At 32.4% G+C, this 72,089-nt stretch overlaps 5 protein-coding genes and 2 long non-coding RNA genes across 10 annotated transcripts in view; 4 read left to right on the top strand and 3 right to left on the bottom strand.

Annotated features, from left to right (window-relative positions):
* The window catches only part of LOC145327221 (uncharacterized), a 1,878-nt gene extending 146 nt beyond the window's left edge, over positions 1-1,732 (top strand). The window contains exons 1-3 of the mRNA XM_080170799.1: positions 1-223; positions 493-552; positions 726-1,732. The exon at positions 1-223 is cut by the window's left edge and continues 146 nt beyond it. Of these exons, the coding sequence (XP_080026925.1) occupies positions 106-223; positions 493-552; positions 726-850 (303 nt within the window). The 5' untranslated portion in view covers positions 1-105 and the 3' untranslated portion in view covers positions 851-1,732. The remainder of the gene's footprint in view (positions 224-492; positions 553-725) is intronic.
* A 1,879-nt stretch (positions 1,733-3,611) lies between these two features.
* Positions 3,612-8,330, top strand: LOC145326669 (uncharacterized). Its single transcript, XM_080170035.1, has 3 exons — positions 3,612-4,516; positions 5,165-5,356; positions 6,581-8,330. Exons 1-3 carry the CDS (start codon positions 4,509-4,511, stop codon positions 8,328-8,330), a joined length of 1,950 nt encoding a protein of 649 aa, XP_080026161.1. The 5' UTR covers positions 3,612-4,508.
* A 9,994-nt stretch (positions 8,331-18,324) lies between these two features.
* LOC145327233 (uncharacterized) lies at positions 18,325-26,195 on the top strand. Its single transcript, XR_013882129.1, has 2 exons — positions 18,325-18,849; positions 26,070-26,195. It is a non-coding gene; the product is annotated as an uncharacterized LOC145327233 (long non-coding RNA).
* LOC145327234 (uncharacterized) lies at positions 19,095-20,291 on the bottom strand. The gene is made up of 2 exons (XR_013882130.1): positions 19,433-20,291; positions 19,095-19,133 (listed from the first exon to the last, which is right to left on the bottom strand). It is a non-coding gene; the product is annotated as an uncharacterized LOC145327234 (long non-coding RNA).
* LOC145325538 (uncharacterized) lies at positions 21,294-25,247 on the bottom strand. The gene is made up of 3 exons (XM_080168515.1): positions 24,981-25,247; positions 23,710-24,681; positions 21,294-21,310 (listed from the first exon to the last, which is right to left on the bottom strand). The coding sequence occupies exons 2-3, from the start codon at positions 24,320-24,322 to the stop codon at positions 21,294-21,296; spliced, it is 630 nt and encodes a 209-aa protein (XP_080024641.1). The 5' UTR covers positions 24,323-24,681; positions 24,981-25,247.
* A 4,715-nt stretch (positions 26,196-30,910) lies between the features above and the next one.
* On the top strand, positions 30,911-48,600 carry LOC145327232 (uncharacterized). Of its 2 annotated transcripts, none has more exons than XM_080170816.1 (4): positions 30,911-31,182; positions 31,530-31,646; positions 46,400-46,482; positions 46,863-48,600. In XM_080170816.1, exons 1-4 carry the CDS (start codon positions 30,945-30,947, stop codon positions 47,331-47,333), a joined length of 909 nt encoding a protein of 302 aa, XP_080026942.1. In that variant the 5' UTR covers positions 30,911-30,944; the 3' UTR covers positions 47,334-48,600. The 2 variants fall into 2 exon arrangements, with proteins under 2 accessions (XP_080026942.1, XP_080026941.1); XM_080170815.1 differs by having other exon boundaries at positions 30,912-31,182; positions 31,530-31,655.
* Positions 48,601-59,454: 10,854 nt separating this feature from the next.
* LOC145327220 (uncharacterized) lies at positions 59,455-64,214 on the bottom strand. 3 transcript variants are annotated; one of them, XM_080170798.1, is made up of 3 exons: positions 62,351-64,214; positions 62,010-62,087; positions 59,455-59,828 (listed from the first exon to the last, which is right to left on the bottom strand). In XM_080170798.1, exons 1-3 carry the CDS (start codon positions 62,675-62,677, stop codon positions 59,592-59,594), a joined length of 642 nt encoding a protein of 213 aa, XP_080026924.1. In that variant the 5' UTR covers positions 62,678-64,214; the 3' UTR covers positions 59,455-59,591. The 3 variants fall into 3 exon arrangements, with proteins under 3 accessions (XP_080026924.1, XP_080026923.1, XP_080026922.1); XM_080170796.1 differs by lacking the exon at positions 59,455-59,828 and adding an exon at positions 60,908-61,260; XM_080170797.1 differs by lacking the exons at positions 62,010-62,087; positions 62,351-64,214 and adding an exon at positions 60,117-60,628.
* Between the last annotated feature and the right edge of the window lie 7,875 nt (positions 64,215-72,089).

Genomic DNA, 72,089 nt, shown 5'->3' with positions numbered 1-72,089 from the left:
CTCAGAGTTGGTATGCGCAGATATGGGGGAGCTGTCTCTTTTGTTTGAGAAAAAGGGGGAGTGACCATATTTGCAAAGAAATTTGCACTATCTCTCAGAGCTGGTATGCGCAAAATGGGGTGGTGTATAGAGGTAGCTGCAATGATTATCGGGCGTGGAGCGCGCCATGCGCAGAAAGTTGAGCTGCGCAGAGAAGCAAAGCTGCGCAAGAAGGTGCTCTCAGGTATTGAGATATATAGTTAGTTGAATTTCGACTTTTAAACCTTTTATACATCTCAGTTTTAATCTGACAATAATAGTTTTGTTAGGTAATATTTTATTGAATTTCAAAAGAATTGAACTTATGATATTTGGAAAGATTAATTTGTTTGGTGATTGATAATATTTGATCATGTCATATTTCTTATACAACTTCTTTTATTGTGTTACAAGTTTATTTGTTCAGTGAAAACATTTATTTATGGCATCTAAAATAATTGTATTTTATTTTAGATTGGCTGAGAAGAGTGTTTGTGGTGATTGGGAGATACTGTCATCATTATTTATTTGATGGTGAGTTGTTAAGATTTTGTTTCATGTTGTTAACATTTGATTATATATATATATATATTGCTGTTCGAAAAATAGTCTTGTAAAATTTGTTATATATATATTAATATCGATATTAATTCTTATGTACAGTGATTTATCCATCAAGTGGCATCTAAAAGTTTGTAATATTTTAGATTGGTCGGAGAGAAGTTTTACTGATTGTGGATTAACAAATAGTTTGGGGAGTTTCTGTTGGCCGGAGAGAAGTCTTGTTGATTGTGGATTAAGAGATATTTTGGACGTTTCTGTTGGTGGATGAAATATTGTCGGTGAGTGAATTGTTTTATTCAGTTATTTTGTTATTTGTTGTAGACAGATAGATAGTTATTTGATAGACAATTGGATAGTTACAACCTCATAACTGTTGGTGTTAGTTAGATAGCTGTTTTATAAGTTTCATGAAGATTCTGAGATGGCGGCTGGAGCGGCTGAAGTCTATGTTCCAACAAAGATTGGTGGCATGGAAATCCTGACCTTAATTGATAGCGGCAATGCAAGAGGCTGCCTGATATCTCAAGTGTTGGCTAGAAAGCTTGATTGTGTGATTGAAGAAACGGATTCGAAAGCAACAGGCGTGCAGGGTTCCAGCATCAAGATTGATGGTGTTGCTCGGAATGTTGAATTTCAGATTGGAGGTCACAGTTTTCAAGAAGATTGCTTTGTTATTTCCGGCATGACTGTACCTATGAACCTAGGCAGTTATTGGCTGAACAAAAATAACGTGAAGACGATATTTGCCAAAGACGGCAACAGGATTGAGATGCATGGAATCAGTGTGAATTTAGTAGCTAAACGGAAAATTGTAGTGAAGAATTTGGTTCATACAGTTTTGGAGAAAATGGAGAAAGCAAGAACTAAGAAACCTGAGATTAATGTAGCTGAGTTACAAGACCAAAAATGGATTTGCTCATTGAAAAATCGAATAGAAATTCCTGCATTGAGTACAGTGGTGGTAGAAGTTTCAACTAAGGGAAATATGCATGAAGGACAGTTGTGTTATATAGCTCCTAGACAAGGTTACTGTAGCCGAAACAACTTGTTGATAAACGAAGGAATTACTGAGGTGGGAAAGAACGGTAAAATTATGACTAAAATCACGAATTTTGAAACTGTTAAGAAATCTGTTCCTGCTGGTACTTTGGTTGGAAATACTAACGAGGTGAAAGTCCGTTTTGTCCTGGACTACCGCTCGTTAAATGAGATAACTGAGAAGATCTGTTACCCTTTGCCTAATATTGGTGAGCTATTTGACAAACTTGGAGGAAAGAAGATTTTTACGTCTATTGACCTAACTTCAGCGTATAATTCAATGCATTTGAAGGAATCTGTCAGGAAATATACAGCATTTTGTTCTAATGGACGGCAATATTGCTTCAAGAGGCTTCCGTTCGGATTGACCAATGCTCCAAGTGCATTTGTAAAGTTGATGGATAGAGTAATGGATTTGAGTCCTGAATTACGGGCATTTTGCCTAGTTTATTTGGACGATGTTCTTGTATATAGTATGAATGTGGAGGAACATCTGGAGCATTTGAATACTCTACTACGAACATTCTGTGAAGCAGGCCTCAAGATTAATCTTGGAAAATGTACATTGTTTGCAGAGGAAGTGAAATTTCTGGGCCATATTATAAATGCAGAAGGCATATTTATGGACCAAGCATATATTGAAAAGATTAAGAATTGGCCAGTACCTGAAACAGGTAAAGATATTCAAAGATTTACTGGTTTCATAAATTATTATGGTTCATATTTCAAGAATTTTTCTGATATTACGGCACCATTGAACAAATTCAGAAACAGTAGTAAAATAGAATGGGATGAAAAAAGTATGGAAGCCTTTACAAAGACTAGAGAATTGTTCTGTGAAGAAATAAGTAAATCGTTCCCGGATTGGAGGATGGAGGCTGAACCATTTGTGTTGGATACAGATTGGTCATCTACAGCTATGTCTGCGGTGTTAAGTCAAAAACAAAATGGACAAGAGAAGATGATATCGTGTTGGTCACGTGTTTGTTCAACTCATGAAGCCAATTATGCAGCACATAAAGGAGAATTATGTGCATTAGTAAATGCTGTTGAAAGATTTGAATGTTATTTGAGACACAAGAAGTTTATCGTGAGAACTGATTCAGCTGCATTGAAACATCTATCTACTTGGAGGCAGAAAGGATATTTTGTTGGTCTCACCATAAGGTGGATAAACTTTTTATCCACCTTCAGTTATGAGGTTGTACATAGGCAGGGCAAGATGCATACTAATGTTGATATATTGTCACGTACTGCATTAAAGGATAGTAAAGATAGGATATCTAAATTATCGACAGACGAACAAGGAGAGTTAATATTGGATACTGTATATCAATTGGAAGATCCTAAATTATGTCTTATTGCAGGAATTGGAGCAGAGACGGCCAGTCAAATATCATCCAGATTGAAGGCGAGAGAATTTAGTCGTAGCCTGGAGAAGGATCCTGTTTTAGTTGAGGTGAGGAAATTTATTGTAAATAATGTCAAACCTACGTCCAGAGAATTGTCTCAAATGCCTTATCGTGGTAAACAAATATTAAGATTTTTTGAACATTTGAGTTATAAAGATGGTTTAATTATCTTGACTTCACCTATGCGGCTCCAGAAAGAATTTCAATTTATTGAACGGGTAGTGGTACCTATTGGAATGTACAATAAAGTTTTCTTGTTAGCTCATGCAGATGTTACAGCGGGGCATAGGGGTTATTTGGAAACTTTGAGCAGGATTAATCGTCACTTCATTTTTCCCTATGTGTCTAAATATGTAGCGGCGGCAGTTGCAAATTGTGTCATTTGTTTGAATAGACGTAAAAAACCTAAACATAATCATAATATAGAATTTTCTCCTTTGGCTGGGGAAGCTATGGCAGAGTTGGCCATAGATGCTTTAGGTCCTTTGAATGAGTGTGAATATAATGGAGTCATTTGTAAGCACATTTTAATAGTAGTTGACAGTTGTACTAGATATGTGTGGTTGTTTGCTATTGAGGATGTTAAAGCTGAAACAATTATTGAATGTTTGAAGTTTAATTTATTTTCTGTTTGGGGACTATGCGAGAGAATCAGGACTGACAATGCACAAAGTTTCAAATCAAAAGTTTTTAGGGAAGTTTGTTTAAGGTTGGGAATTGAACAAATTTTTATCCCTCCAAGATCAGCAAATTCGAATTACAGTGAAAGATACAACCAATCGGTGTATTCGTTTCTTAAGACTGATTTACGTTTTCAAGATGGAGATTGGGCTTATAAACTTAAAGCTACACAATTTTGTATGAACACTTCTTTCAATCGGAGGTTAGGATGTTCCCCGTATTTTAAGATGTTTCTAAGAAACCCTAAGCTTCCACTTGACTCATTTGATCCGTTAACCCGCTCGAAAATTAAACATATGAATTTTTCAGAGTTATTGGAGTGCCTTGACAAAAATTGGAGAACTGGACAAGAAAGAACTGAGAAGTATTTACAGGTAGAAAATACAGAAAGGATAGGTCGGCCGATAGCTATAAATTCCTATTGTTATATTTTTTATGACGTCACAACGATTGGTGTAGCTCGTAAACTCTGCTCGCTATGGGTGGGTCCGTGTCTAGTGACAAAAGTAATTTCTGATAGTTTATTCGAGGTTCAACCCCTAGAAAAGTGTAGATTGAAAGACAAAGGGGTAAGAATTGTACCAAGAGATAAAATATATGTTATTGAGAGTACTTTAGACTTGACTCCAGATGAAAAGATTGACTTAGTGATTACAGATGAGTTTTTCTCTGTGGATAATACCTTGAAAGTAAACTATGACTTTCCCAATACTTTAAGAAATTTAACTTGTTCAGGCATTTCTGAAGAGGAGAATAGTTGTGGCGCTAGTCCAGAGGTGGTTGGAAGGCGGAAGGATGGACAGGTAACACCAGATTTTTTGGAGAAATCTTTTTTGGGTGTTGGGTTGTCACAGCAAAGGTCAAATGTATCTCAGGATAATGAAAATTTAGATGATTTAGTTGAGGATCTTAGTGATACTTTGGAAAGCACTCATATTTCTGATAGTGTAGATTCGAATGATATGACTGACAAAACTAAGTTAGACTCTACATATTCTACTATTAGTAAGGATAGTGTTTTTCATGGAGATTATGCCTCTGATAATAGTTTAGTAGACAACAGTTTGGGTGTAGAGGATGTTAACATGGAATCTGCTAGAGAGTTAGAGTCTCGGATGAGTATTTTAGAGGACACTTTTCCAAAACTGCAAAGTAAAATTGTAAACTTGGAACAACGAAGGGGAAGTGTTAAACGAGGTAGAGATGTTGAGGAGGATGAATTAGATAGATCGTTAGATAATGCAAAATTGCAAAAAATGTCTGAGACTATTCCTGTTAAAGGTCGTCCTAAAGGTTCTACAAATGAAGTACAATTACAAAAATTGGAAGAGGATAGACAAAACAGAGAAAAAGACAGATTAGAACGTTATTCAGTAGCAGATGTAGTAACTAGGAACCTCGCAAAATTGATTAAAAAATAATATTTGTAATAATTTGTATAATATTTGCAGGAGAAGAGATTACCACGAAAACCGTAGGGAGCGTGATGACAAGAGAGGAAGCGGCGGTGGTGATAGACATGACCGGAATAGACGAGATGGAGATCGTGGTATGCGCAAGAGGTCGCCTGACGCTTGTAGTTCAAAGAGTGGACGTGCTGGACCAGTACCTGTGAAGAAATCCAAGGATGATAGAGGAGTCAGGTACTTGGATATTTTGTTATTTGTTGTTGTGATGCAGGTTTATTGTTTGATTGTTGTTGGTGGTATGTATACGTCACAGGATCCACGGTTAGCAGCTTATGATTGTTCTCAAATAAGTAATGTTGAACTTAGATCAGCTGCCTGTTTGCATGATAGGATGGAACCGGTCAGATCTGTGGAATTATTGGGGTTAGCAGTAATTTTAAGGTAGTTTTTCAAGATACATTCAATTTAACTACGTGGAATGAACAACTTTTTGTTTCTAACTTGGAAAGGAATATTTTAGTTAAAATTATGGGAACAGAGAAACTTACTTTGCAGCATCTGGATTTCAACATTTTTGTAACAGAATTGGAGGGTATCAAGTTTTTAGAGGAACCGAAGGCGGCTGTTAGAAGTTATTTTGGGGATTTGTTAAAACAGGAAGCTAGATTTGATTTGAATGCTATGTTTTTGGCTAGCAGAGAAAGGAATGAGAGGATGATGGAACTTTTTAGTATTTCTAGATGTGCTCAAACAGAAGTTAGATCAAATGTACAGATGCATCATGGGTTCAGAATTATATACCTGGGAGAAATTGCTAAGTATGAAAAGTGTACAGCGGTTGAAATTCCAGTAAAGTTAGGTGTGGATTATGGATGTGAAGTAGGACATTTGATGGTGGATTATAAAGGTGAGACAGTTGGAATACAAGAATATAGTAGAATGATTGTTGCAGTAGAGGATATAAAATTGTTAAATTGTTCGCAAAGTCCGGTATTTTTGAAGTTGACAGCTAATTTGTTCCTTGGGAATCAGGGGCAGGGACTCGAACTTCTGCACATTGCCAATGAAAAATCAGAACATGTGGGACAAAAGATTTTTCTGAACGATGAAAAGGTGTTTATTGCTGATTTTAATAAGACTATTAAATATCAGGGATTAGAGGATTTTGAGGATTTTAATGGACAAGCTTCTAAGTTGGATTTTGTTGATCATAAGTTGTCATTTTTCGAACAGGTTACAGGTCCTTGGTTTGGTTTAGAACATTTGTTCAAAGATATATTACCATTGTTTGCCAAGTTTGTTTTGATTGTGTTAATGTTGTTGTTAGGTATAATTCCTATGTTGGCATTGTTGTATTGTTGTTGTTCATGGTGTCATAAAAAAAGATTTACTGAGGAAGAATTTAATGCTAGATCTTAAATTCTTATGCTGAAATTTAATTATATTGTATTTTTGCAGGTTGGTTACGGCGGCAACAATGAATCAAAAGTTATTGAGCAATGAAGAAGATGGCCGCCACAAACAATCTGTCAATGAAGGAAATCAAGTCAAACCTGGTCTACCGGTATCTGCATTGGTCAGCAACTCTGCATCCCGGCTGGTGTTGGTAATGTCGCGCGTTGAGCTGCCCACGTTGAGTGTGGGCAGGGCGACGAGGAACATATTTTTGAGCAGTGAGGACATGCCACTGGCAGATTTAGCTCGTCTTATTGATAATGAACCAAGGTTTAAGTTGAATTTAGTAAACATGTTATCGGTGCAGTTAGAGATGGGGAGATGCATCAACTCCATAGACTGGCCTGTGGACAGGATCCCTATCTTTACCAGCCAGAATTCAAGACACCTCAACCTGATGGCGGCTGGTGAGCATTCTAAAGCTATAAACAGAAAGTTGTCATGGAACGAGACAACTAGTTTGAATAAGTTGAGTGCAACCATATTTCTCTCTAAGCTTGTTTGCGAAATTTTACCAAGTTTGGTGTTGCTTGCTAAGATTGAATACCTGGATGGAGATGAGAGAAAAAGCTGTCAAACGTTGGGCGAATTGTTACCCATAATCAAACATATGGGGGAACTTGAGGATTGGCATCAACTTTCAAAAATTGACGTCATACCTGCAGATGGTAAAATGAGTCTTCAGACGGTGTTGAGAACGGTGGGTAATAGCGTTGATCTGAGGTTGAAGACGCAGGTTGTGTCAGCTATCCGGCTCCTGGCACATTGGAAAGATGTCGTGAATAAAGTAAGCTTTATTCTGAAGCAAATGCCATCCACAACTTTGTTCGAGTTACAGAAAGATTGGCTTGATGGAAAGTCTGAACAGGATTTGAGTGCTAAGGTGTTTATTGACTCTATTCAGGTGAATGAATACATGAACTTATCAGTCTACATTCCACGCATTGTAAATGTGAATTCGGTGAGTTTAATCACCAGTGGAGAGATGCCAGCTGAGATACGTTATGTTAGATTGGATGGTCAAAGAGAAATAATTGATAACCTGGTGAGTGCCACATATGCAGGTAGTCTGTTGAATGATAAAGTAGACGCAAGAGTTTTGACCTGGGAAATGCAGATGCGCTGCAAGCGTCTCCGTCCGACTCTAGCCAAGCAGATATTGTTATGTGATCCAGATACCACTTTAGAGAATGTAGTAAAGGAAATTAGATTGGAGTTGGATGGAAAAGTTTATACAAGTTTGTTGACAACCAATATTGAGTGGAAGTTTAATCCTGAACACAAAGTAAATGAGTGGTTCGAAGGTGATTTCAAATTGGTTACTCGGTTTGGGGATCCTGTTTGTGTTCAGATGGATCAGCCCTTAAATCCGAACATTCCTGTTTGTCTGGACCTTGAATTGTCAAATCAGCAATGGCGTGTTGATGAACAAGTGAGGGAGGAAATGAGGATGGAACACACGCCTGGAATATTGATGATGCTTGATAAATTTGGAGAGGAGGTTAGTCGTAAGCATCAAAAGATTTTGGATAATCAGGAGGAGGTTGATAACGTTGCAACCTCGATTTCGGTTGCGGTTACTAGTGGATTTGAAAGATGTTTTCATATGCTTGGTGATACTGAGGCAAGGATGTCTCAAGACGGCTTGTGTGATGAGACCGCAAAACTTGGAGTGAATGATGATGAAGTTATCATGCCCATGGATATTGAAGAATCTGGCAAGAAGAGCAGAACATCTGGAAAAAGAAAGTAATAATTATAGTTATGTGTATTAATTCATATTTTATTTTATTTTATGTATTTAATATTTGTTGAGGCAGTAGTAGTCTCAAAAAAAGTTTAAAATTAGTGTTTCATATTAATGCTCTATAATACCATGCTTAAATCTGATGGTTATATGTTAACCAATGTTAATTTTATATCATGTATTTATGATAACTATGTAATTAATGCATTAGGTGTTAATCAATGCATTTTTCAATGATTATATGATTAATCAATGTTTTTTTCTTAAAAAAAAATATTAAAAAGAAAAAAAAACACATAAAGAAAAAAGGAATATAAAAAAAACAAAAAAAAAAAGAGTTTTAAAGAACCAAAATAAATAAAAAAATGTATACGAAGTGTTTAAAGATCTGGAATAAAAATATATATAAAAAACAAAAAAAATATGGCAGGTGTCATACCAGATCAACTATTATCTATTTAATAAGCGTTCAACGCTACTTATAATATATCTATGATAATTAACATGTAAAAACCTATTGTTATATTTAATCTGAAATATTACAGTTTGAAATCCAGGTTCATGTTAAAGCCAGGGAGAAATGTGATGTATAGTCCCTTTCTTCCTGATTTAAGAGCAATGCATGTATTTTATAGTTTAGCTTTTAGTTCTTGTGTCAACCGTTTCGGAGCAAGACATTGCTCTGCAACACGACACGAACATAAAAGTGAACAGTTGTCTTAATATTAATATTATTATTGTATGTTAATCTTGTCTTGAATTAATACACTTTATAAGAATATTTAGTTGTTTGTTCTTGCTATTGCTACACGTCATCAAAATGCCTTTTGTGAATTTGTCAGGGTTTTTTTCTTAAGAAAGATGTTTCTTGAAGCAAAGTAAAAATATTTACATTTAATTTCAAATACAGTGGTGTTTTTTGGTATATTTAAAAAGATTTTTCTAGAATGGCTTGGAAACAGATTAACATCCGCTGTATTAGAATTGATTTTTTTCACGGATATTAAGATAAAATTCATAAAATTAATACCAACTTCGTTAGCACGAGCCTTCAGTCCCTCGGAGCCAACAAAACGATAGATAATTTTAATGGGTTATATCGACTACAAGAAATAAAGGTGTTCATATTTGACATAATGTCGACACGTCATTATCAAAATTATTTAATTGACTAATAATTATAGGCTAAAGGCTTATTTGTCAGAGAATCTTCACAAAAATTAATCAGATGTTTATCATGGAAAACACATATTCTCCAAAACATTTAAGACAGACAGACATTTAGAATTATAGATTTGCCTTACTAATAAAAATGGGTATAGTTATTTATTACATCGTTTATAGACAGGTTTTCTCGGATATTAAAATACCAATTTTATATTAGTGAAAAATTGTTTTTTTAATACGCTACTATACATGATTTTTCGTTATGGCTAAGATCAGGATCTAATCCAGCGGGTATTACTCGGTTTCGAAGGCATACTGGAAAATTTATTCTATTGTGAAATGTTATATCTATAATACAAAGTAGAACGATGTCTGTCTGTTTGTCTGTTTGTTTGTAGCGAAGGAACTCGCTAACCACTGAACCGATCGGGTTCTCCTTTACAGGGTAGCTTCTCATAGGTCCCGGGAAGGTTTATAACTATTTTCTTGGGAAGTGGGAAACCCCAACCCCCCAAAAAATTAAAAATACCCCCCCCAAAAAATTTTTTTTAGATTTATTTTTTAAAATCTAAATTACGAAAAATTGGTTTGATCAAACCTCTTGGGGCAAAGCCCCTAGAGGCTAGGGGCGAAGCCGCTAGTGTAGATTATAAAGATATAAAAGGAAGAAAAGTCATATAATTACAATTTTATTGAGATGGATTTATAACCAATAGAGATAATTAATTAGGTAGAATCAGGGATCTAAAGGGATAAGACAATGGCCGATAAATTGATGTACATTCCCAATGATACACAAAATTACCCAGTCTGTATAAAACAATTAGTAGTTGGAACGTTCGGATACTCAATTGAATGAACCAACTAAACAAAATGCATTAAAAGTCCCCAAAGTTATTGAGCCAACGAATAAGAAAACGGTATTATAAAACTTTGAGGACTTGTGTAATAAACAGCCCATTGTCCCCTCCCTTCCTGCAAAATAGATTGATAGACAGATAATTAAATAAAAGATAGATAGATAGTTATATATGATTAGTATTTTATTGAGATAGATTTACATAGATTAATAGATATCTAATTAAGCATTATAGATAGATAGATTATATAGCTCCTTGAATGGTTTTAGGCTATTTAATTCTTATATCTACGTTTGGTTTTCCTTACTCCTTCGAATACATAGCTCCTAGATGCTAGTACAGCCACTTGTAAGACAAAAAGAACACTGTTTTCTGTCTATCTGTTGGTGGAAGCTTAAGATCTCATATGTTGATATAATAACAACCTCAAAGATTAACAAGGGGTTGTGTGCAGGGACCTAAAGTGATAAGACAATGGCCGATAAATCGATGTACATCCCCAATAATGATACACAAAAGTATCCCTTCTGTAAATAGTAATCAGTGGTTAAAACGTTTAGACACTCAACTCAATGAACCAACAAATCAAAATTTGTTAAAAGTCCCCAATATTGTTAAGCCAACGAATTTAAAACGTTATGATAAATTTTTGGGGACTAGTGTATTCAACAGCCCATTGTCCCCTCCCCTGCCTGGATTGTATGATTAGAATAATCAATCCATAACAACATATTTGTAAGCAATAAAAAGTCAGACAAATGTAAAAAAGTTAAATTGTATTTTCCATCCCCAGTTGTATATTGGTAGGTCAAGATATTTTGTAAAATTATATCCCAAAAATCATATGATCAAGTGCAGATCGATGTATTATTACTCGGATGGATATTGATAACGATATACTCCATCCACCCCCTTTACCCATCCCCTCCTCTTCTACTGGGTGAACGAACTGACCAATAAATAAGGTTCATATTAGCAAGCTAAGTTAACGACAAATTTTCCCTGTCACCGTATATTCTAAATCTTTTCTTGCTATCCTGTTTCAATAATTTTTTAAAAGATTACAACAGTAGATTTACAGTTAATTCTTATAAAGCTCTTGCTTATTTTTTTGTCCTGTTTGGGAAGAGTAAATTTTCAGGAAAGTGACGGAATAAATGTTAAACCATGTGAATCCATAAAATATTTTTATATGCTGGTTTTGCCAAAATATTGTTGGAGTAATAACCAATCATTATCGGGGGAGGGTTCCTGTATTTCAACATTTAAAATCCTTATAATAAAGTAACAGGATATGTGTTTGTCTGTGTGTACCGAAGGATCTCGCTAACCGCAGAACCAATCGGGTTCTCCTTCAAAGGGTAGCTTCTCTTATGCTCCGGGAAGGTTTACAACTATTTTTGGGGAGGATACCACCGCCCTACCAAGGGAAATTCACAAAAATAAATTTTTTTTACTATTCTCGATTTACGTAGAGAGTTCAACATAACATAGATATATTTGATATATAAAAAAATCATTTAAATTGTCACTAGAGGCCTTTGGCACCTCGGGGCTAAAAAAACTAGTTTTAATCTTATAATTGTACATTCTATATCCACGGAAAGCCGTTTATAATACGATGCGAGAAATAACTATTCCAATTTCGAAACTAATTGATATCAGATGTATTAGAACCGGTTTTCAGCTATGCTAAAATATCGTGTATAGCATTGTATTGTACAGACAAGTTTAAACGAAAAACAAAATAAAAATCATAGGATTATCAAAACTGGTTTTAATCTTATACTGTTTTTATTTTATTGTTCACGGAAAGCTGTCTATAATACGATGCGATAAATAACTATTAATATTCAAATCATAAAAATTATTTATCCAATGAAAATCAAGTACCAAAATTTTGATTGACAGGTGTCAACAAACAACAAATAATCCACCAATCACAATCAAGTATTTTACATTTGATTGACAGCTATAGATAGATTTGCGGATTTATCAACCAATCAGAATCATGAATTGAAAACTGGTTTTAATCTTGTAATACATACATACAGACAAACATCCTGTTACTTTAGTTTATATAATTACTAGCGGCTTCGCCCCCAGCTTCTAGGGGCTGTGCCCAAAGAGGTAATTTAAACAAAATTAAGTACAGAGGGTACTGTCACCACTAATTTCAAATAATTTTTTTTAATTAAGGGAGATTTTTTTTTTTTTTGGGGGGGGGGGCTGGTTGGAGGTGTCCCACCCCCCAAGAAAATAGTCCACCACAGGACCAGCAGGTATATTCCCTGAAGAGTAGAATCCAATATCTTAAGGGACGGACAGACAGACAGATGGACGAACAGACATCAAGCTACTTTGTATTATAGATATAATTATTACTTGGTTATTTTGTATAAAACATATTGATTATACTACTTAATAAGCAGAAAAATAACATGTGTAAGGTTTTTCAAATCTCATGTATTTTTAGATATTCAGTTGAGCAAAATAAAATTCTAAGGTATTTTTGGTAAACTAAAAATAAGTAAATTAAATTGTAAATACAAATTTCTTGTGTAATAATAACTTTTTAGCGGCAATAAAACTGAATTCACTTACAATATTTAAGAAATCAGAAATGATGGAATACACCTTTTATGCTTGAACCGCATTGGAAACATTTTTCTCCAAGTATAGACTGTCATACATGTAATAGTTATTTTTCGCATCGTATTTTAGATAGATTTCCGCGGATAATAAAATGAAAAATTCTAGGATTAAAACAAGTTTTATAAACCCCGAAAACCGAAGGCCCTGCCTAACAAAACTGTTATTATATCCGTACCAAAAAGCATCCTGTATAAAAACTTCCTTGGTTACAAAAGACCGTTTCTTGATATTAAATTTTTTAATCACAAATTCTTTCTCTTTTTTTATGACCAGTGAACATCTTCTTTATAACTCACTTTGTCCGTAAGTCCATTTATGAATTTTTGTGCTTCGCTGCTCTTTGATGATGTCCTCCTTGGTTTTTAAATGAATAATTAATTAATTAACCTGCGCATATTTTTCCTAACCTCTGCTACAATTTATAAAGCCCATATGGGTTATGTAATTAAAAAACAAGGATGAAAACATCCATAAAAGCGAAGCTCTAAAATAAGAAGGAAGGACAAACGAATGATAACTCTTGTAGAGTGTCAGTACGTAATAAGCAGAACATTAATTAATTAAACAAAATTAAACTTAAATTTGTTGCAAAATTGTTTAAATACATGATACTGTAAAAGGACATACTTTCATTCTTTTTGTTTTATTATAGAGATGCTTGTATTGTAACAAGTTGTCCTAGGAATCATTATTACAAAAATCAGATGAATATGATAATTATATCATAACAAATTTAGTTTTCAAAAAGTTAAAACAGTATTTTTTAAATGGATTTTTGGTTAAATTTACAGAGTTTCTATGCTTTCTAGATCGTACCTAATTGTTATAGGAATAATCATGCAAAATTTGAAATCGATAGGTCAATTCTAATATAAAGGGAAAAAGCTAACCGTTACGGACAAAAAGATCGACCATTGATTATATAAAAGCTTTACTTTAAAAAGGTAAATATGTCCATAAGTAGCGAAGCAACAAAAAGCTGACTAAAATCTAGACAAAATTTTAATTGTAACGTATATTATTTGAATTCTAACTTATCAAAAAAAATCAGCTGTCATTTCAAAATGTTTGTTTAAAACATCTAACCCTTCCTCTACTTTTCAAGAAGGGTTGGGTTTGCACTGCCGTCTGGTGGATAAAAATATATGCAAAGAGCGCAGAGTTCAATTCTACAAAGTTTAATATTTATGACAGTGTATTGTGTATATAAGAAAAAATCAATTAAAACACCATTAATGAGTTCCTTTATTCTTTTGTATAAAAACTTTTGGCAAGATCCTATTAACTAAAAGTGAACTATACTTACCTCCCCCTTTTTTTAACACTTACATAGCTCAAATTCTGCAAGGAGTTTTAAAAACCTTACTTAGCCTATCATATATGGTAAAATAATAATATGAAATCTAATAAAAGGGAGAGAGGGTTCAATGATGCTACGATAGTAAAATTGAGTTTTGCCGCACATTTTTTTTACCTTAACTAGCCAAATATTTGCATTTGGGGAGGGGGTATTTAAGGGGGGGGGGGGCAGGGTGTATTTAGTAGAACAAGGATAAAGCTATTCAAAACATTATGAATATACATTTAAGATTATATATAACTATCTATTTGATTGAGAAAAAAAGAGTTGCTTCTATAAAGGATATCACAAAATTCATTATTTGTGAGGTTTGTAAAATAATTCTGTATCATACAGCAGTATTCTACAAATTATATTGTAGGTGCGCTACTATTAATGCATGATGATTAAAAGCCCTCGTATTTACATTATTCTATAGGTATAGCCAGGATTTAGGGATTGGCATATTGTTTTTAAAAGTAGAAAAAAGGTTTTTTAAAAAAAGGTTCACTATCCAATTTTCAGAAATTGTTTTACAATATGGCTTTGAAAGTAATTAATATCTGCTGGATTTTGAGCCATACTGAAAAATCATGTTTAGCATTGTATTAAAGACAATTTTCCACGAATATTAAATAAAAATCATAATATAAATGTTAATTTCAAAACTGGTTTTATAATTTACGATTTTTCTTTTTAATATTCGCAAAAAAACTGTTTGGGTTATTTATTATTTGACAAGGATGACAACATCCATAAATGCGAAGCACTGAAACGGTAGGACAAACGGACATTAATACTTGTATAGTGTCAGAACTGAATAATCAGAATATAAAAGTATAAGAGTCGAAGCAAAATTGTAAGTAAATTTGATAAAAAGCTGCTTGATACTGGATAATGTTTATGGACATACTTACATTTTTAGGACTTGGTTATAGAGTTGCTTCGCTAATAATATTGCACTTTGTTGTCCCAGGAATCAATATACCAAATGTTTAAAATGGACGTACGGACATTCTGATTCTGATACGTAATGATTATAAAGTTGCTACGCTTTCTAAATCGTATCTAACTACTACAGGAATCACCATGCAAAGCTTGAAATCGATAGTACAATTCTAACATGCCTAAATTAACGAAAAAAAGCTATCTATCTCGGTCTCGGACGGAAGGACGGACCGACTCTAATTATAGAAAAGCTTGGCTTTTAAAAATCACATAGACAAAAATTCCTTGCTTTTAAGGAAAACTTAATAATGTCAATTAAGCTTTCCTGAAAACTGAAGAGTAGTTTATGAGATTTTATTTGACACACAGACACCCAACTTACTACTTTAATGTAATTTAAATATTCCTGTTATCATGAGTATGGCGGGGTGTCAGAAAAATGTATTTTCATTAATCAAAGTAAAACAAGTTGAAACCATTAATCTAAACCTTTCAGGTATACACACACACACACACACACACATATACACATACACACACACATATACACACACACACACACATTCACATACACACACACATACACACATACAAACATTCACACACACAGATACACACAAACACACACACATTCACATACACACACACACATACACACAGACTCATATACACAGACACACACAAACACATACGCACAAATACACACACTCACACACACACACACATACACAAATATTTTACACATAAAATTTAAGCATATACACAAAATTTACACCAAATATTAAAAACAAAATTAAAAAAATATATTCATACAAAAAAATTATGCCACCCTCACTTTTAAATAACAAGGATGACAACATCTATAAAAGTAAAGCTCTGAAATGGTAGAACAAACGAACATTTTTAGAGTGTCAGAACTAAATAATCAGAATATAAATGTATAAAAAGTCGAAACAAAATTGTAAGCAAATTTGTCGAAAATTGTTTAAATACAGTATAATGTTCAAGGAGATACTTACATTTTTAGGCTTTTAAAATTTACACTATGACCCTAAGTAACGGATGGTCGGACTATAGACCTACCTATTTTATACCTATACAGTAGCTGCGCTAATAAAATAAACCGCATTATTTTAGAGAAATCTTAGGTGAAGTAAGGGGGATTAAATAATATTTTGAAAATAGCTCCAATTAACACTCCGCGGCTTTGGTTAAATTTAAATTTTGCAGCTCTGTCTTAAGGTGGCTGCGGCTGAGGCCATCTTAGGGTTTAGAAAGACTACGAGGCGCTGCGACTGCAGCTTTAAAAGAGACATCGGAAAGTGTCATGTGTGACGTCATAAAAATACGTATATTATTCATCTCTTATTTCATCTTTCCTTTTTAGACGTATTTTTATGACGTTACAAATGACACTTTCCTCAGTCTTGCTTTCAAATTCTGACTTTTAGAGAATTAAGTTGAAAGAAAAGAAAAAAAGACTAGACATAAAAAATGCTACAAAATGCAAATTGGGAGAGTTGAAAAAATTATAATTCTTATGGGCCAGTCAATTTATATTTTTTTCATGTTGTTAGCAAAGGCATGCAGATGGGGGGTGTAGGGGGGTCCACCCACCCCCCTGGAAATAACAAGAGATGTTGAAACACCCATACACACCATTTTATAGGAATCTACACCCCCACCCCCATAATACAGCTAGCGAACCCCCCTGGTAAAACTCTGGGCACGCCTCTGGTTGTTAGCTTCTCAGCTGGAGGGATTACAAGACTTGTAATCCCAAGGATTCTGCCTTTGAAAGTTAAGAAATTAAAGTATAAATCTTTCAATTGCCAAGGAAGAAAAGGTCTGTATATCACACTGGTTCCTAAAGTATTATACCCACGTTAAATTTTAATTGGGTGGTTCCAATCTAAACTTGTCTAAACTTTTCATTGTAATGGTGTAATTTTGTTTATGATAATTGGAGCTGTATATCATTTATCGTGCCTTGTCGTATCCCTTAAGATCCCATACTTTTGCTAACTTCATTTTTGAGAATGGACGTACAGACTTACCACAAGAGTAGCTACGCAATTAAAATGATTCAATGGACGTCTGTTTGGTCTGAATTACATTTTTTCTTCTAACTTTTCCTTCAATCAAGATTAGCCTTTCCATTAATGTCATTTATATGTACTAGTCCAATGCTAGCCTTTAGGAGAGGATGAGGAAGATCAGAATATAACCTAAAACAACCCCAAGGCATTTATATAGCTTCCTTGAAAAGTACAAAATTATAAGACAATATGCAGTTATTTTACTGAAAAAAAGTAAATATAAAATTTTTCCTAGAATTTTTTATGTCTTAAGCTTAAGATCTTTGAAATAATTGGTCTGAATTTGTTGTACTTTTCGGGGAAGCTTTATAAATTACTAGGGATGGTTTTAGTCTATTTTTCTAAACTCCCCTGCCCTTCTCATATAAGAGGAAACTAGTTATTTTATAAAATTTATAATTTAAAGCAGGAATTGTCAAATAATTAATAATTTTCAACTTTTCAGCATAAAGTTTAAAATTTTGATGTAGGATGATTTGAGATAATTGTGCATATGTGCCTAGCTAGCTGCATCACGCACACACACACACACACACACACACACACATATATAACATACAAACACGCACATTCACGCATTTATGTACATGTAGGTTAGGGGTAAAAATGCGTGTATTCGGGGGGGGGGGGGGAGGATTTTAAGGGGACGGGAGTAAAATATGACGTCAACCCTTAAATTTCTCCTATCTTTTCTTCCCCCCCTTAATTCTTATTATAAAATCACCCTTTTTTATTTAAAATAAAGTCTTCCCTTTATTTTTCTCCCCTCTCTTTGTTTTCTCACAAGTGCATTTATCCCCCCCCCCCCTTTTATTCCCTAAAATCAGTCTCTGACAACTTCCCCCATCCCCCCCCCGAAACCCCCAAATGTAGTCTCCCCCCCCCCTGGATCCTCCTCTCTAGATATCCCATCGTGCTACAGTCAAACCTTATACTTAGTAGTGTGCACAGTTGTACCGGACGCCATGTTGCAAATTTGCCGCTGAATTCACCTGCCGCCACAATACTCGCCTCTCATTGGCTGCCCAAGTGTTTTTCTGTCTGTGATTGGTCGGTTGGCGACTCAAGTACGGCCATATTTAATTTTTCTTCTATCCAAAAATGTCCCGGATTTTTACGGAAACCTAAAAGAAGCTTTTTTTTGTGTATAGGACAAAAAGAAAATGGGAGCACTCTATTGAGATTTAAAAGAACAAATGAACAAAAACACGTTAATTTTACAGTGAAAAAAGTTAAAAGTGCAGCAGTTCTTGGTTTTATATAAAAGCCAAATTTTTATACATCTTTGTAGGAAGATTTATAGAAATTTATCTGTATTAGCTCTATAATCACATTATACTATGAGCTCATTCCTGATGAATTCTGGGGCGTACACAGACCCCAAGTTTGGGGGAGCAGATGATTATGCCCAGGGAACATATTTACCTCATTCAGATTATTATAACCAACAAATTCAGGCAATTATAAAATCAATGATAATAAGTTTTCTCGTATTCATTTGAATCCGGTGGATAGGAACCGGTTCTCATGAATACGAAAAAACTATGTCTAGCATCGTATTATATCCAGTTTTCTACGAATATTGTCTCAACCATGACACTTTGGTTGAGCTTGGACTTCCGAATTAGCGGGAAGTTCACGAGATCAGTTGGCGAACATACAAAACCCCCAATACCAGGAACCATCAAGATTCAACAGCAGGTTTGAATATAGATTTATTGATGAAATTATTTCAAAAGACCTGAAATTACAAGATCAATTAATAAACAGAATAAAATATTATTCGTTATCTTAAAACTTTGAGCACTAAAAAAATCTTTTTCTTTTCTTATGGTTAAAGAATCTTTGGAAACTTTGGCTTTAAAGGAAAATTATTTGGTTTAATAAATCATTGTTAAATGCAACAATAAGGCACATAAAAATTACTAAAACATATATTAATCATAATTAAGTTTCATGCTTAGCTGGCTAAAGCCTTTTTTAAAACTACATATAATCGTCCTATACACCATACTTCTTAATCAAATTAACAAATTCTACCTGAAGCTCTTATGGTTTCAAATCCCTGATATACTAGGGTAGTTCACACTCAATGAGACCAATGATAGGCCCAATTTTGTTCTCCGAAATCTTCACACACACATGTCTCATTCAAAAGTGAAAAAACGTGGGCGCATATAAACAATCTATGCTGCGTCACTTTATGAAAGGAAAGCCCTAAAAGACGACATTTGCGCTTTGATTTTGGTTTAATGATAAGGAATTTATTTTGTACTTGATAAACACAAAGCTTCCTCGAAAAGAGGTTAAGACACACCCCCCGTTTGAAAGTCAAATTAACTTCCTTAACGAGATTCAAGGTTTTTTGCGCTGAGCACTAGCAACATTTCTCACTAAACTCAACTCACCATAATCACAAGAGAATGGCCACATCCCGAAAACGTGACAATTTTGCTCCTAACTAAATGAAACCCCGTGAAATGCATACACAATATTATACTCCTCACTAGGACTCATAATACCTCACATTTTAGGATAGAAGGATGGGGATTGGTTTGTACCATACAACATTCCATGCACATGACAATCACAAGATCACATACACAATCCTAAAATAGATAATCCTATTAATCATGATGTTGTAAATATAACAACTTATACTAAATAATAATCATTTCATAATCAATAGGTAATAAATCATTATTAATAAATCAATAAGTACCTACGAAATCAGGTCGAAATGTAAACAATAATGGTAAAATAAAACGAAATAAATCTTAGACAAGAAAATTAAGATTTATAGGTACTTAAAACTAAATTGGTTAAGCATCAAAAAGAGTAGTAAGAAAAAATGTTTCAAAATCCTTGGGCAGAAAGTTTTTCAAACTTAATGAATAAGAACTGTACTATCTTAATCAACAATAAAACTTTTCAATACTTAAATAATAGCAAAATAATAATAATATTTTTGTTAGAATTTTCATTGAAATTATGAAAAAAATACCAATTTTTCTTTGTAAAAAATATGAGACTTTAAATATGAATTTTCAATCATTCCTTGATCTGAATAAAAATGTTTTACTTGATTGAAATTCATATATAATTTTAAAAAAATCTGCTAAAAAAATACTTGATTTTTTTTTTTCTTAGAATAAATATCGAATCACGCAACCTCGACACATTTATTCCTTTTTGTTAAACTTTTCAGGTAAGTTTTAAAATGAATTGTACTTTTGAAAAGAAATTAAACTCAATAAAATTAAATTTGAGCAAATGAAATAGAATAAAATTTAATCGCATTTCATTTGATTCTTATTTTAGGCATAAAATAGGCATCTGAAAAATGTGGCTTTTTTACTAAAAAAAATCTCAATTTCCATAAATAAGAATCAATTATTATCATAATTTTTAATAACCGCTTTTATTTTAATATCTGCGATAAAAATGAAGGAAAGGTTAATTTAAAATATGCATAGTTTTTCTTAAATTAATTCTGTGATATTCATATAAATAGTAATCAATATTTTAATAATATCATACATCGTGTTCATTATTACAAATGCTTATCTCATAGAAAATAGAGTTTACATTTTTAAACATGAAAGAAAATATATATGTACCTAAGAAAATAATTGCTATAAATACTTTCTCAAGGTTTTAAATTGTCCGAAGTCGCTAGGTACATATATTACTATGAATCTCTGCTCTCGGAATGAAGAAAAAATCTTTACGCGTGGATTATAAGGAATCCTTGCCTCCGGAGTGAAAGAAAAAACTATATTTGCTTACAAATTAAAACAAATATCTTGATTTTTTGCGATAATCTTTTTAAAATAATAATAAGAAATATTTTAAACATTATCATAATAATTTTACATGTTGTGTTCTTTACTTTAATGCATTATCTCATACGAGAATCTGAGAATAACATTTTTTTAAGCAAACGTGAACCATGAAAAAAAATACCTCGAAAAATAATTCTTAAAAAATCTATTTTTCTCAATCTAAAAAAATCTGCAAATCATTTGGTAGTTAATACACACAAACTTTTGCTTTTCAAAATCATACTTAAAGAAACAAAATCTTTTAAAATCTGCTTTAAAAGTCTAAACAATTTTGTAGAATTTTTGTGCTTAAATATGAACAATAAAATTAGTTGAATAATGAATACTTATTCTTTGCAGAACCTTTTTAGGTTCCCTTCACAAGCTTAATATATAACTTGTAATATTTTTTCTTTAAAGATCATTTTCACATAAATAGTTTGTGTTGTAGATTAGATATGTGTGGTTTGAAATTTTTCAATGACTTTCTCACCCGCCATTTGCAGGCCTCTTACCCTGTATCAGGCGGCAAGGTTGGCAGCAGCCAAGTCGATTCTTGATTCATGACAGCACCAGGGCAAGTAATAAAAGTGTGACTGTCATAAAACTTAGAATCATCTACCGGCTTTTGTCCGGCCGGAACCGAAACTCCCGTCGGCTCTTGTCCGGCCAGAACCGAATTTCTTATTGGCTCTTGCCCAGCTGGAACCGAAACTCCCGTCGGCTCTTGTCCAGCTGGAACCAAAACTCTGATCGGCTCTTGTCCAGCCGGAACCGAAACTCCCGTCGGCTCTTGTCCGGCTGGAACCGAATCATTCAGCGGCTCAATACCCGCCGTAACAATATTCTCAACGGCTACAGTATCGTTACCAATATCATCAGGAATAACTGCAGCACAACTAACATCATTATCAATAGCAGCTACGGCAGACCCAACCGGCTCATTATCAACAGCTACGGCAGTACCAACCGGTTCATTATCAACAGCTACGGCAGTACCAACCGGCTCATTATCAACAGCTACGGCAGTACCAACCAGCTCATTATCAACAGCTACGGCAGTACCAACCGGCTCATTATCAACAGCTACGGCAGCTTTATATGCAGATTTCTGCTGACCAGCTCCATAGTCAGCACTTGTACAGATAAAACCACTACCAAAAATGGTTCGCCACAACATAGACTGGCCCACTTTCTGGTAGGTTGATGGAAACACGTCAGGATGTGTATTTCCAATGATGATATCTAAGCCTCCACTGATATATGTAAATCTTTCTGGCGGCATCTTAAATATTTTGGCGGCGGTTTCCGGATGGACCGAGCGCATCTCGTTGCCACCTCCGAGGTTAGGCATAACAGCTGCCTCAAATTCTCTCAAGTTACCATCCCTGTCCTTCAGATAGAACACCACATTGCGGCAGGATGATTCACTACCGTCAGCAACAGAAATGTTTGTATATCTGCCGGTAGATTTCAGCTTCAACTTGTGGGACATCTTCTCAGATATAAGTGGTAGACTCGCACCAGTATCAAACATGACGGCGGCATGGCAGGCGCCACCGCCAGGTGCTACAACTGGAACTATTTGCAGCAGGAAGGTACAGGTGCTAGGCGCAGAACTTGATTTGTAGACTGTATTCACACTAGCACTAGCCTCATGCAACATACGACTATGATAACCGTCGCAATTATTGGTGCCACAGACACCAAGCTTATCCGATTTATTACAATTGTCAGCAGCATGACCATCACACAAGCAGAGTTCACACAATTTATTCTGCTGGACAACTTTTTTTCGGTCAACAACATCCATCTTCTTAAATGCGGGACAACGGAAAATAGGATGTTTATCCTCGCAATTTTCAACAGGACATGCACTGTTCCACTTGGAAGCCTTGTCCTTTCCAGCCTTTCCATTCTCATTGTCACTGCGGCCAGACACTTGCGCGGCGGCAGCTCTATCACGATTTCTCTTGCCGGCGCCATTGTCATAGGACATATCACCGGCCAACATGGCACCCCTGGTCCTCTCCAGCAGTTCTACAATCTTCTGGATGTTTGGTTGGTTCATGCTACCTAGCTCCATCATAATTTTGTCTCTCAAATTTTCAGGGCACTTGTCTTTAAAAATATGAATAAGAGTTAGGTGATTGTAATCCTTAGCTGCAGAACCAACGATGGCTTCTACCTCCTGCATCATGCTCTTGAAGGTAGCAATTGCGCTAACCACGTCCACAGGTTTATCCACAGGTTTCATCTTGTTCAACTTAGTTAAAATCCTCATGAACCGGCGAGTGTTTGATAAAAACATCTGATCAAGAAACGCCCATTGTTCATTATGATCTCTAATCGCTGACACTTGCTTGCGTAGTTCCGGGTTGGTTATCACCTTCTCCATACACAACATCAGACTTAACCTCTGGTCAGCAAATCCATAACCAGAGCATAGATCCTTAAAGACCTGTTTAAAGTTTGGGTAATCCGTGTCAGTACCATCGAACGACGGCAACAAACTGTTGTCCCAGCGCCCATACTGCGGGTTGGAACTCCTAATATCCACGGCAGACATACTTCTGGAGAGCATGGCAGGTGTCCCACTCTCATCCAGGTTAGATGAACGACGTTCCATCTCTCTAAGCCTTCGGTACATATCACGTACTTCTTGGCGCAACTCCATGGAAATTTTAAGCACTCCCATGTCCATCTTCACCTTCTCAATGACGTCGAGGTTCCTGGCGACAGTGCTTGACCTCGCGTCATCTGAATCATTGTCAAGCCAGTACAGAATTTTTGTACACTGCTCCAACGACGCATAAACTTTATCTGCAACAGTTTTCTGCTCACTAGCTTCATCCAAATCACGCTTGAACTCGCGCAGCTCACTAGTATCCACGGCAGGTTTTAGACTTTTTATTAGGTCAGATTGGTCCTTGACCTCACTAAAAATGTCACGAATTGATTTTAAATTCACATTTTCACATGAACTAAAACTTTGGCAGGCTTTTAGATTTTCATAAAACACTTTTATCTGTTCGTCAAACACCTCTAGCCTTTCATTGCCAATAGCGATAGCTCGCTCAATTTTCTGCTTTTTAGTGAGCACCATATTGATTCACTAGGTAATTATTTCACAGAAAAATTGTCAATGTTTTTCAACCATCAGGTTATTTGAAATTCGCTTGTGCAGCTCCTTCAAACTCCAATCATTTGAAATTGCTTGTGCAGCTCTTTCTTTTTAGCATCAATAATCTAGATGCTATTGATCTCTTGATGAATGCTAACGCCTATTCATCAGATATTTTGAAATTGTCTCAACCATGACACTTTGGTTGAGCTTGGACTTCCGAATTAGCGGGAAGTTCACGAGATCAGTTGGCGAACATACAAAACCCCCAATACCAGGAACCATCAAGATTCAACAGCAGGTTTGAATATAGATTTATTGATGAAATTATTTCAAAAGACCTGAAATTACAAGATCAATTAATAAACAGAATAAAATATTATTCGTTATCTTAAAACTTTGAGCACTAAAAAAATCTTTTTCTTTTCTTATGGTTAAAGAATCTTTGGAAACTTTGGCTTTAAAGGAAAATTATTTGGTTTAATAAATCATTGTTAAATGCAACAATAAGGCACATAAAAATTACTAAAACATATATTAATCATAATTAAGTTTCATGCTTAGCTGGCTAAAGCCTTTTTTAAAACTACATATAATCGTCCTATACACCATACTTCTTAATCAAATTAACAAATTCTACCTGAAGCTCTTATGGTTTCAAATCCCTGATATACTAGGGTAGTTCACACTCAATGAGACCAATGATAGGCCCAATTTTGTTCTCCGAAATCTTCACACACACATGTCTCATTCAAAAGTGAAAAAACGTGGGCGCATATAAACAATCTATGCTGCGTCACTTTATGAAAGGAAAGCCCTAAAAGACGACATTTGCGCTTTGATTTTGGTTTAATGATAAGGAATTTATTTTGTACTTGATAAACACAAAGCTTCCTCGAAAAGAGGTTAAGACAAATATAGAAATGTACAATCATAAGATTAAAACTAGTTTTTTTTAGCCGGTGCCTTCGGCACCACGGGGCTAAAAGAACTAGTTTTAATCTTATAATTGTACATTCTATATCCGCGGAAAGCCGTTTATAATACGATACGAGAAATGACTATTAAATAATTGATTCAAATACGTTTAAATAGTCTTAAAACTAATTAATATTTATCTTTGTCTTTTCAATATTTAAGTAAAAGTTATTTATCGCATCGTATTATAGACATCTTTCCATTGATGTTATAAATTTTATGATTTTCATTTTAATATTAGTGGAAAATTGTCTGTAATACGATGATTTTTCATTATGGATCAGAACCGTTTCTAATCCAGCGGATAGTAATCGGATTCGAAGCAATACTGTAATTATTGTAATTCTCTTCTCTATCTAAGTTAGGTTTAAACTCCAGAAAAAGTCAAAGAAAGCCTAAACCTTCTGGGGTTCTAGCAACTGGTTCGGATAATCAAACCTAACCAAAATTAACTCAACTTCATCCATTTAATGGCTATATTTTTAGCTAGTTGCTTCACCCCTAGCATCTAGGAAGGATAGGGTAGGTAAGGAAAATAGCTTAAAACCGCCACAAGACATACATAAAGATTCTTTGAAAATAATAAACAATATAGACCAGCAATTCCCGCTTTCTTAAGCTTCAGACAAAAAAAACCTTACTACTTATATGATAGGATATGGTTACAATTCCATTTACATTTAGAATATTAAAAAATTTAAAGTACTTAAAAAATATGAAAGCATTGATTTTATAAACGCTTACACTACAGGCAGCGCACCACTACGGGTACGGGAGCCAGGTGACGGGTCACTATGGGGCTACCCACCGGGACCCCATGGGCTATGGGGGATACTACCAACAGTGTGCTATGTCTCCGCAACAACAGGAGTGTTAAAACAACATAATTTTTAGTTTTTTATTTGTAACTTTTTTTTAAAGACAAAATTTCGATAATTATGAATTTTTTTGCTATATTTTAGATAGATAGATATGCATTTTAACATAAGCATACTAAATAATAAAAATAGAATTTTTACACATATTCACATATTTTTATGCATAGTTTGGTACTTTCATAACCTAGGTTGGCCGTTGCATAAGCTGAAAATACCAGTTTAGGACAAACATATTTAAATAAATTTCATAAGGTTTCTAGCTACATCGAATTTTAATAAGATAATTATATTGGATATATACATATAACATATAGGTTTAAACAGAACAAATAAATAAATAAATAGTATGGTATTGGCAATGCCATTTACCCTATGATACAAAGGGGTTAGAGGATTGTTAAAATTTTACAACAAATTTAGGTAGATTTTAATTAATTTTTTGTATTGAGCAGTTGCAGACTGTAGCTTGAACAAGTAAATTTCAATTAAGATTAGAAATCAGCCAAAGACTACAAAAAAGCTTCCATGAAGTGGAGAATTTAAAGCATACACAAAGACTCACAAGATTTGGCGAATAAAATTAGCCAAAGAGATCAGCCAACGAATGATAGGACATGCCTTTAAAACTTTGGATACAAGCTCAAATTAAGTGCAATGTCTCCTCCCTCCCTGAAAAATGTTGAATGCCCTGCCTTGACAAAATTTTGTGGAGCAAATTTTTGAGTGAATATGCAACAGAGGCTAGCGAGTCAGGGAGGGAGGGGATAATGGGCTGTTTATTATACTAGTCCCCAAAGTTTTGTAATAAAGTTTTCTTATTAGTTGGCCTAACGACTTTGGAGACTTTAATTGAGGACTTGAATTGAACTTAGGGTGAGTGATCAAATGTTTCAACCACTTATTGTAATATACAGAAGGGTTCATTTGTGTATCATCATTGGGGATGTACATCAATTTGGCGGCCATTGTCTTTTCCCTTTATATCCCTGCTAGCGAGTTCATTATCATTTTTCAAATATCTTTCTTTATTTGTTATCTGGGCCTATATAATATGTTTCTTTAGTTCAGCGTTGCCACACAAATTTAACTTAATTTAATTTAAAAGAAATGTTTTTAAAGTACATTGGAATATGAGACAAAAAAAGCATATAATTTCTTATTAAAATAGTTTTAATTTCATAATCTAGGTAAGTTGTTTCAAATCAAATTTGCCCTTTTTACTCTAGTCCCCAAATTTTAAAATAACGTTTTCTTATTCGTTGTCTTAACAACTTTCGTGACTGATTGTAATCAACGGCAGGGTTAATTTTGTGCATAATCATTGAGGATGTATATCAATTTACGAGTCATTGTCTTATCCCTTTAAATCCCTGCCTTTAAAGCTCTAATTTAATAATATAATAAGAGAGAAAATTAATTTTTTTCTAAAAAGTTTTGGTCCACTTGAAGTAAGATTTCCTATTAACAACAAAAGTATTTAGAATATGGCAACTATGTTGAAATATTTCAAGAATTCGGCATCCTTGATTTCAGCCGTTCCAGGTATTGAAAACATGGAATGAAACTCTGGTCATGATTACTGGGGGCAACATGGGGGGGGGGCATAAGAACATTCTACAGATTTTCGTTTTTCCTGGTCAAATTCTATGCTTTAATTGGACACATTTACGTTTAGGTTAGGCAAAATTAAAACGTAATTTAGTAATTGCGTTAAAAAATGAGTATGTAGGGTTTTTCATTCATAATTAAAATTGTTTAAAAGATGTATAGGTGTTTTAACTCCTCCCTTAGAGCATATCACCACTATAGGCTAGGGGCACCGCCAAAGTATAACTACATTGATAATAAAAAAAAGATTAGAGTATGCCAAGTTATGAGAAAAAAATGAGATGCATTTATTTGGCTGTTAGTCAACTTCTGCTTTCTATCAAAATAGATTGGGGGATAGATAGATAGATGGACTTTGCGGATAGATAGCTGAACAATAGATAGATAGATAGATAAACCAGGGGAGAACGGTACATTGGGCTATATATAACACTAGTACCCAAAGTTTGCTTAACAACTTTGGGTACTATAATACATTTAGATTACTTGGTTCATTTAGTTAAGTGTCCAAACGTTTCAACCACTAATTGTAATCTAAAGAAGAGATAATATGGTGTATAATCATTGGGGATTTACATCAATTTATCGGCCTTTGTCTTATCCCTTTAGATTCCTATATCTCTAGTTAAAATCCTTTGGAAGCATCTCCTGCACATAAGTTATTATCAATGCAGCTAATCTTTGAAGTGGTCCCGCTTTCTTTATCATACACACACAAACCTTGTAGCTAATATCTTGGCTTATATTCAATGTAACGAGAAAAATTAGCTAAAGGTCTTTTATCGATAATTTATTTAATTGTAGCTAACATTCCTAAAACGTCATTTAAATAATAAATCCACTGATTACCTAACATATTTCATATTGCTTCGCTTTTTATGAATATATTTATCCTTGTTATATTTCCTAAGTATTTTTGCTGTTTACAAAGGTTTCCCCTAATCCATTACCAATAAGAATTTATCTAAAACATTTTCTCAGATCTTAGATGACTAAAATTTGATATGACAAGGCTATTAGACATTTACTTCAGTTGCATAAGCTATAAAATCTATTAAATATGTATTAAAGTGTCTTAAAATCAGCCATGTGACGTCATTAAAATGAGGGATTATCCATTCTTTTTTTATAGGTATTCTTTCCTACTTCTCCTCTCATCTCCCTCGTTTTTATGACTAGTACACATGGCTGATTTTTGAGACACTTTGTAAAGTTATGTTTAATATTAATATTTAGTTTATTTAAAAAAGTATTTAATTCAAAGAAAAAAATAATTAATTATTGTTTTTGAATGGGTAAATATTTTTGTAAAGTATATTGAAAAACAAATGTTCTATGGGACTTTATTATAAGTCAAGATGTCCCTTAAGAGTGTGCATCAAAAATCCGCCAAATGTTTTTTCAAAAATCTTTGAAACTTTTTATCTTTATTAATTTTTTTATTAAAAAAGTAAATTGTCAAAATTATGACTAATAATTACATATTTTAATTTAGGTTTTTTCTAATACTGAAATACTAAGGCATTTTTTGTTACAATGTATGACAATATAACTATGAATATCTGCCTTTAGCTAGGATGGAGGAAGAAGGGACCACCCAAAAATTAAATTTTATCATGGATTTAATCTTTGATGATCTAAGTAAAGTTACATGGTAATCCTTCACAACCAGGGAGAAGTCATTGGGCTGATTATTCCCCAAACTAGTCCCCAAAGTTTTATAGTATTTTCTTATTCGTTTTTATAATAACTTTGAAGTCTTTTTATTGATTTTTGATTGGTTAGTGCATTAAGTTGAGTGTTCCAACGTTTAAACCAATAATTTTAATCTACAAAAGGGGTAATTCCGTGTATCATCATTAGGGGTATGTACATCAATTTTTCGGCCATTGTCTTATTCCTTTGGATCACTGCTTCATACCCCTAGTTGTACATATCTTAGTTCGGACAAAATTTAAGCATTTTATTATTAGAATAAGGTAATTTTTATTTTGTTTGGCAGTAATATTTACAACAAAAAATGTACTAAATTGTTAATTTGAGGAAAAATGCTTTTTTGGGAGTTTTTTCATCGATTCAATTATGCAAAATAATGAATCGTTGCGCCAGTAAAAAGATATAATTGTCCTTGTTTTTAGAACTTTTTTGTTTCTTAAAAGCTCCGTATCGAAAAAGGTTTATAAGATCATTCGCACCTTTTTGCAGATGATTTTCAATCTTCACAGAAAAAGATTCATTAAAGTTTCTCTTATACAACTACCTCAATTTTTCCCTATCCAAAAAACACTTCTTTTTTATATATTTGTTTAAGTTATTTTACTTCTTCAAACTTATTTCGTTTAAATTTTAATTCTATGTGAAAAATTCTGTATAGGAAATTTTAAAAATATGTTTACATCATACTACAATTTTTTTCTAGTTAATTATATTTTAAAATTTTTTTTTATTAATAAAAGAATAAGAAGCATATTTACAAATCGTCAAAAAATTATGTTTTAACAATCCATAAGATTTTCATTAAATTGCTATTTAAAAAAGGGGAATTTTTCACTGTTTTGAAAAATCACTAACCCAAAAGCACTTTACTATGATTAAGCATCATTAAGAGAAGTGTATAAAAAATACTCCTAGCAAGAGAGCTGGGAGGGAAAAAGAAATTGGATGTGGCTAATGCATTTTTAAACACCCTCCTCCTCTCTTCTTCCACATTCCCATCCCACATCCCACAAAACCATTTAAATTGTGAAAGGAAACCATCTCATACATACTTAGACTCCCATTTCTTCCTTTAATATTTATCAGCGGCTTCGCCGCTTGACTATAGGTCCTTTGAATTTCACCCCTATGAAACCAGCATAGGACCATATTTTTAGGGAGGGAGGGGACACTGAGCTGTTTATTAAACTAGTCCCCAAAGTTTAATAATGACGTTTTCTATACATTGCTTAACAACTTTGGAGAATTTTATTGAATTTCAATTGGTTGGTTTATTAAGTTGAGTGTAATCAACAGAAGAGTTAATTTAGCATATCAACATTTGGAATGTACATCAATTTAACGGCCATAGTCATATCCCTTCAGATCTCTGCCATATTCTACTTAAAACTAAAAATAATGTTGTGTATCAACTGTAGGCCGCTATGCAGCACGCGATGGCCGCGGGTCACCTTCCCTCCTCCCTAGTTCCCAACTCGCTGCCGGGTCACGGCGGCTACTCGCCGGGCCAGCTGGGCGGTGGCGGTGGGGGGCGGTCACCGGTGGCCTCGCCGACACCCCAACCGCCCGGCCTGACGGGGCCCGGGGCGGGTGGCGGGGGCTCACTGATGCCTGGCTATGGAGGTGGCCTTACTCCAGGAAATAGTTCACATAATACCTCAGGTATAGATTTTATAGTTTTTTATCGTATCGCATCATAGGCAGCTTACCGCGGATATTAAAATGCAAAAATTATAAGTTTAAAACTGGTATTCAGCTTTGATTTTTATTTTAATATTCATGAAAAATTGTCTGTAATAAGATGATATGCATATTTTTTTTAGTATGGCTGAGATTTGGTTCTAATCCAGCGGATATTATACGGTTTTAAAGCCATAGTGGAAAAAATTTCCTGTTTAAAAAATAAATTATCCAAGGAACATGAATATTTTTCTGAAAGGAGAAAAGTACAAAATAAATCAATAAAAAAGTGTTAAAATTTTACTTTTTTTATTTTTCTACTGATCTAGGAAACGATGGTGGGATGAGCTCCGACTGTTCTGACGATGAAGGGTCCCCGGGAGGGGGCGGGGGCCACATGCCCGTGGTCTACCCATGGATGAAGAAAATACATGTATCGGGGGCAGGTGATTCATGTGAGTGATCCTTTTTATTTCTTATTAACATCCGGCAAATTTGCTAAGAATGGAATTTTGATTGTTTTTAAAATTTAGAAGTAACTTTACAAAGTGTCTCAAAAAACAGCAATGTGACGTCATAAAAATGAGGGATTATCAATCTTTTTTTTAGGGTTTTTTTCTCACTTCTCCTCTCATCTCCCTTATTTTTATGACGTCACGTGGCTGATTTTTATTTACATGCATTGTAAAGTTACATTTTAAATTATTAGCTGTTGCATATTTGCCGAACGGGTTGGTTTTCCTTTTGACAAAAGTGTCTTTAACATCAAAAAACAGGACCTTAAGCTCTTTTTGCATTGATATCTTGAATATTATAATGATTTTATTAGTGTTTAAACTAACAAACTGTGTTTTAAGTACTGATAAGAAATGTTTAAAAAATGTGCAATTTTAATGCATTTTTGTTTATATACATCAATAGCAAGATTAATTATCAAATATTATATCATGTTTTTATATTTTAAAATAAAAATTTGAGCGAAAGTGGATAGAAAAACTCTGTTTTGTTAGACAGAAAATGTCATACCTTTAAGTCTTATAGAAAATTAATTATCTTATTAGAAATTTTTTGGAAATTCTTATATAAAACGTTGCTTATTTAGATTTTATAATTAATAAAAAAGCCAATAAATAAACAGAGAGGGAGGGGGCATTGGGTTGTTTATTACAAGAGTCCCTAAAGTTTTTTGATATTTTTTTATTTGTTGGTTAGTCAACTTTCGAGACTTTTATTTAATTTTGATAAGTCGGCTCATTAATTTGAGTGTCCTGTCTAAACGTATCAACCACTAATTGTAATTTACATAAGGAGTAATTTTGTGTATCATCGTTGGGGATTGACATGCATTTAACGGCCATTGTCTTATCCTTTTAGATCCCTGAATAAGTATTTACCACGTAAGTAATTTATTTAGACAGACTGATGCATTAACACCAGTTATAAAGTAGCGACGCTACTAAAGATGTGGAATTTTATGAAATGTATATAAGAAAAATTCAATATCCAAAATGAAATATTAAAAATGTGAGAATTCATGTAAGGAATTTTTGAATCTCCATAAATATAGAAAAGTAATAAAGAATATCTAAGATTTCAACTTGAGATAAATTCTACTAAAATTAAATCTACCCTCAATCTATTTCTCAGTTGCCAGTTTTTAAGCATATTTTGTTCTAACATTTTTTTACTTTTTGTAAAAAAAAGTAAAATTTTAAAGCTTAAGATTTTTATAACCACTGAACCGATTGAGTTTTCATCTTATGAAAGCTTCTTATGGGTTCTTCTTAGGTTTTAGGCTGTTTTATTTTTAGATTTAGGCTAGTTGGGATAGTTTTAGGCTATTATTTTGCCCCCCTTAGATGTTAGGGCGCAGCCGCTAGTTTATTTAGAAGGTACAAAACGTTATACAAAGATTAAATTAATTTTAAATGAGGAGGTGGGAGGATACATAAAGGTATGTTGTTCTTAAAACTTTCCACAAACTTATAAAACGGGGAATTGAGGGGGGGGGGGAGGTCTGATTGGCCCCCAGGGAACTGTTAAACATAGTTTACAAATTCCTACAATAAAATCACACATCAGCGCTTAGAATTTCTATTTTTTGGGGGAGGGAATTAATAACAAATTTTTCAATTATAAAATATTTATTGGTTTTTAATTAGTGGTATAAATAAGTCAGATTTATAACAATAAAGAGATGTCTTATTTGATTATTATTCTTTTATTTGATTAAAATTTTTATTTCAATTTATTTTTTATTATTTTTATTTATTCGAATAAAAAATTTAAATCACTCTCTTTCTTTAAAAAAAAAGGCGGCAGATTTTTAAAGGAAGTTTTATGCATATTTTTTAAAACAGATTTATATCTTTTTGAATTTAGAATGTATATTCATTAACTGTTTTTTTTTTTATGAAATTTTGATGAATTTTATCTCAACTGGTAATATTATATATCAAGAATAGATAGGGTTAAATTTAACAATTACATGTAGTTTTCGTTGAGTCATCCGACATAATACAACTTCGATTGGCTTTAAATCTAATAGTGTTTAGTTATTATAGCAAGAGTTTTGGGCTTTAATTTGAAGAAAATCTAGCATGGTAGAATCAAGAATTTTCAGTATGGCTTCGTAACTGTATTATATATCTCCTGGATTACAACAGATTCTAAGCCATAATTAAAAATCATGTATAACGACGTGTTAATTTTCCACGAATATTGAAATAAAAATTATAAAATTAATACTAGTTTTGTTAGCATGGGCCTTCGGCCCCCCATGTTTATCAATACTGGCTTTAATGTTATAATGTTTTATATTAATATCCACGGAAAGCTGTCTATAATACGATGTAAATAGCTGACAGACAAAATAGGTAACTTTAATAAAATATTTAAAACTATTTAAATCGCCTCTATGTAAAGTAAAAAGTTTTGTTTTGCAAAAATAAAATATTTGTGATATTGGAGAAACTTTTGATTTGCCAGCGTGCCTCTTTTTATCCCCCTTTGAATTCTATTTTTAGATTACACACCCTTTTGGTGACATCTTTATACGCGGAATACACTTTTCGGATCATGGAAAGAAAACGAAGTTGCGGGTTTAGTTGTATTTTCACAGTAGTATTTCTCCTATTTCTAGCACCTACGGGGGGCCCTAGCCCTGCGGGGCAATCATTAACATTTACTTAACCTAACCTAACCTAAAATAACCTTTCAAAAGATACTGTGAAAATACGATGAAACCCGCAACCTCGTTTTCTTTCGATTAATATTCGCTGGATAAGAACCGGTTCTCAGTCATATTGAAAATTCATGTACATATATTATCCTATTAAAGACAAGTTTTCCTCGAATATTAAAATAAAAATAATAATATTAATGCCAGTTAGTAAAAAAAGTAGACGTGTTTTTTTAATAATTGATTATTAAAAAAGTGTATATAATATACTATATAGTTTTTTTTTCTTAATATAGATATAGAAAAAGCATATATTGGTATTCCCTTTCACATTCACGTAGAAAGACAAATGGTTGGTATTAAAGAAACTAGAACAACATTTTTACTATAGTATTACAGGGATTTTAAGGGATAAGACAATAGCGACATATTTTTGTGAAACAAAATTACCCCATTTGTTGACCAATAACGCTGGGTAGTTTGGACTTATTGGTTTGTACCATTAAATCAAGATTATTAAAGTACCCAAAGTTTTGAAGCCAACGAATGAGAGAAAGTGCTTTAAAAACTTTGGGTACCAGCATAATTTACAGTCCAATGTCCCCTTCCTACCTGACAAAAATATCTTTTAAGAAAATAGTCATAGATAGATAGTGAGGGGAGGGGAATGGATTAGGATTGTTTGACATCTTTTTTTAGACATTTTTACTACACCCCCCTCCCCTTTGTTTTTCTTTTTATGTAAAGGGGGGTGAGGCACTTATATTAAAATTTTCTTTTGGGGGAGGGGGTTGGCATGCTTTGGGGGGGGGGGGTGTATTGATTAGATTAACAGAACATTTGCACGAAATTCCCTAAAGAATAAAACTGACTAAAAGCTTGGGAAGGGGAATAAAGAATTTTGGACAGGGAAGGGGGGAGGGGGCACAATATACATACACCCTCCTGGGTTATACAATGATCGATTAACCATTTGAGGATACTTTTTTCTGTCTTTATATTTTTGTTATCTTCTTTTATCTTATAATGTTTTAGTAGGTAAAAAAACGTTTGAATAATAAAAGACTATGTTTAATATTTGTTTAAAATGGCAGAGCATCTCTATAACTGCTTTCTGATGCTGTTCTACTTATTAACCTAATTGTTCTTGTTTTTGTGATAGTTGTTTTTCGCCTCGTATTATAGACAGCTTTCCGCGGATATTAAAATGAAAAATCATAAGATTAAAACAAGTTTTGATAGTCCCAATGAAACGAAGGTCCGGGATAACACAACTGGTATTATATTTATGAAATAATAATATTCGTGGAAAAATTGTCTGTAATACGGTGAAATACATGATTTTTCAGTATGGCTGAAAACCGGTTCAAATTCAGCGGATATTAATTGGTTCCGAAGCCATACCGGAAATGTGTATTTAGACTTGATCCATTTGACATTGATAAATAGTTGTCTTCTAAGATGGATATTGATTACACATAAATTATTTTTATACCTATAATTAGCCAACCAATAATACAAATGTAAAAACAAAAAAATGTAAAGCGTAAAAACTTTCATTAAGTTAACTTACTTTTAAAATAATAAATTAAATAATAAAAAATAGCACTTCTAAACTTTAAATTAAAATATTATATTGAAGAAAAAAGCTTTTAAAACAATATCCCCTTTTTTCAATTCTTATGTCTTTCCCTTACATATGAATCCCCCCCCCCCCCCAACAAGACTTTCAGTTTCCCCATGGAAATTGTTGGTTAGCGGCATGAGGTGGTTTGGGGGGGGGGGGGTAGTTCCCCCCCTAGATATTTTCCACACATTGGTTTCTTAATCTTAAGATTTGGTTTCATACTTTCCTCATTACAAGGACTCGTATACTTATAAGTTAGGAATCATGTAAATTATTTTTCTATCAGCGAGGCCTCTTTATAGCAGTGTAACTACGTTATACAGTCAGTCAAGCAGTCAATTTTTCCATCGTAGCCACTTATATTGCCTTGTCATAATGATTGCTAATTAATTTTATGTATAATGACATTTTTATCTTTAATTTTCGTACATATGGCTTCTCCTGTGATTTTCGACATATGTATTACTGTTAAAATACAGATAGTGTCATAAAATCTTAATATTTTACATCCTTAAAATAAATAATCCTCGATCATAGCCTTTCTCCTACTCCATTACTTTACAGCCACAAAAATCGATATATTAATACCTGGATGTTGCACCAGATTTTCCTGTACTCTAATAAAGTCTTACTCGTAGCTGGATAAAATAACAATTATCCCCCCTTAGCCTATCCATTCCTATCCTACTGTATGAACGAACTGACAAATAAATGAGGTCCATATTAGCAAGATAAAATTGACGACAAATTTTCCCCTATCAATATATCCACGTATATACTATATCCATTGCCACAATATATAAAACCATAACCACACACAAAAATAGATTGAAACAATTTTATAATTTTATAAGTTTATTTTTCTTCAAAAATAAGTATATTTATCTTCAAAAGAGAGGGAGGGGACATTGGACTGAAAAAAATAAATTGGTACCCAAAGTTTTATAGCCCCGTTGTCCTATTTGTTGGCTCTAAAACTTTGGGTACTTTTATTAATTGATTCAAAACCGATAGTGTCCAAACTTTTGAACAAATGATTTTGATCGACAATAAAACTCATAGAGTAGCTGCGCTTACTAATAAATTCCTAAATCTGAGAATAAAGGGCTAGAATTCTTGCTATCTATCTCACTTAAGGATAAAAGTATTTATGTGGATATCTATCATGAACATGGCTACTTATTATCGGATTTTATTCAATTTAAATTTTTCTTTCTTTGCTTTTATTACTCTATACCAGGAAGGAAGGGGAAAATGTGCTGTTTATTACACTAGTCCCCAAAGTTTTATAAGATTTTTTTTCTTATTCGTTGGTTTTACAACTTTTTGGATTTCAATTGGTTGTTTTCTTAAGATGAGTGTCTTAATGTTTTAACCATTTATTGTAATCTACAGAAGGGATAATTTTGTATTTTATCATTGGGGATGTTCATCAATCCATCGGCCATTGTCTAATCCCTTTATATCCTTGAATATGTGTACCCATCCTATGATTTATATGGACAAACAAAAGGATTGTTGATTACAAATTGATAGTACCCAATATAAAACCATTGTATTTACATTTTTAGAACATTTATTTAGATATCATTACATATATGGCTCTATAAAGGGATAAGACAATGGATGATAAATTAGTTTACATTTGCATAATTTTCCTCTTCTGCAGATTGATAATTGGTGGATCGGTTTGGACACTGCTAGTTTTAACCAACCAATCAAGATTTTACAAAAGTACCCAAAGTTTTGAGCAAAAAATTGACTTGGTTATAAAACTTTGGGTACTAGTGTGAAATTAAATTTTAATCCAAGAGGGGTCAAAAAAGTGGTCCATTTTGAGTAAAAAAGGAAACTACCGGATTATTGATTAGGATTTAGGACAATAAAATGTGCGCCATCCCTTTAGGAATTTAATATTTATTTATCATCATTCCTCAGCAAAAACGCCATTTCCATTTCTTTCAACTGAATAAAACGCCATTAAAAAATATTCAAAAAGTGAAATAGAATTTGTTTTTATAAGAGCGTTTGTATCTCTGTCTACATGTGGAGATTTGTGAGATTGTGATTTTCTCGGCTTCTGTTAAAGATAGATGTCTGAATTTTAGTGAAGATTCCCTATTTGCTCAATTTCCGTTTGTCCATTAGTGACTTTGTATGTTGACATCCTTGTTTTTTTAATTATTTAATACAAAAACTATATTATCAATATCTTTTTTTTTAGTAAATAACATTGCCTTTTTAATCTATTAAAAGTACACAAATAATATATATTATATAAATTTCATTTCTATTTAGTATCATGATATGACTATTAAAATTTTATACTACAACAATATTTGTTATTTTGTTTAACGTTAAAAACAACTTTTACCCGAATAACGTATTGTTTACAAATAAATTTTTGTAAGAATCATGAAAAATTCCAGCTGCAAGTTTAATAGAAATTTTGTGTATTAGGCAGTTTCGCTTTATTTAAGCATAACTTCCAAATTTAGGGGAGAAAAAGTAACAAAATTTTTGGGGAATGAAGACAAAAAAACGCTTAGAAAGGCGGGGAAATTTAAAGGGGAAAGAAGGTAAAAAATCTAAAAATCAAAATTTACTAAATTTTGAATTCATCTATTACAAAATAGATTTTTGTGAGCCCGTTCCATTGAATGCAATTTTTGCCTCTAGTCGAGCGTTGCACGACCGTACCTTCTTTTTAAAAGTACACTCATATTTCTATTTTTTTTATAATTGTTTATTGTTATATTTTGTTTTGTATTTGCAGTACATGTTCTTTAGATTTAAGGCATTAGAAATGATCACTTTTTAATTATCTTTTTGTCTGTTTTTATAACAATTTATTAACAATCTTTTGAAAAATCTTTAAAGTTTAGTTAATTTATTTCAGCCTATTTTAAAGTATTAATATGAAAAATTGAACTCAAAATGAATCTAAATGTTATGAAAAAGAATATTTCTCTTTTTTAAGGAAAGCTGTTAAAAAGGCTCATTTTAATTATTATTTTTTGTTTTTATGTGAACGTCTTTCTTTGTACTCGCTGTTGTAAGTTACAATAGAATTATTATTACTTGGATGTTGCACCAGATTTTCATGTATTCCGATATAGTAATACTCATAATTCTCCCCTTTACTCCATCCCCTCCCTTCCTACTGGATGATTTACTAACTAATGAATGAGGTCCATATTAGTAAGCTAAATTGACGACAAATTTTCTCCTGTCAATATATCCATGTATGTCCTATATCCAATGTTGTAAGTTACATACATACACATTGTTGCAGTTCAAACTAATTTATCAAATCATTCAATTTACAGAATACAAAAGCAAGAGAGTAAAAGAAAGTAAGTAGAGTTGTGTATATCGCAGATGGACCACTTAAAACCCCAATCTACCCCTATTTTCTTATGTTAAAACTTAATTTTGTTTAGTGGCGTGCATAGGGTTTTGTCAGGGGGGTGCGCGAATGACACCCCTTTTTAAACCTAAATCAATAGGGGTGTAACCAACCCAACAATCAACATTAATTTTGACAGGTGGATAACCTGACGCACACCTAACCAAACCTAAAAGAAGTTTAAAATTTTTAGGACCCTTTATAATCCAACTTAAATTATAATTGGGGGAGGAATGGAAGATAATTTCTCGTCCAGTGTTCCATCCCTGATATCTCTGAAAATGTGTACTAAAAGTAAATGCGGGGGCATGCGATGCTATCTGACCAATTATCCCAGCTCAAATATTACCAAGGGCTAGGTCCCTGCAGGGATAAACAGTATAGACAATGTTTAAAATAATATTTTTAAACTTTTGCTTTTTTTCTTTATTCAAGATGAATTTTGTAACTTTTTGCCACTTCAAACAAGGCTGTGGCTATGAGTTCGATGCCCTGCCCATCTAGGGATCTAAAGGGATAAGACAATGGCCAATTAATTTGTGTACATCCCCTGTGATGCTACTCAAAATACCTCTTCTGTAGCTTAAGATTAGTGGTTGAAACGTTTGAACACTCAACTTAAAAGTCCCTTAGGTATTAAGCCAATGAATAAAAAATTGCTATTATAAAACTTTGGGGACTAGTGTAATAAACAGCCCATTGTCCCCTCCCTTCCTGACAGACGTGGATTAATGATTTAGCAGTATTGATTCTGTCATCCGGCCCAACTTTTTGCATTACACACACACACACACACAATCACACACACACACACACACATATAAACAATTTTCAATAAAGGTCATCTTGACCTATTTCAAAACCCCTTTTATATAATTATTTTATTCTTAACTTGGGTATATTTTGATTTGATCCCACTTAAACCATACATATGACTAATAGAAAGCTTCACAAAAGTAAAGTTATATACATAGAGACATACTTCTTTATTATTGCCATTTTATTTGTATAAGGTTTTTTTTTCTAAATAATGTGTATTATAAAGTTTTTAGAATAAAGGTCCAGGCTTAGGATCAAGTTTTTAATTTATTTACACTCTCATCAATCTCCAGAAATGTAAAATATCTAAATTTAAATGATCTAAATATATCATTCTGGTTTTTAAGCAAAGCCTTTTAAAATATATTTAGCTTGAAAGGACTTACAAAGGATCATAGACTTAAAAAGTAGCTACTATGCTCAAAATCAAATCTCAATTACAAGTATTATTTTACTTTAGATTTTAATTAATTTGATTCATAAAAAACTTGATTGACATGATATAATCTTTAAATTTAATGAAGACAATTGCAAAAACAAAATAATGAATAATATTCTGTTTATAAATTTGAATTGTATCTGTTTGTATCTTCAGTTTCATATCGCCGCCATCTTGATTTACAGGGTTGCCATTTTTAATTGAAAAAAGTAAATTCTACTTTTTTGCCAAAATTGTATCGAAAAGACAATACAACGAAAAATTTCAATTATTTCTAAATACACGCAAATACCTTCTTTGTTGACTTTTGTGTTTAAAACTTAATTTTCAATGAAAATGTGACCTAATTTTTTGAAAATTTTGGCATCCTTGCTTGTTAACAAAATTTCAAGTTTGGACTGGAGTGCATTTTTATGATTTATTATTTTAAATCAAAATTTTGAAGGAGAGAGAATTGATATTGCAGCTGCTTCTTAACTCAGTTAAACTGTTGATATATACTGACTTCTCCTTTATTCTTTTACCTAAAGTCGACTATTTATTACGCCAGTCCCCAAAGTTTTATATTAACGTTTTCTTATTCGATGGTTTAACAACTTTGGGGACCCTTATTAAATTTTTTATTAATTTGTTCATTTAATTATGTATCAAAACGTTTTAACCACTAATTGTAATTTACACAAGGGGTAATTTTTTATCCTCATTGGGGATGTTTTCAATTTATCGGCCATTGTCTTATCCCTTTAGTTATCTGTATGTCATTGTCTATACTAATTTTACCCAAAATCTAAAGTTTTGTTCACCCCCCCCTCTCCCCCTAAAGAAAAACAAGAATAACTGAACCCATAAAAACATTTGAAAGAAAAAAGCATATTCTATTGCAAGAACTAAACTGCAGAGAAATATTAGAATTATTTGGCATTCTAAACCTGCAAAAATTTTGCATACTTTGTAGTAATGGATATAGCAAAAATATGTATGCATACATTGCTGATTTAGTTCAGATATAAAAAGAAATGTTAACAGGGATCTAAAGGGATAAGATAATGGCCGATAAATTGATTTACACCCCCAATGATGATACACAAAATTAGCCCATCTGAAGATTACAATTAGGGGTCTAAACGTTTTGACACTCAACTTAATGAACCAACCAATCAAAATTCAATCATAGTCCCCAAAGTTGTTATTGTTAAGCCAATTCATTAATTTAGAATTTATTTTTATTGCCTCTTCCTAATCCCTCAGGTTTTTAAAAGAAATTTTACAAGCTTGTATTTTTACAATGCGAACATAATGTATATTTTAAAACAGGGAGGGAGTGGTGGCCATTGTCTTATCCCTTTAGATCCCTGATGTTAAATACTAGCTTGAATATGTTTTATATGCCTTGCTTGCATAATAATTCTGCAGATTTCTTGCAGAAGAATAATTTTTGTTGCATCTTTTTTATTACTTTTCCTGTGTGCGGGCTCCTGTGACCTAATCTAATTCAAAGAAGCATTTCAAAATTATACTATTAAAATGGAGCCGCTATAGGTTTTTTTGTGAAAAATTTACCAACTTAAAAATATCCAAAGAATTTTAGGATGATTTTGCTTAATGAGAAAAAATGTAAACTTGTTTTGTAAAAGCAATTTTGAATATTTAAAGAAAAAAAAACATTGCGTTTTTACGTACTTTTCGCCTACACTAATTTTAAAATGAAACATTTTTATATTTCAAATTTTAAACTCATGTTGCAAATGTAAAAATAGAGGCAAATTTGGTTTGATATGAATAAAAACTACTCCATACCCCTTCATTATTACGCTTGCCAGACAACTAATAATTCACTATTAAAATAATGGATATAAAATATAAGTGGATATTAATTGGTCAGTTCGTTCATCCAGTAGGAAAGGAAGGAATGAGGTATAGAGATCGGATGGGGGGATCATTAATTTATCCAGCTGCGAGTTTCATTTCATTAGAATACATAATAATCTGGTGTAAGATCCAAGTAATAATAAATCCATTACAATAATTTTGATTAATTTAACACAAATAAAATTTTGGTTAAACCAGTCGTCGTTTTAATGTGACTTTAATTGCGGGACGCAAAAAATTTGTGTAAAAAAGTTGCAAAAATCCGGCAAATTTTGTAATGAAATATGATCGTAGTACTGGACAGGGCAAAACCTGCGAATTATATGAATGGACCTAATTTATCATCGCGGTGTAGGGTGAATGGTTTTAGTTTTTGTACTCTACTTACATAAAGATATTTTAAAGGACTTTTTAACATTAGAATGTAAAAAATAAAAATGTATTTTTTAATATTTTTGTAAAAAGTCTATTTAGTAGCATTTATATATTATTATTTCTTTAATTTTTTTTTCAGGCTACTATAAAAAAATAGGCAAATTCATAGTATGGTTTATATTTTTAATTGTAACCATTTGCATATAACCATATTATTTAAATACAAAGTTAAGATTGTTTTTAATTCTTTGAACAATTTCAATATTTGTTTTAAAAAGTTTTTTTTTTTGATGCAAAATAAAACAAAAGATTTGAAACAAATGTTTTAGAACAAAAGCCTTAAAAAATATTTTAAATAAAACCGGAAATATGGAAAAGATAAAAAGTTGAGATAAAACTAAAATTGTTCAGGGATCTAAAGGGATAAGACAATGGCCGATGAACTGACGTACATCTCCAATGATGAAACACAAAAATACCCCTTCTGTTGATTGGTTGAAACTTTTAGACACTCAAGTTAATGAACAAACAAACCACAATTCTATAAATGTCCCCAAAATTGTTTAGAAAACGTTATTATTAAACTTTTGGGACTAGTGTAATAAACAGCAAATTGTCCCCTTCCCTCCCTGAAAATTGTTTATTTTAGTTAATGGGGCATGATACAGTAATATTGTCAAATAAAAATATATTTTGAGGCCTAACAGATATATTTTAGATCTTTAAGGAAATTCTTAATGTAAACAAATGTCACTTTAAAGCATTTTTATTTAAGCAAGGACAAAATCGTACATAAGAAGCGCAGGAAAAACTTAAGTACGACAAGAAACCTGGGGGGACTGTCTTCCCCTTTCTTACACCCCTTTAAGGTGATTGGTGCACAACATTGATTCATTTTTAATATTTACTGCAAATTTGATTGTGTTTTGAAGATGAGTTAAAGAGTGGCTACACTCTAACAAGTACAATCGTTTACATAACAGAAAGAAATGAAAGAATATTACTGATTCTATGCCAGTTTAGAATGTTAACCCTAAAAAAAACTTTAAATAAATAAAAAGCAATTGTTTAAGAGAAAGAAAAATGTTTAGTCCTTAAATCTGAGTAAAAGAAAAAGTAATCCCCCCTTCCCCCCCTTGATGGAGTTGGACACTTTTTCCCCCAGATAAATTCCCCTTTGCCTTATTTAATATTCTAGCCCTGTTTTCACTTTATTCCTCGGGGGGCCAATATGTATTTTACAACAAGTTCTTGCATTATTACCAAAAATAATATTATAACAAAGGCTAAACTCTTTTTTTCTCCAAAAATTTCATTAATTTTTTTCCTCAATTTTTAAATAATAATCTTTGTAATTAATTTATTTTTAAATTTCATCTATTTAAACTAGAATCAAATTTTTTTTTCTCAATATATAAATATACCATAATCCAACCAGTACATACTACTACTAGCTACATACAGGGGATAAATTCAGGGATCTAAAGGGATAAAACAATGGCCGATAAACTGATCTGCATCCCCAATGATGATAACAAACTCCTTCTGAAGATTACAATAAGTAGTTGAAACTTTAGACAATAAACGAACAAATTTAAATTCAGTAAAAGTCCAATTAAACCAGCAAATAGGAAAATGATATTATAATACTTTGGGGACTAGTGTAATATACAGCTCATTGTCCCCTCCCTCCCTGGGGGTAAATTCTAATTCCAGCCACGATCCCTAAAACTTCCCTCACCCACCACCAAAGGGGGCAAAGGACACAAAATTATTTATTCAAGAAAAGAAAATGTTTCTTTTCTTTGCTGGATCTGAAAAATTGTTTCCCTCAGAATAAATAAATGGAAACCAAATTTAGTGACATCTCTATTTTACACATTTTGTGAGCTTCTACAAAAAAAAAGAATTTATATTAACTTTACCTCTAAAATATCTTAAGGATTTTAAATGTTTTCACATGGTGTCGTTTTTAAGTCAATATATGTGTATATTTAAAAAAAAACATTGAACTATTCTTTTATACAAGTGGGAGCACCCCTAGAATATATTAGAATTTGAAAAATAGTCTGAAACCACCCATGGAGCTTATATCATAAGATTTTCTATAAATACCTTACTTGTCTCTTATTTTTCTGAACCTAGTAAAAGTGTCGGACAGATTATGACGAGAAAAAAAAATAGCCAATGAGAGGCCACTATAAATTTTACCATTGGTCAATAATGGCCTCTCATTGGCTATTTTTTTTTACGTCATAATCAGTCAAACACTATTGCTAGGTTCCTTTTTTTCTCATTTTTATTTATTTATTTTCTATATTTTTATCGTTTTTCTCTCTCTCTAAAAATCCTTCCCTCTTTCTTCTTTCTTTTTCCTCTCTCTCTCTCTCTTTCTTTCTCTCTCTTTCTTTCTCTCTCTCTCTCTTTCTCCCTGAGATGTTAAACCTGAATGATTAATGGTCCTACCACAATTCAAACAGCTTTTAGTAAACTCAAGAATTTAGGCATCAGAAATGTTCACAAAAAAAAAAAATAAGAATTTCATTTTTAAATTCAAAGTAAAGATCTTTGTAACTGGACAAAGTGTCTCAAAAACCAGCCACGTGACGTCATAAAAATAAGGGATGAGAGGAGAAGAAGGAAAAAAAACCCTAGAAAAGAGATGGATAGTCATTTTTAGACGTCACATTTTTTTTATTTTTGTCCAGTTACAATATCTTTTTATCCATCAAATAGCTGATTTTTTGAGACACCTTGGATAGCTTCTAAGCTATTTATATATTCCTATATTTCTGTTTTTGTGAAGGAGAAGTTTTAATTCCAAAACTTTTAACAAAAACTTTTTCTTATCCAAAAAAAGGAAAACCCAACATTTATACATTTTTAACATTTTAGACATAGAACCAAAAAGGATATTTTTATACATAGTTATCAAGCAAATTTTATAGAACTAGTAATTTTTATAGAAAAGACACTCTACTTAAAAAAATGATGAAAATATATGATTTTGAAGTTATAATAAGTTTCTGGTTTCGCTTGATTAGATTGTATAAATATAATTTCTTTTTATATTGAAAATTTAAGACACTAAATATATCATGTCTTATTTTAATATTTCGAAATAAGTCCAAAATAAGTTATCTATTCCACTTTCTAAAAAGTAGATTAAAAATGAATCTAAAAAAGTGACCATCGCCTAAAAAATGCCAAATTTTGTGGCGAGCCTTTTAATATTATCTTTTGATAAGATTGAGGTCAATATTTTTAAACAAAATTTTGGATTTTTTCTTTGATTTTTTTGGATATCAGTAAAGCTTTTAAAAAGTCTTTCAAAGTACAAGGTAGTTTTTTTTAATAAAAACTATATAGTTGTTTTTATCTTTTTTTAAGTTTCTTTATATGTATTCTTGAATCATGATTGAATTGTACAAAGAAACAGTGTCCAAACTTTTCCACCATTATAATTTTATTTTATTTTAGTTGATGGCCAGTATCAGTATCAGGGAGAGACAAAACGTCAGAGAACAGCCTACACAAGACACCAAGCCTTAGAACTTGAAAAGGTAAGCTAACACATTCAAAATAGCCTAAAACTTGCCCTTATCTTAGAGCTAGACTTTGCTAGACACATATACATAAGAAAGGTAGGGGACATTGGGCTGTTTATTACACTAGTCACAATAGTCTTAAAATAACGTTTTCTTATTCGTTGGATTAACATTGACTTTTATTGAATTTGATTGGTTGGTTCATTTAGTTTAGTGCCCAAACTGTTCAACTACTAATTGTATTCTGCAGAAGGGATAATTTTGTGTATCATCATTGGGGATGTACATTTATTTATCGACCATACATAGATCTATATAGACATACATCTAGATACTTAGAAAAAAGAAAATTCTGAGTTTTAATTAAACAAATATAAAATTCTTTATTATTTCAGGAGTTTCATTTCAACCGCTATCTAACCCGACGGCGCCGTATCGAGATTGCTCACGCCCTCTGTCTGTCAGAGCGACAAATCAAAATCTGGTTCCAGAACCGCCGAATGAAGTATAAGAAGGACAACAAGCTGCCCAACACAAAGAACGTGCGACGGAAGACCAACCCCGCCGGCGTGACAACGATAATCCAGCCCAAAACGTCTCAAAACAGCTCAAGTAGTGGCGGCGGTAATCACAATTCTAGCACAACAACCACAACCACGGCGGGTTCGCCGGGCGGCGGCGGTAGTGGTGGTATGTCAGGCAACGGCGGGCCACAGGATAATTTGCTGCTGGCACCACCTGGATCAGTCCCACCGCCACCAGATAGTGGTATGGGCGGTTATCTTGGCGGGTCCGGCGGTATGCCTCCATTACCGCCAGGCAGCCTGAAACAGGAGCCAGGACAGTACGGGTTAACCAGTCTCTAGTGATCTGTGTAGAAATGAAACGCGTCGGGTTGCAAATCCAAATTTAAGATTAATCCTTAAAATCACACCTTCCTAAAATTTCGAAATTTGCCCAATCCTTCAAAAAATTCAAGAATCTCAAACCATACACTCAGTAGTAGTACTTCATTTCAAACACACAAATATGATTAAAAAAGCTTTGTTAGGAAAACATAAGTATCAAAATTATTTGTACAGAAAACCGAAACAACGAAATTAATATTATGTGAGACGTAAAAAAGGAGAGTTTCCCCCAGTGTTCCTGATTTAGTGTACAAGGTGTATTGCCCGTACCCGCCACACAACCTATTGTTTGTACATTTAACCCTTTCAGCACGAGATGTACAACTATACAAAAACCAGTGTTTGTGCGAGTGTAAGGGGGCAGTTACCAATTGTAAAAAAATATGAAAAAACAATAAATGAATCTATATACAATATAAAAGCGTGATATTTTTAATTGTCAAAAAATATTTAAAAACCTCTTGAATCTATTCTAAATAATTAAGAAGTCAAATGGATAGTTTGATTATTTAGAAGAAAAAAACTTGTTCATAAGAGGAATTCACTTTTAGAATAAAGAATTAGAAAAAATGAAATATAAACTTGAATAAAAAAGGTTTTTGTATCTAGAACCAATTGTTATATTGTCATTGAATTCTAGAAGTATAGAAAACAAGTTTTAAGCAATAACTTATGTAATTATATTCTTTAAAAAATGTAAATTAAAAATTCATAACAGTCCCTTTATTAGAATCTTTTGTTTTTTTAAAACATCTAAGTATTTTTATTGTGAAAATTTGAATTTTACTAAAATTATGTTTGTTTCTTTCATGTTTTATATCTTAAACCAATTATTATTAAAAAAATCCCATAACATGACTTATTAATCAAAATCTGAGAATCTTCTGTGAAGGGTTAAAAACTTCATGGAAATTTTCACTTCTTATTCGGTAACACAGGGTTTCACATGCATAGATTTATATTAAATTATAGTTTTGCCAAAGAATTTGACCAAAAAAGCCAAGAAGCTTAAATAATAATATTTTCTGCGCCTTTCAATTACAATTTTTGAAGCATTATATACAATAATATCACATAGATTTTTTTTTAAATTTGAGTAGATTAAACAAATTTTCATTGCTTCAGAGTATTGTAATAATAATCAGTTATCATAATAAGAAATATTTTCCCCATTCTTGACTTCATTTTATACATTCATAGTTCCACAATCAACTCAAACCTTACACAGTTAATTGAATTTTAATTGCCGAATGTGTACACAGTTCACTCGGTGTTTCCTCATTCTATCTAAATATTTACTACTAGCCATGTATAAACGAAATACATTATACATTCAAAATTTTAATTATTCAAATTTTGATTTTTTTTGGCAGTTTGAAGCTTTTTTAGCTAGTTGTAAATATTGAGATAGGATGAGGAAACACCGAGGAAACTGTGTACACATTCGGCAATTAAAATTCAGCTGACCCCTAACACAATTATAATACACCATATATATAGGGGATCAGGGTTTTCAGTTTTTATTTTTTTTAAGGATCATCAACTTTTAATTTTTTTTATGATTCTTACTAAGGGTCAAATTCTAATTTATGTCCCGAAATAATTATGATTATATTATTATAATTAACACCAAGACTGCTATAAAGAGTTAGAAAGAAATGGAATTATCAAATTAATTATTATTATGTATTGTTAATTAATTAATTAAAAAATAACTTTTGTACCGTGATTCTTATTAAAATAGTCAAACTTTTTTTATGCTTTTTGGTCAATTTTTGTTTTTTAGATATATGATAGTTTTTTTTATTTCTCTCTGAAGTATTATTTTCTAAATTTTGTCATGAACTAAGGAATCTTTATATTAAAATTAATAACTATCATTTTAAAACTACATATGTATTAAATCAAATTAAACCCCTAAAATTATGTTTGTTATTAAGTATTACAAATTATGTAATAAAGAAACCTAAATTATCAAATAATTCACATCAAAATTTAACTTTTTTCAAAACAAAAACTAGTCCAAACAGCAGCATCATTTTAATATAGAATTTTAACTATAAATCTGAATCTTTTTTATTTTTAAATAATTTAAAGTTCTAACTTAAAGACAATTTATATGGCATTCTTTATATTCTTCCTTCCCCACCCAAAATTATCCTTCTCTCTCTCGAGTTCTTTGCTTATTGATAAATTAAATTCCTATTCGGAATTGATTTATGATTTTACACAATGATCCACTTGAGGACAAAACTTGTAAAAATGAAAGATTGTCTGAATCTAAAAATTTTCATTTAACATTTTTAGACCATTGTGCGGGGTTGGGTCTTTTTGTTTGGCTTGAACTAAGGACTTATTTGCTTGGGGGGTTTTCTCCATAACATATTTCAGATCAGGGAGGGAGAGGACATTGGGCTGTTTATTGCAATAGTCCCCAAAGTTTTATAATATAGTATTCTTATTTCCTGCCTTAACAACTACTAAAACATTTATTGAATGTTGATAGGATGGCACATTTAGTTGAGTGTCCAAACATTTCAACTTCTAAATGTAATCTACCGAATTAATAATTTTGTGTATCATAATTGGGGATGCGCATTAATGTATTGGCCATTGTCTTATCCCTTTAGATCCCTGGCTTCAGATACATATACGTTGTGTTGTGCCTTTACAACTTTTCAATTCTTTAAAGTAAAGATTGAAGTTCTAAATTTATATTAAGATTGTGCTGCTTTATGTAAGTAAATGGTTTTGAATCTTGAACAAAATCGAAATCTTTATGATTCAAAACCTCAAAATATGTAACAAAATAAAAAAAAATGGAACATTATAGAAATTAATTATGACGAATATACAGTGAATAAAATACTATCCATAATAGTTTTGTAAAATATTTTCAGCTAATAATAATGATTATTATATCTCCCATGGGACAGTTTCTGTTGTCCCTGCGTCACCCGTAACACAATTGTATTATTTTTTTTGTCTGTTTATTAAAATTTATTTGTTTTCCAAAAAATTGAAAATAAAATCATAACTAGAAAAATTGTTGTTTTTATTTTTTTTATTGCTGCGCTATCTTCCAGGGACGAAGGGGACATTGGGCTGTTTATTACACTAGTCCCCAAAGTTTTATAATTACGTTTTATTAATCGTTGGCTTAACTACTCTGGGGACTATAATACTTTGAATATTGATTGGTTCCTTCATAAAGTTGAGTGTCCAAACGTATCAGACACTAATTATAATCTATTGAAGGGCTAATTTTGTTTATCGTCATTGGTGATGTGCATCATTTTATCGTCCATAGTCTTATCCCTTTAAATCCTTGGTATTTTCAAATTGTTTATTTTCCTTATGATACAATGAACAGTAAAGAATTTGATAAGACTATTCTATACTAAAGCGTCATCTCTACTATGATTATATAATATTCGTTGTTCAGAAATGTTGAAAAGCAAAATTTAACAGACATTTATGATTTAAAAGATTCTATTTTTTAATTAGGAATAAAAACGGTGCTTTCCCTCAAACCAATAAACACTGAAAATAACCCCCCCCCCCCCCCCCAGTTTCTCGGAACAAATTATAACTAGGGGGGAAGGGGAAGTTTTTATGGAGGGAAACAAAAATAAACGGAAAAGGGTCCAGAGTTGTTTTCTACAACCCCTTCAGGTAAAAATACTACCAGAGGGGTTTCTGTGGTCAATATAAACTATGAGGTAAACCGCCAAAATCTTTAAATAGAATGGTAAAAAATCTCTCAAGTAAGCTGAATAAAATTCAAATACCCAACTAATATATCTAAATAAATAGCAGATATTCGTATTTCCCCTAATTTTTAACATCACTCTAATCTGTGGTTCAAATTTCAGAAATATTTTTGTACCAAACCCAGGCTGTAAAGTTGTAAATCATAGTTTATTTATAGAATTTACAATCTACGGGCTAGTTCCTTAGTCTTCAACGTTCTTATTTGGTGGCTAAACAACTTAGAGGACTTTTATTGAATTTTGATTATTTAGTTCATTAAGTTCTGTGTTTTATCGTTTCAACTACTAACTGTAATATAGAGATGGGGTAAATTTGTGTATTATACGCCATTGTCTTATCCCTTTAGATCCCTGGGGTATGGACACTTTCCTCAATAAACAAGGATGACAACATCCATAAAAGCGAAGCACTGAAACGGTAGGACAAACGGACATTAACACTTTTATAGTGTAAGAACTGAATAATCAGAATATAAATGTATAAGTGTATTAGAGTCGAAGCAAAATTGTAAGTAAATTTGTTTAAAAACTTCTTGATACAGAATAATGTTTATGGACATACTTACATTTTTAGGACTTGATTACAGAGTTGCTTCGCTTATAGTATTGTACTTTGTTGTTCCAGGAATCAGTATAGCAAAAATCAGATCTATCGGATGATTAGATCACAAAAAAATTTGTTGTTAAAAAAGTAAAAAAATCAACATGTTGTAAATGGACGTAAGGACATTCTAATAATGCTTATAGAGTTGCTACGCTTTCTAAATCGTACCTAACTAATAAAGAAATCACCATGCAAAGTTTGAAATCGATAGGACAATTCTAACATGTCTAAATTAGCCACTATCTCTTTTAAAAATATTAACGTTTAACTTTTCTTCATCTGCAAAAGGATTAATTTTTATTATTTTTAATTGGGTTGTACGTCAATTTGTTGTCAATTGTCTTATCCCTGGTTGTTTTATGGGTGGTAAATATTTCTTACAGAATCGATATAAAGCAAAATAATAGCAATAATAATAAACTTTCGACTTCATATGAAGATGCATAAAAAGTAATTAATAAGTTTTTTTTTATTTATTTAACCCAATTGTAATGTTTAGAGGTATTTACAGCACTAAAAAAACTATAATTATACTGGCCTTATTTAGTTTTTATTGTGCTTTGACTGTAGTGTAGTTTTCTTAAATAAATGTATTTAGTCAAAACAACATAAAATTATTTTTATACCGATAATTTGTAAGCCAAGACCATCCTTTATTTTAATATCCCAATCTAAAAAAACTCTCTTGTCAATATTATGTCATAAAGTCAATATAAAACATCAAAATTGTATGCATATCAACACACTATTATTTCAGATCAGGGTACCCAATGTACAGTTAGAAACTTGCAGGAAGTCGAACCCAGGACATCAATGTCCACGAAGAACCATGGGATGAGGAAACTGGGATTAGTAGAAATTTTGATCTTTTACAGATGTGACAACCTGGGAGCTAAAGGGATAAGACAATGGCCGATAAATTCATACTTATCCCCAATGGTGATACACAAATTTACCCCTTATGAAGATTAAAATCAGTAGTCGAAACCTTTGGACTATTAACTAAACGAACCAACTAATCAAAATTCCATGAATATCCAAAAAGTTGTTAAGCCAACGAATAAGAAAACGTTAATATAAAACTTTTGGTACTAGTATGATAAACAGCCTAATATCCCCTACCTCTCTGTGTGACAACGCTAAAGGAACTGATTCTCCTATTTCTCACGTTCCACCTATTAGACAAATTAATAGAATCAAACAAATATTGAATTCACTTTAATGTACAAATATAATAAAGTAATATAATAGAAGTGGGAAGGAAAGGGTTTAATAACTGTATGCCCCACCCAATTGAGTCTGTAACTACCTGGCCCAAGTGGTGGACACCCTTTTAGTCTGGATTATATTATATCTATAATTTTACATTAACCTGACGAAACATACTTGAGCCATGAAAATCTGAAAATTCAAATTTATTTTGTTCTCTTCTTAGTGAATGTATTAACTCTATTGTATCGTTGTTATTAAATAAAGGGTAGGATAGGTGTAATAAAGAGGACAAACAGCAATCGATATATTATTACTTGGATGTTGCACCAGATTTTCATGTACTCTGATAAAGTGATGCTTGTAGCTGGCTCAAATAAAGATATACCCCATCCACCCCTTTTACCCCATCCCCTCTCATCCCTCTTGATGAACGAACTGACAAATAAATGATTTCACTGTTAGCAAGCTAGATTGACGAAATAATATCTCCTGTCAATACATCCACATATATCATATATTCATTTAAACAGAATAAAACAATAATAGGTTGAAAAACATACTAACTTTAAAATAAAACAATAAAACCATTCAAAATAACTTATTATGCAATAACAATTAAAGGTTGACACTAGTCAAGGACATTTACAGTGTTCGGCAGTAGCCTCAAAGGCAACTGCGTATCTTCAGCAGTTTGGCAGTTTAAATATATTTATTTGTCGGCCTATTCAGAAACACATTTAGAGTAGGTTTAAGCATCCAACTAGTTTTAGGCCAGCTTCTTGGCAATTAAAAAAACAAAAACGGATCTTTAAAAATAAAGCAAAAGAAACTCCCCTCCCAAAAAATCTAATAAATTGGACACAATTCCATATTGGCAAAATTGAAATTTATCACGTAGCAAAAAAAAGGCTACATTCGTTTTTGCTTTCCAATAGATATAATTCTTACTAGATTCTTTTCAAACTATGTATATTAAAGTTTTACTAAAGTGAATATATAATAATGATATGAAAAAAGCTAAAAATAATTAATAATGTTCAAAATGGACATAGTGACATTTAGGTAAAGATTGTAGAGTTGCTACACTTCCTTAGTTTTAATTTTGCTCTTAAAATAGATAGATAGAAAGATAGATAGATAGATAGATAGATAGATGGATAGATAGAGATAGATAGATAGATAGATAGATAGATAGATAGATAGATAGATAGATAGATAGATAGATAGATAGATAGACAGATATATAGATAGATATATAGATAGATAGATAGATAGATAGATAGATAGATAGATAGATAGATAGATAGATAGATAGATAGATAGATAGATAGATAGATAGATAGATAGATAGATAGATAGATAGATAGATAGATAGATAGATAGATAGATAGATAGATAGATAGATAGATAGATAGATAGATAGATAGAAAGATAGATAGATAGATAGATAGATAGATAGATAGATAGATAGATAGATAGATAGATAGATAGATAGATAGATAGATAGATAGATAGATAGATAGATAGATAGATAGATAGATAGATAGATAGATAGATAGATAGATAGATAGATAGATAGATATATATATAGATAGATAGATAGATAGATAGATAGATAGTGAAATTGTAAATATCTGTCTATCAACACTTTACTGTATCCTCTCTCTTGTCCGTAGGGATTAACAAGGAGATCAACTTTCATAACAAAGAAATTTTAGAGAAATTCTTAGGTGATGATAGACGGTGGATTAAACATATTTCCTTTACACATAACTTATACTAAGATATAAGGTCAATTTTGAAATAGAAATTTAAACTGTTTAATATTAATGATAAATGTAGTAAGTATAGACTACCTTTTTCGTCTGCTATCAAATTGCTTTCTGCTATTTTGTAGCGACTTGGCTGTAGTAATATCTACGACGCTGATATTCAAAGACCCAATTGAAAGTCGGCATAGTGTCCACGGGTCGGGGACATACAGTTATTTAACCCCTTCTCCCTCTATTGTTTTATTCTAATGGTTGAATATTAAGTGTAATGTTACTCTACATTTGTTGATGTTTGTATGTAAGTCGGTCTGATTTGTTGAACTTCGCTTTTAATAATACTACCTTCCTTGTTCTTGGTCATAAGTATAATATAATTGGTTCAAAATTAGCAGTTGTAATAGTTAAACGATTTTCAAACAAAAAGTTGGTATTTGCGGGAAAAAATATTCGCAAATTGTGGGAATATCTAAACCAGAGACATGGATGTAAAAATATAATTTTTCTTTGATTGGAATTTTAATGTTTTTTTTCATTTTTTCATAAATTGTTTTTGTTAAACTTTTAAAACTTGGAAGAATTTTGTAGGATAGAGTAAAAAAGTGGTTAAGATGTTTATTATGTTTCTATCATAAAAAATATACAAGTTTCAAAATTTGCCATTTGTTGCTATTCTAGTAATGACCTTCTTATTTTTATAGAGTTCCTTCTTCTGATTGAGTTCTCCATTTTAGGGAACCTTTACATTGGTCCTGATTTTTTTGGCTTTTCTATTTTAACATTTAAACCTTGGGATGGTTTTAGGCTATTTCTGCTCTTCTCTACCCATTATAATAGAGTCTAAAATCCCCTAGATGCTATGGGCGCAACTTATCATGTGTGCTTATTTTCATATCAAAAGGAATTTAAGAATTCTGTTGTAACATACTTTGTTTGTGCCCGGGGATCTGAAGGGATAAGACAATGGCCGATAGATTGATGTACAATTCTAAATTATTATACACAAAATTCAATTAGTGGTTGAAACGTTTGGGCACTCACCTGAATGAACCAACCAATCAAAGTTTAATATAAGTCCCCAAAGTTTTCAAGCCAACGTATAAGAATACGTAATTATAAAACTTTGGGGACTAGTGTAATAAACAACCCAATGTCCCCTCCCTCCCTGGTTTGTGCCCCTCTGTTAGCTTTCAATATTTACTCCTATTGGAATTTGCCCCCCTCCCCCAATCAAAGGGTCACACTGAAAGGGGTGAAATTGTTCAGAAAAATACCTCCATATGTTTCAGTAATAGATTTTAATACTTTAGATTTATAATAGAGAGATAAAAAGAGCTGAAATATCCACGTTCTTTTTTTTAAGTGTAACTACTCTATAAAACCATATGTACTTACGTCTCGAGAATACATAGATATCATGATTCCTATGACGATCGATTATGAACGATGATTTAAGCATAGCATCTATATATAATTGAATCTTAAAATGAACACAGTAATAGTGTCTGACTGATTATGACGTAACAAAAAAAAATTAGCCAATTAGAGGCCGTTATTGACCAATGGTAAAATTTATAGCGGCCTCTCATTGGCTAATTTTTTTTGTTACGTCATAATCAGTCAGACACTATTACTGTGTTCTCTTAAAATGAAATAACGTAATATATCATCAATTTAAAGAGATGAGAATAGTTATTTATCGCATTGTATTATGGACAGCTTTCTGCTGGATTAAAATGAAAAACTATTGGCTTGAAAACAGTTTTGTTAGCCCCGAAGGACCGAAGGCCCGAGGTAACAAAACTGGTATTAGTTTTATATTTTTTTTTATATTCGTAGAAAATTATTTTTAATACGATGCTATACATGACTTTTCAGCAATGCTGAGAACTGGTTTTAATCCAGAGGAAGCTAATCGGTTTCGAAGCCATACTGGAAATAAAATTCTTGGTGTTATTACAATCTAGGAAACTGTGTTATTTTTGTTGATCTGGCAATATGGCATAATTTGTCATTAGCAATATATTTCAGGGAGGGAGGGAACACTTAATAAACATTTCACTAGTCGCCAAAGTCTCATAATAACGTTTTCTTATTCATTGGCTTAACAACCTTGGAGACTTTCAGTCAATTTTGATTTCGGATCCAGACGTTTCAACCACCAATTGTCATTTACGGAATGGGTAATTTTGTGTATAATCATTGGGGATGTATTAAATTTAACAGTCATTGTCTTATCCCTTTAGATCCCTAAATACAAATGCATGGTAAACTCTTTACAAAATATTATCCTTACCTAAAAGAAACAGGATGTTTATCTGTGTGTCCGCCGTGGTTTAAGATCTTGTTAACCGCTACAACGAGATTGTTACTTATTTACAATGAAGCTTCACATGGATTCCGGGATGGTTTTACACTATTTTTCTGCCTCCTTACTACCTTTTTGAATACAGAGCCTCTAGATTTTGGGAGCGCAACCTCTTGTATCTATGAAAATATGATCCATTAGTAATTAGAGTGATTTATTAACTTGTAAAAATATGTAGGAAAACGGAAATAGCATCTAAAGGACTTTATCTCCCGCAAGAAAAGGCAGGGTGAGGTCAATTGCGATTAAATTAATCTGCACCCAATAATCATTAAAGCAACAAAGAAGAATTTACTTTTACTTTTACAGGGCTATGTTTTTCAAAGTCTAAGCTATTTTGTATGTAATTGATTGAAAATATCATGTAATTGTAAAAAACTAAAATCAAACAGTCTTTTGACGGACGAAAAATAAATTAGGTAAAATAATATTTTCTAGGTGAAAATCCTCTAAAATTTAAATCTATATAAAACTGTAATTAAATCTTTGTCTGCCAAGTTTTATAAAAATAATAAAACATCTGACAAAAATTAACCCAAACACCCATTTTCTTTCATAAAAATATATAATTTTAAAATAACAAGAACACTAATATCCATAAGCAGCCCAATTTTCTAGAATAAGAAAATATATAAAACTTAAGTACAATTTATTTACAAAAAAATATACCTTTCTGTAATTTTACAAATAGTCTCAAAATCATTCTTGTGACGTCATAAAAATGAGGGAGATGAGAGGAGAAGTGGGAAATAAAACCCCTAAAAAAGATATTTATAATGCCTCATTTTTATGACGTCACATGGCTGATTTTGAGACACTTTGTAAAGTTACTGCTATTCTGCTAATATAATTTTAAATAATAAACAGTAAAGCAATAAAGAAACTAATTAAAGTAATCTTATTCGTGTTTGTATACTAGTCCATAAATGTCCGGGACAAAGCGGAAAAAAGCTACGTAGTGTCCTACGGACACACAATAAATACAGAAAATTGTCCCTTTTAAATTTTTAATTGTAAAATTCTACAATATGACTACTATTGAATGCTGATTTTTATTGCCCCCCAATAAAACTAATAATGGGTTGAATGAAAGTAACAGTTTTACAATCATATTATAAAATTATAAATTCTATCTGGTTACAATGCCCCCCCCCCCCTCCTCATAAATAAATCCTTTTTAGTAGCGAAGCTACTATATAATTTAAATATGCAATCTTCATATTTTCACCAAGTTTCATTAAGACTTGTCAATTATTTGGGGTGCTAGATCTATTCCTACATTTTTTTAGTTTCTCATGATTTTCTCGACTTCTATTCAAGAAAAACGGATGAAATTTTCAGCGATTAAATAAATTCATATTCTGCATACTTCTATTAAGTTTAATTAAGAATTGATTTTTTTATGACACTGCTCTATAGTTAATTTGTATTTGTCCGTACGTCCATCCATAATTTTTGAGCTTCGCTACTTATGGATACTGTCATCCTTGTTCCTATATTTATTGCCCCTTCCTAGTCCTACCAAAGAGAATGAAGCACAGACCAATATCTGTGGAAATTATTGATTTATTTTTATGTTTGTATCCAATGATGATACATATAATTACCCCTTCTGTAGAGTTCAAATAGTGGTTAAAACGTTAGGACATTTGCCTAAGTGAACAAACAAATCAAAATTCAATAAAAAGTCCCCAAAGTTAAAAAGCCAACGAATAAGAAAACGTTATAATAAAACTTTGGAAACCAAGGTATTGGGTGCAAATATAATAAGGAAAAGTAAAACTAATGATTCACTTACTAAGTTACCTCTCAAAGCCGTAAATGGTAAAATTTACCTTAACCTTCGATACGATCTCTTTCATTTGAAATCATAAATTCTGTGTGTTCCAGCAGGAGATATCAACCATGCAGGGAGGGAGGGGACATTGGGCTGTTTATTAAACTAGTACCCAAAGTCTTATAATAAAATTTTCTTATTCGTTGGCTCAACTACTTTGGGGATTTTATTGTATTTTGAATGATTGTTTCATTTAGTTAAGTGTCCAAACGTTCAACTAAAGGTACATATGATATAAAAGTACATATGATATAAAGGTACGTTTGACATATAGGTACACTTCACATAAAGGTAAATTTGCCATAAAGCTACATTTGACATAAAGGTACATTTCATATAAAGGTACACTTCCCTTTCTGTTCACTTTCCATAAAGGTATACTTGACATAAAGTAACTTTTGGCATAAAGGTATATTTGACATAAAAAAATATTTCACATAAAGTTACACTTACCATAATATTTCATACCTTTAGCATGGAAAAGAATAAAGACCAACATTTGACATAAAAAAAAACTTTGTATTCATTTTCTAAATTTAAAAATTTATTTTAAAAACAAAAGCAAAAAGAAAACCTAACAATTGTATATTGAAATTGTAACAAAAATTTTGATATCAAATAAGCACCAGTTATACATTGTGCCAATAAACATTTCAAGCATGTGAGGCTAGGCAGTGTGCCACCAAAGTCAAGTACTCGGTTTCTGGTAGATACTTGAATCGGGAAACTAAAGTCTGCAGTGTTTTAACCTTGGCCTCGGCCAGCAGCTTCCTGCCTGTGTTGGTTGTCAGGTCACGGCCCTGGGCATTTGAAAACATCAAGCGTTTTGTTTCGGCCTCCAACTTGACAAAAACTTTCAACACTTTCCATAGGTTTGGTCGTATTCCAACCTAAAATAGAAACATGTATAATTAACAAGCAATGTTTGAACTAAGGAAAATATAATAAAAACCTTGTATTCTCTAACTGTTTAAATGCATTAATGAATTAATATATTTCAGTATTTTTTTTTATTGTTTCACTTAAAATAAAACCTTCAGAGTTCTTTATTTTGGGCTATAACATAAGTCTGTTGATGGTTTAAGTTTTTTTTTAAACTTTAGTCTTGAGATGGTTGTATACTAATTTACTCCCCCCTCCCCCCTCCCCTTCAATTAAAGAAAAAGTTATTTGCTTACCTGACTATTGTACACCCTGTTGAAGGATTCCAGCTGGTTGTTGGTAGAAACACAGCCTGGTTGGTTGATAGATTTGAACTGGTTCCACGTATTTAGGGGGAACACACTTGGCCTACGCAGTCTTGGAGCTCCGTCTCCAACATTAAATTTTGGTTTGCCAACCCAGAAGTTCAGGTAGTTTAGGAAATCTAACAGGTTGGTGGAAAGTTCTATCCATGCTGGGTCGCCAGTTTCTTTATTTATCATCATTAGAATGTAGTCAAGGATGTTCTTATTGAACAGGTTGACCACCTTCTCTTCTGGAACATAGCTCAGTGCAAGGAATTTGTGCACAAGCTCATTAAACTCCAAGCTTCTATCGTAGAACGTTTTTAGTCCACAATGGCCAATGTGCTTGTTGACGGCGGAGGCCAGGTGGTATTTGCATCCCATCATGTTTGCGCTGGGAAAGACTATCTCGATAGCATTGAATACGGCTATTTCGTAATCGCACATTGTTGTCAAAGTAGGCATCTCCTAAAAATTACATCAATCTATTAGAAGCTTTAAGTATAATGTTTAATTGGTGTTTATAATAATGTACACCTAGATATGAAATTTATATGCATATGTATTTATGTGTATAATGTAATGTGTTTTCTTCGAAGTGGCGTAGCTCCTCTAAATTTATATCTTGTTATGTGCGTCCGTCCTAAAGTGGTATTAACAAACACTGTTCATTTATTGATGATTTTAGATGCCTAACAAATATTTTATCATTAAAATATCGGCTTAAATTGTACTTAATCTAGTTTTATTTTTTTTTTTCAAATAAAAAGTATCTAAATATCTTTGCTACTATGGACAGAATTGCCCTTGCTTTCAAATTGATTATCTTTATGTAAAAGAAGGAAATGGACACCTGTTTAAAGGGTTCTGGCGCAGACATAAAAGTTCCATCCATCAACCAAATCTTGTTTTTCTTTAACACCTCAGCACCAAAGTCACTTATAAAGATCATTAGGCCGTCCTCCTTGTCCTTATTGCTCCAGTCGTGAAAACGCAAAAATTCCATGTTGTTGCTTGTCAGCGTGTATTCAACAGGCACAGGGTTGTCAAAAACATCTGCAAAAGTTTTGGGAAGTGCTGGAACTTTGTGGATGGCCTAAAGTAGTATGATTTAATAATAAAACATTTATTATACTCTTATGACTTTCTTTTAATTCTGAAAATTTGAGTAACCCTCCTTCACCCCCCCCCCCCCCCCCCCCCCCCCCCGACAAAACTTCATCTCTGGCCGCAGCGCTCGGCTCCCTAGCCTGCCTAGCCGCGGGCGCTCGGCTCCCTAGCCTATAACCTAACCTAACCTAATTATAGTTCTCGCCAATAAAACTTTTTGCATTATATTCTCATGAATTTTTTTTCAAATTTGAAAATTTTTGTACCTTTCCCCACCCACCCCCTCCCCCCCGTGAAGTTTTTTATTTAATTAGGTTAGGTTAGGTTATAGGCTAGGGGGCCGAGCGCCCGCGGCTAGGCAGGCTAGGGGGCCTAGCGCTGCAACCAGGGGGCAGCAGGGTTAAAAAAAATTTTAAAAATTGCAAAAAAAATTAGAGGAGGATAACAGTTTTTTTTAGTCTAAATTGCATGCCACAGAAGCTGTGAGCATTTAACTAATTTGAAGCTAGTAAAAGTGGCTGACTCAGATTAAGACGCCAAGAAAATAAAACAATGAGAGGCCACTATAAATTTTACCATTGGTCAATTTTTTTGACGTCATAATCTGAGTCAGCCACTTTTACCAGCTTCACTAATTTCAAAGAAATATTTATTTTGCTTTATATGAACTAGTGCCTGCGACCCTAGCATCAAGCAGCTCTGTATTCGAAGTTTATACAACTACTTTTCTATTACCTGTTTTGTTCTCCGATGAGCTTGTTTTATAGCACCCTGGCTGCGTGCACTACAGATCAGTGATGCCCCAGGGCGGGCCTGAATATATGTACATATATATGTGTTTGTGTGTATAGCCCTAGTATGGTTCACTTAATTTAAAATATTACAAAACATTTCTACAATAAATGCAGCTATGATCAGACTTTTAAACGTTTTTATACCATCACACTTTCACTGAATGGTCTGTTTTTGTATACTATAAAAACTATTGTTATAATAATTCATACTATTTTATTTATTGCAAAAAGTATAAACGTTTGGTTATTTTTCATAATGTTATATTAACAACGGATTCTTACCTCTAAGTTGGAGCTGATTTCTGTTAAAACATTCTTCAGTGTTACACCAGGCATTGCAGCCATGCGCTTTATAACGTCATTCTCCATAGTTGTTGCAGCTCGCTTGAGAACTTGGTTGTTAAAATGGGTGTGGGTCTCCGGTATTTCGCCAACAAGTTTGAAATCTACAGTTGTCTTCAGCCGTGCGTTGCAGCCTTTCACTGCACAAAGCCAGGATTTGTGAGTGTAACCTTCTTTGTAATTGTTGAGGTGATAACAGTGGTTATTCTTGTCCATAATACAGGTTTTACCCTTGGACGTGGTCGATAATGAAATTGACTCCGCCATTGTCGAAACAAGAATAACATATATCCCATATTTTAAAAGATTTTTGCAAAAAGTTTAACAGATTTTCATTCTTAAATTTGGAAGATTTTTTTTTCATGGAAAATATTTTGAAGAAAAAAACATGATTTTTTGCGAAGTGTAGTTTTATATATAATGTACCTTTATGTCATACTTTTATACTGATGCCCAAAATTTTATACTGGTACCCAAAGTTTAGACTAGTACCCAAAATTTTACACTGATACCCAAAGTTTTATATGGGCACCCAAAGTTCTTATACTGGTACCCAAAGTTTTATACTATTATCCAAAGTTTTATACTGGTACCCAAAGTTTAATACTAGTACCCAAAGTTTTAAACTCGTACATAAAGTTTTATACTGGTACTCAAAGTTTTATACAGGTACCCAAAGTTATATACTGGTTTCCAAAGTTTTATACCTTTATGTCATATTTTTATACTGGTACCCAAATTTTTATACTGGTACCCAAAGTTTATACTAGTACCCAAAATTTTACACTGATATCCAAAGTTTTATATGGGCACCCAAAGTTCTTATACTGGTACCCAAAGTTTTATACTATTACCCAAAGTTTTATACTGGTACCCAAAGTTTAATACTGGTACCCAAAGTTTTAAACTCTTACATAAAGTTTTATACTGGTACTCAAAGTTTTATACAGGTACCCAAAGTTATATACTGGTTTCCAAAGTTTTACACTAGTACCCAAAGTTTTATATTTTTATGTGAAATGTATCTTTATGTTAAACGTTCTTATGTGAAATGTACTTTTATGTGATGTATACCTTTATGTGAAATGTACCTCTATGCCAAGTGTATCTTTATGTCAAATATATCTTTATATTAAATGTTTTTATGTGAAATGTATCTTTATGTGAAGTGTACCTTTATGTGAAAATGTAACTTTATGAAGCTGGTAACCAAAGTTTTATACTGGTGCCGAAATTTTTATATTTTTATGTGAAATGTATCTTTATGTGAAACGTTTTTATGTGAAATATACCATTATGTGATATATACCTTTATATGATATATACCTTTATGTGAAATGTACTTCTATGCCAAGTGTATCTTTATGCCAAATATATCTTCATGTTAAATGTTTTATGTGAAATGTATCTTTATGTGAAGTGTTCCTTTATGTGAAATGTAACTCTATGCCAAGTGTACCTTTATGTGAAGTATACCTTTATGTGAAATGTACCTTTATGTCAAGTGTACCTTTATGTCAAACGTACCTTTATGTGAAATGTACCTTTATGTCAAACGTACCTTTATGTCAAATGTACCTTTATGTCAAATGTACCTTTATGTCAAATGTACCTTTATGCCAAATGTACCTTTATGCCAAATGTACCTTTATGTCAAATGTACCTTTATGTGAAATGAGTTTATGTGAAACGTTTTTATGTGAAGTGTACCTTTATGTCAAATGAGTTTATGTGAAATGATACTTTATGTCAAATGTTTTATGTGAAATGAATTTATGTGAAGTGATATTATGTCAAATATTACTGATCCAAAATTAATTAACTTAAATTGCATTTCTGCTTTTCGATAAAGAATTATAGAAAAAACGAATTTTATAAAAAATCCTCAAAATTTGATGCAGATTTCAAATCTCCCCCTGACTTTAAAATTCCGGAAAACTTATATATCTTAGTAAACATATCGAAATAAAAAATTCATGTAAATCTTACCCAGAGAGTTTACCTTTAAATCCCCCAATTGGCCACTCCGCCCTAGAATTTACAATTTTGGCCGCAAGTCTAAATTGGAAATATTTTAAGATATGTACTGCTTAAGTCAATAGTCTACTAGTTTTAAGGCAAAGCTTCGTAATAGTTTTATGTGTATTTGATTGTATTCTAATTTAAAGCTTTGTGTCCTTTCAATTCTTGTTTATTGAATGAAAGAAAAAAAAAAGATAAATAAATGTAAGTGTCTGGTGTTAACGCGTAACATTTCTATTATTCTGATTAAAAATGTAAGTAAACAATCTTGCTTTTAATTAAATCATAAATATTTGTTCTTTTAATATTAAAAGCGTTGCTACTCTTTGGTGGTTAAAATAAGTTTGTTAGTTTGCCTGATTTCTTAAGCGTTGCCTTTTTATTTGTTTTTAATGTGCTGTCCTTTTTTAATCACTAGCGGCTTCGCCCCTAGCCTCTAGGGGCTTTGCCCCAAGAGGTGATAAAAAAAATTAAGGCAAAATTCGTTAAAGGACCAAGGAAATCTTAAGCAAAAAAAAAAAAAAAATAAAATAAATATGGGGTGGGGGATTTTTTTGTTTTTGAAAATAGCTTAAAACCATCACAGGACCAATAGGTATATACCCTGAAGAGTATAATCCGATCGGTTCAGTGGTTACCGAGATCTTAAGGGACAGACAGACAGACAGACAGACGGACAGACGGACAGACAGACATCGTTCTACTTTGTATTATAGATATAAGATAACGTTTTGGGGGTTGTATAAATAGGTAATCTTATTAGCCAATGTTATTCAGGGAAGCTTTCTAGATAGATTTGGATGGTTTTAGGCTATTTATTATCATTATCCTCCTACATGCTAGGGGCGAAGCAGATAGTTTAGGATATTATAAATATTATTTTGAGATCATGATTTGATACTATACCAGCACACATCTTTAAATGCAATTTTAAAGGCAGAAATATTTCTTACAGATATTGAACTGTATTTGTAATACTAAAATATAAATAGCAGATTGCATTTATAACAGTTTTAAATGTTCAGTATTTAAAATACTATTTAAATACGAATCATATAAAGGATTTAAAACATTGGATTGGCAAACAATTTCCTATAATAATCTAGAAATTTTTTGCTGTCTGAAGCTAAAGATCTTAAAAACTGCTGGTCCAAATAGATTATACATTTCATAAACCCTAATAATTGTATGCGTATACCTCCCCCCCCCCACTAAAATAAAAATATAAATATATACACATGTATATTAAATACAAGGGGCGAGTATTTACTCCCCATAGAACTAGAGAAAAAAAAATACATAATTTATATTTATAAGTTAATTTCCTATTTATTGATATTTTACATAAAAGACTATATCATATTTATACAATCTAGTTAAGAATCTTTTAAAAGTAAAATATATTGAAAAATTCGTGTCACAAAAATGCCACCCAAATTTTTATCCTTTTAATTGACATGGTCCGATCACAGCTTTTCAACGCACACAAATTTTTCAGTTTTCTTTCAAAAAGGTAAAAAAGTTTTTTTTAGCAGCAGTTTTTTGAGTAGGTAGTAATAAATAAACTCGTATAAACCGATAATAATATTTTTTTTGGAGGGGGGCGGAATCCGAGGCTAACAAAACTGGTTTTAATGTATAAATGTTTATTTAAAGCTGTCTATAATACGATACGATAAATAACTATTACTGTTTGTAAATATTTAAAACTACTGTTTATCTTTTGCTATAGTCATAGATTTTCAGATTTAAAGTTTCACGTTAGAAATCTAAAAATGTAAAAAGAATCTGTTTTCTTGATGCCTAAAATTGTAATGCAAAGAAAATGTCACTCAAAATATAGTATATGCAGGGAGGGAGGGGGTGTTTCATATATGTTCAAGTATGGCTTTGGATCCGATTAATATCCTGTGGAAAAGAACCAGTACTCAGTCACATTGAAAAATCATGTATTGTGTTATATCCACTTTTCCACGAATATAAAAAATTATCTTAATAAAAAAAAATCTTAAGCCTGTACCTTTGGCATCTCGAGGCTAAAAAAATGATGTTACTCTTATAATTGTACATTTTTTATCCATTAATAACTACTCCCAGTCCCATATGTTTAGCACCTTCACAAATCTTAATTTGGGGATGATTATATTATCACCCATAGAGAAAGCCCAATCTGTCCCGATTTTGTATAACTTTTAAAAGTGCGATTCCAGTTACGTCATATACGTTTCGGGAAAGAAAAAGGGAAGGGGGGAAGAAAATTTCTTCAAAAGAGATGGGAGAAAAGGGAAGATATTTTCTTCCCCCCTTCCCTTTTTATATGACGTCACAGGAATCGCACTTTTCAAAAGTGATACAAAATCGGACAGATTGGGCTTTCTCTCACCCATAATCCAATCCCTTTATCCCTGAGTATAAGAAAGCAGAGATCTAAAAGGTGTAAGGCAATGAACGATAAATGAATGTACATCCTCAATGATGTTAAACAAAATTTTCCCTTCTGTAGATTACAATTAGTGGAAGAAACGTTTCGACACAAAAGTTAATGAACCAACCAAACAAACTGGATTAAAAGTCCCCAAAGTTGTTTAGTCAACGAATAAGAAAATGTTATTATAAAACTTTGGGGACTAATAAATTGCCCAATGTCCCCTCCTTCCCTGATAAGAAAGATTCTTATTCGTTTACCACTCAAATCCCCCACCCCCATTGATATTCTACCCTTTATTCCCCCGCCCCCCTCTAAAATATGTGCATAACAGCATGCCTAGAAAACCTGTCAATCAAAATGTAGAAATAAAGCCCTCCCATTGGCTGAGCCCAAAATCTCAGATGGAGGCTTCTCATTGGCTGGGCTCAAAAATGCAAATTCCGCAAGAAAATGTAGGAAAAAGTTTTGTTGTATTTGATTATCGGCGGCGGCATATGGTAATCTACAAATAAAATAGCTTTAGGTTGTTTTTGATGATTTTTTTATTTGAGAAGCTTTGAAAGTTTTTTTTAAGGACAATTAGTTAAATAAGTAACGCAGCAATTGAAATATTTCAGCATTTTTAATTAAAAAAGGGATAGTAAACTAGAATACAGTAAAACTATAGCCAAACATTAAGCTATTTGTGTTTTAAATATAATGAAAAAAAAGAGATTTCATGTATCAAATTTTGCTTTTAAAGATCTAAATTCGAAGTATAGTCAATTTTTTAGTTCCGTTAATAAACAAGAATTTTCGTAAATATTCTAAACGGTCGATTTTTGACGGCTTATGGCATAGAAAAAACTTTACTTCGGCTTACAATTTTAAAATGTTCTGAAAGTTCTATTTTAGTTTTAAATCTAAATTTTAGAAAAATAGGAGAAAAAAAATCATAAATCAAAACATTCTGGAGGCGAAGATGCTCTTTAAGTTAGCTAGTGTACTTTAATTTTTTTAAATATATTCAATTTGATAATAAGCTTCTCGATAATAAGGTTAAATCCGTATTGCATTAGGGCTCAGTAGCCGCGTGTGAGCCGCGTGTAAGCCTCAATGAAATCGTCATTATAACTTCAAAATTCAGCTGGATGTTTAAACCTTTTCCTAAAAAGACAATCTATCGATTCTTTTTCCATACAAGTGTGTTTAAATTTGAGGCTTAGGTGCCGCTGTTGAGCCCTATTTTCCATTTTGTTTGATATTGCTATGCTAACTTTGGACATAATTATCCTTGTTTTTAACAATACATTTGTTACAAAATTGTAAATAAATTATTGTTTAACAGTTTACTGTTATTTTTTATTTAGTTATTTTTCTAAAATTTAGTCATTTCTATATGAATGGATATATTATTACTTGGATCTTGCACCACATTTTCATGTTCTCTAATTGGGTGAAACTTGTAGCGGGCTAAAATGATATAACACCCAATCAAACCCCATTACCCCATCCCCTCCTTCCTACTGGATAAACGAACTGTGCATTAAACGAGTTTCATGTTAGCAAGCTTAATTGATGACAATTTTTATTTTGTCATAATATCCACGTATATTCTACATCCATTTCTATAAGTTGCTCTTATGGATTTATTCATCCTTTTCCTAAATTAATTCGGCTTCGTTTTTTTAGAATATTTTTATCCTTGTTGAGTGTAAAATGCAAGAAAATGTTGTCAGAAAAATAGAAATACAAGTTTTAATTAATCATGTCCACATACATAAACACACAGGCAAATTTCCTGGCAGCGCAACTATTAAAAATTTTTATCTTTTTGTCTATCTTTTATTTTGAAACATTTTTTGCATCATTCTATAATATCTACTAGCGGTTTCGCCCTTAGCCTCTAGGGGCTTTGCCCCAAGAGATTTCACCAACCTTATTTTTCGTATTTTAGATTTAAAAGAAAAACAAAATAAAATAATTATTGGGGGGAGGGGGGGGGGATTAGTCGACCCCACTATTTTAATTTTAGTTTTAAAAAGAAAAGAAAAATTTTTGGGGTGAGTATTTTTCATTTTTTGGGGCGGTTGGGGGTGTACCACCCCCCAAAGAAAATAGTTATAAACCTTGCCGGGACCTATGTGAAGCTACCCTGTTAAGGAGAACCCGATTGGTTTAGCGGTTAGCGAGATCCTTCGGTACAAACAAACAAACAAACAAACAAACAGACAGACAGACAGACATCGTTCTACTTTGTATTAATTAGGATATATTTTTTAATAGAAAGAGAAAGGGGTATAGAATATTCGTGGATATATTGACAGGGAAAAATTTGTCGTCAACTTTGGTTGCTATCATGGAACCCATTTATTGGTGAGTTCTTTCATCTAGTAGAAGGGGAGGGGACGAGGTAAAGTGGGTTGATAGGGGGTACCATTATTTTAGCCAGCTGTTTCTCGCGTATATTTGCAACCTTGTTAAAATGTAAACCCACGAAGAAAAAGATAAAACAACTTTTTTTTGGCATTTGAACAAAGTGCAACTTTAAAATTGAAAACAAGGCCGCCAAGCGTCCATAGTAGCGCATATATGGATAGCAGGTAAATGGCAAACATACTACGTATGTAGGGGAATAAGGGATATTGGACTGTTTATTACACTAGTCCCCAAAGTTTAATAATAACGTTTTCTTATTATTCTTACAACAAGTAGTTGGGGACTTTAATTGAATTCTGATTGGTTAGTACATTAAGTTCAATGTTTAACGTTTTAACCACTAATTGTAATCTACAGAAGGGGTAATTTTTTATCATCACTGGGGATGTGCATCAATTAACTGCCATTGTCTTATCTCTTTTTATCCAAGCTAAGTATTTATGTAGAGCAGTTGAAATCAGGGAGGAAGGGGACAATTGACTGTAATTTATTCTGGCCCCAAAGCTTTACATACACATTTTATCATGCATTAGAAAAACTTTGGGGACAAGCAGTGTCAACACTTTTCCACCAATGAATTTATTATAAACAGAGATTAATTTTGTTTCTCTTATTTGGAGTAGTACACTAAACCCTTTAAAATATGGCAGTGAAAAAATCAAATCTAAAACAATCGTCAAGAAACTTTCATTACACGAGTGAGCGAAGAGGCAGTCATTTAGTCAGCCAGTGAAGGAGTAGACCATTTATAGAGATATTATGAATCTTAAAATCTCTTTTATTTGGAATGTCGTGTCACATGAAAGAGTGGATCTGGCAAAATTGTTTTTTTTTTCGTAGCGCAGTTACTCTAGTATATTTAAAAGGCCGCTATGAGGCGCTAGTTATATTTTTTTGGCGATTTCTCTTGGAAGGTTGTGGTAGTACCCTCCCCCCAAATAGTTATAAACCTTCCCAGGACCTATGCGAAGCTACACTGTAAAAGAGAATCGTATCTGTTCAGCGGTTAGCGAGATCCTTTAGAACAAACAGATAGAAAGACAGACAGAGATCCTGTTAATATAATATAAGGATTTTAAAATTTAAATCCAATGATGCAATTTAAAAATAAAAAATAATATATTTTCTATAAAATTGTCACATTTTTATATTCTAAATCGTTTTCAAAACAAATTGTTTACATTTTAAAAAGCAAATGCATGCATATAAATATGATAATACGTTGCTAAAAACTGTGCAAAAAATACAATGCATTAAAGATAAATATAATACAAGTTATACAAACATATATACTTATTATATTGTGGAATAGGCTGGTTCAAAAATGCATGTAAATCAGATTTAAGCCTAATAATCTAAAGTAATAGGTTATCTGTATTTATGTCTGCTAAGATCTCGTAAACGGCTGGATCAAACGTTCCACAATTTTGTCGTGAACCCAGTCAAATAGCCCGAGACCTTTCATACAATAGACCAATGTTAAACTTCTCTAAAAATAATGGAACAATCAGTCCAGCCATTCATGAGATCTTAGCGAGTATATATACATATAGACAGACAGACATCATGTTACTTTAAAATAAACTAGAGGCTACGCCCCCTAGAAGCCTCTAGGAGCATTTAAGGTGGGAGGGGTGAAAAAACGACCACCCACTCTTCAGTATGAGTTTTAAAAAGTAAAAAAATAGGGACGTTATCTTTTATTAGGAGGGTGAAGAAACCGTCCCTCAAAATAGTTAGAAACCTTCCCCAGACCTAAGAAGCTTCACTGAAAAGGAGAACTCGACCAGTTCAGCGGTTAGTGAGATACTTCGCTACAGACAAAAAAAGCATACTACTTTTTATAATGGATTTCGAAGACGGCTTTTTCGAGACATGCTATTTAAAAAAAATAATCTACATTGTACACATTTTGCAGGGAGATTAATTAATCATTTTTAAAAACACACTTGTTTTGATTATACCTTCAAACTTTGGTAATTAATTTTGCCAAAACTTTAGAGTTTTTTTTCCGAGGCAATGAAAATACTTTTTAAATTGCCTATTAAAATACAATTAAAACCAAAGTAGGGCATTTAGCATAAATCATGAGAAACTTTTAAAAAGTATTGTAGTGCTAGGATCTTCCGGGATAAGACAATGGCCGATAAATCTTGTACAATTACATCCCCAATTATGATAAACAAAATTACCCTTTCTTCAAAATAATTGGTGGAAAAGTATGGTTACTACTAGTTTGCATCACCAATCAAGATTTTGTAAAATTACCCAAAGTTTTGAAGTCGGCGAAACTTTGGGCACCCGTTTTATAATTTACAGCTCAAGTCCCGTCTATCCTTGACACAAGTAAGTAAATGTTAGAGTGTGCGTGTGTGTTGAGTAAGATCTCGTAAATTGTAAAATCACATTCCCAAGAATCTTTTTATTGGTCCCGTTTTATGAATGAAAACTATTTTGTAAAGGATAATTTTCAAAGCTTTTAAAATAGCAGAAATTCTAAAAGAAATGAAGAAAGTTTCATTTTATTTTTATGGATTTAATAAACTAGGCCTCTATTAACAAGTAAAGAACTAGGCATATAAAATTTACTTAGGAATATAAGTATTGGTATACATATAAATATTTAAAGTGTAACTGTCTTTCTGAAAATTTGTAAAAATTGAATACTTATAAGGATGATTATGTCCAGTCTTTAAAAGCGAAGCAAACTAGGGTCAGTCCGTCCGTACATCCGTCCTATAATAAGATACGATATGGAATGCGTAGCAACTCTATAAACGTTACCAGAAGGTCCGTATGTCCATTTTTTGG

This window comes from Acartia tonsa, chromosome 8, assembly GCF_053477335.1.
Source record: "Acartia tonsa isolate MP-2025a chromosome 8, ASM5347733v1, whole genome shotgun sequence".
Taxonomy (NCBI): domain Eukaryota; kingdom Metazoa; phylum Arthropoda; class Copepoda; order Calanoida; family Acartiidae; genus Acartia; species Acartia tonsa.
The sequence above is the reverse complement of the archived record's forward strand: the minus strand, read 5'-3'. Positions and strand labels throughout refer to the sequence as shown.

Coding starts and splice junctions, on each gene's coding strand:
- LOC145326669 (XM_080170035.1), top strand. Junction 5,357..6,580: donor AAGGATGATAGAGGAGTCAG/GTACTTGGATAT, acceptor GTATTTTTGCAG/GTTGGTTACGGCGGCAACAA.
- LOC145325538 (XM_080168515.1), bottom strand. CDS start 24,322: ATGGTGCTCACTAAAAAGCAGAAAATTGAGCGAGCTATCGCTATTGGC.
- LOC145327232 (XM_080170815.1), top strand. CDS start 30,945: ATGCAGCACGCGATGGCCGCGGGTCACCTTCCCTCCTCCCTAGTTCCC. Junction 31,656..46,399: donor ATCGGGGGCAGGTGATTCAT/GTGAGTGATCCT, acceptor ATTTTATTTTAG/TTGATGGCCAGTATCAGTAT. Junction 46,483..46,862: donor AAGCCTTAGAACTTGAAAAG/GTAAGCTAACAC, acceptor TTATTATTTCAG/GAGTTTCATTTCAACCGCTA.
- LOC145327220 (XM_080170796.1), bottom strand. CDS start 62,677: ATGGCGGAGTCAATTTCATTATCGACCACGTCCAAGGGTAAAACCTGT. Junction 62,088..62,350: donor AAATCAGCTCCAACTTAGAG/GTAAGAATCCGT, acceptor ACATATATTCAG/GCCCGCCCTGGGGCATCACT. Junction 61,261..62,009: donor CTCATCGGAGAACAAAACAG/GTAATAGAAAAG, acceptor ATACTACTTTAG/GCCATCCACAAAGTTCCAGC.